This window comes from Pan paniscus, chromosome 14 (assembly GCF_029289425.2).
Source record: "Pan paniscus chromosome 14, NHGRI_mPanPan1-v2.0_pri, whole genome shotgun sequence".
Lineage (NCBI taxonomy): Eukaryota > Metazoa > Chordata > Mammalia > Primates > Hominidae > Pan > Pan paniscus.
Window position 1 is genome coordinate 33640652 of NC_073263.2, and position 72089 is coordinate 33712740.

General features: G+C 38.4%; 1 long non-coding RNA gene, 1 other non-coding gene and 1 pseudogene across 2 annotated transcripts; 1 reads left to right on the plus strand and 2 right to left on the minus strand.

Annotated features, from left to right (window-relative positions):
- Positions 1-1054: 1054 nt before the first annotated feature.
- LOC134728797 (uncharacterized) lies at positions 1055-30554 on the plus strand. The gene is made up of 4 exons (XR_010109606.1): positions 1055-1191; positions 24516-24679; positions 26365-26463; positions 26614-30554. It is a non-coding gene; the product is annotated as an uncharacterized LOC134728797 (long non-coding RNA).
- Positions 4078-6254, minus strand: LOC100974731 (voltage-dependent anion-selective channel protein 1-like; annotated as a pseudogene).
- On the minus strand, positions 22379-22506 carry LOC112436925 (small nucleolar RNA SNORA25). Its single transcript, XR_003025593.1, has one exon. It is a non-coding gene; the product is annotated as a small nucleolar RNA SNORA25 (small nucleolar RNA).
- Positions 30555-72089: the final 41535 nt, after the last annotated feature.

Consider the following 72089-nt stretch of genomic DNA (forward strand, 5'->3'; position numbering starts at 1 on the left):
TATGAATAGGCAGCCAAGCCACCCAGAAACATTCGCAATCTCTCCTTCCTCATTGAATGATGTTTAAATGTGCCTGATTTGTTGATCATCAATGAGGTGGCACCTGCTGGAATAAGAAAATGTTGTGATCAAGATGGATCTGGTGCCAGGACAAGGTGGACTAGAGTAAAGATTCTGGGGTCAGGGAGATTCATTAGGAGGAAGTTGTGAGTCACTCGGGTGTCAGGAGATGCACTGAAATGAAGAGACAGCTGTGGGGATGGAGAGGACGAGCTGACAGACCAGACACTGTAAAAGAACCAGAGAGAGTAATTGGGCCCTGTTCCTTGAAAGATGAGGAACAAATATGACTGGTGAGAAGGGGAAAAGGCTGTGTGGGTGCTTCTGGGTGTGTGTGACAGTAAGTGCGTGAGTGCAGATGTGTCTATGATTGTGTGTGGGGCAGTGTGCAAGTGTGAGTGTGGGTGTGAATGTGTGTGAGTGTGTGTGTGCATCGATGTGTGTATATGTGTGAATGAGTGTGTGTATCTATGTGTGAGTGTGTGTGGGCATGGATATGTGTGAATGTATGTATATGAGTGCACATGTGTGAAGGTATGTGTATGTGAGTATATGTGTGTGTGTGTGCATGAATGTGTATATGTGTATCTAAGTGTGGATGTGAGTGTGTGTGTGTGAATAAGCATGTGGATGTGAGTGTGTGTGTGTGAATAAGCATGTGTATGTGAGTGTGTGGGTGGGTGGGAATGTGTGACTGTGAATATATGTGTCTGTGAATGTGAATGTGTGTGAGCGTGTGTGTGTGTGTGTGTGTGTGTGTGTATGGAGATCTATCAGGAGAATGTTGTACCTGGTCTCTGAGTTGTTTGTAGAAATGGGAAACAGCTTCTCTTCTCTAACCCATATTGTTTGAGCAGATTGAGCTCTCTAAAGAGATGTTTTTATATAAACTAAAACAAAAGGTGTCTCTTTATTGGATGTGGTAGACAAGAAAACAAAAATTGGAACCAACATCCTATTTTCCTTATTATGTTCCTTTGATTTCAAGGCAAGATGGTCTCAATCAAGACATTCCCCACTCTGGACTGAAGGGGCTGGTGGTGGACACCATGTGAATGACCCACCCTGAAAATGACTTGAAAGTTACAAGGGCAGAGCTCCAGCTGACGGCAAAAAGGAGACAGGCCAACTGTAAGGTTTCCACTTTGTGACCCAAGTTTAATCTTCTTACAGTGTGCACTGCACACACATTCACACATATACAAATACACATGTGCACATTCAAACACAAGCACACAAATTCGCATGTGCACATACACACATGCAAACATATAAACGCATATGTACACATGGAAACACACAAAAACAGACACACACAAATACACACCTATGCAGACACAGGTACATATACATACACATACATGCACACATACACACACAAACATACACACACATATACACAAACACACACATGTACACACACAACACAGCAGTGCTTACTCAGAGGGAATTACAGCAGAAGCAGCAGGAGGTGTTTACTTCTCACTTGATACACAAAACCCAGGCAGAGAAAAACATGTACTTATTATTAGCACAACTTATAAAATCTTGCTCGGGTGTGCAAAATTAGTAATACAAGGAAGTGGAACTATTTTATGGCCAGGGTTTTCTGACCACTATGTCAATTAATTTATATAGACCCATACATCCTATATTAAGTGTAACTTTCATTCCCTCTTTCCCGTGGTGAATGACCCAGAACTTTTAGAAAACTCTTCAGACAAGCAATAAAATAAATTCAGCCTTGTGCATGTTGGGTTTGAGGTGATGGTGGAACATCCTAGGTTTGAAATGATTTCTAAGGAGCAGGTTGGAGTGGAGCTTGGGTGAGAATCAGGGCTGGAAATATGAATGTGGAAATGAGCAGCATAGAAGGACATTTTTATTAGGAATTGGAAGAGCTCACACATAATTCAGGAAAACAGCACCACCGGGAATGTCAGCTAATATTATTAGGTAAAATCACTCAAAGAATGTCAGCATTTAATGAAGACCCCCTGAATGTACTTTTATTAAATTGCAAGTGATATGCTCAAAGGGTACTGAATTTGTTGATGTAAGTTTACTTTTTTTAGTCACATGAAATTAGGTTCTCCCTCATTTGTGAACCACTCCCTTAGAGAAGGGCTATGTTGAGATGACCCCAAACTACCAAGTTGTAATTAATTTGGGGCTTGCAACAGGCCCAGCAAGTGATATAAATTGCTCTAGAATTGAATTATGAGTAGAAATCAAGCATAGGCAAGTGAGGAGAGACGAATATGGAGACAGGAGGAAGAGAAACTTATTATTATGCTGTGGCCAAGTTCATTATGCTGTGAAGGTAAGACACAATTTGGAATCATTAATAGTTATATGAATCCCTTCTGAACTCTTGGGTTCTGAGGTCAGTTTTGCGCTAGTAAAATAGTTGCCATATATGTCTGACTATAAGGTGAGTTTATCATTTTTTCTTAAACAATTATCACTTAGAGAAGAGGGACTTTGATATTACATGGTATGGGCTTTATTATTAATACTTAATTTTGAATAATAAAGATATATTTGGGAAAGACACATTTGCCTGAAAATACCTTAAACAATGCTAATTTTGAAAATTTTTTAAGGTCAGCTGATAAAATTTTTTAAGACAAAAATTTAGCATAGTTTAAGTTTAAATTATTTTAAACACAATTTAAATTGTAACATTTCACTTGTACCCCTGTGTATATGATCATGCAATTTCAAATGTTGAATATAAGGAAGGCTTAAAGTTTCAAAGATTACTTTTAGGAGGAATACAGTAAATGATAATGTAGAGGTTGCAAATAAATACCTATAAGACACACAAAACAATTTTCTAAAAAAATTACACAAATTGGCTTCTTGTGGCATGAGATGAGGTATTCATTGACGGCCTCCACACAAATGGAAAAGAACCACCTCTCGATCAATTTAGACTGTAAGAAAGACATGGGCCCTGGAACCTGTTCGAAAAGTGAGTCAAGCAATGGTGAAAGCAATAAAGACAAGATGCGAATGAGGCATTCGAATAAAATTCTTTCAAACGCAATGTTGCTAAATTAATATAAACTTACTCTTTTAAGTCTGTGTGTGAAACTAAATGAATAAATTAGATAGTAGAATTTGCCTATTTGTTTTTTTCCTGTTTATTTACATTTAATTAATAAAGACAATAGAAGGATGAGGTTTCAGTATTCTCTTCAAATTTTATTTTAAGTGATGTTAATTACAGTATTTGAAGGGAAGGTTCTAATTCCACACAAAATGGAAGAATATAAAGTGTGTTCATTAAACTGCTAAAAAATAGAGTGGTGAGAATACAACAGAAGTCCAATTTAGATTCTGAGTGTTGTCACCTTGTTATTACAATCACACAGCCTCTTCCAAACTTATAGCTGGAGCTCCCGGTAGCTATTTCATACTCTGGTCCAAGGACCAAAAACCACAATGTAAAACTGAATTAAGTCCTGAATTATTGGCTTCATCACATGCACCCTCTTCCACCTCAAAATGGCAAAAAAGAAACAGTTACCACACCCTGCAGACCTTTTGGTGTAAAAGAGGTGTTGATGAACTGGAGTAGAAACAGGTCATGAAGAGCTGTCTTAAAAAGTCCCTTTCAGGTGAGTTTGTACACACCATCTAGCAAGGAGCCTCTCATCAAGTAGGGTTAGGTAACCACGGTTCATTTCTCAGGAAGTCACAATTTCATTCATTTACTCAATATGCATTTACAAAGTGCCTACATATCATCAGCTTCCAATTGCAGTCATTTCTAGATAAAAAAGGAACCTGATCTCTAGAGGGGCCACCTAGCTCCCCAAGTCTACAGCTGAAAGGATCTTTTGTGGAATTGGGTTTCTTCTGTACTTCTGAAAGGGTAACACCTTAAAGCTGAATTGTCTTTACAACCTGAAGGTCTGATATGATATTTAGCAATATTTGCATCCTGGACATACAACATTGAAAGATACACTAAATTCTGAAGGTAGCTATGCTTCAAAATACTTTAAATTAAACAATTGTACAGTATTCATTTAGGCTTGAATCCAGTCCTAGACTGAGCTTGTGGCCACTGGCATTGATGTTCTTGCCATCCAGGAGAGCTGACAGTGTCTGTTTGATACCTGGCTTTAGGGTCGTGAGTGTATCCTACACCTATCAGGTTGGTGTAAAAGAGGTGTTGATGAACTGGAGTAGAAACACCTCCAGGTTGGATGTGTTCACTTTACCTGCAAAGCAGTCTTCAGAGTCAATCTGATACTTGGCTGCTATTCTGAAATGAGTGTTATTGTTTCCTGCTGTCCAGGAGAGATTGACAGCGCTCTCCAATTTCTTGTTCACCTTCTGGTAAATGGAGCCACTGAACTCTTGTCCTGTCATTCACATGTGTGAAGCTAGAATTCATCAGTCTTGTAGCCAACCACAAAGTTGCTCTGGGTTACTCAGGACTCTGCAGTCTCAAAATTCATTTGGTTGCCAGCCAGCCAACCTTCCTAACCCGGCACCAGCATGCCCCAGATTAAAGGCCCAGTGATGTCCAAATCCATGTTGCAGCCCAGGCAGATGGGCTCCCGATCGTACCCTGTCTTGATTTTAGCACGTTTTTTCCCCCAGTGTTAGGTAAGAAAGATGAATGGAACGTCAGCTTCAGTCCACATGTGAGCTGATCTTCATGGCAGTCTTGGTGCCTCACATGTTGTCAGTGTTCCATTTCCCCATATATGCCGGACCACACTCAATGCTTCTGTACTTGGTTTCCAGGCTGCCCATCACTTTGGTGGTCTCAGTGTTGACTGAACCCGAACTTGTAAATTCCAGGTTTTGTTTTTAAATAAAGTTTCATTACACCAAGTCCATAGCTTCGGTGAAGGGATCCCTGGTAGATTTGCCCAGATTGCCATGTGCGAGTGGCACAGCCATCCTCTGCTCAGAGGTAGTGATGATGGCCTCCAGCAGCCATGGCGGGAAGGTATGGATATTTGCCTATTTGTATTAAGACGGTTTATATTTCAATAGGTCAAAATTATTTTGGGGGATGAGAGAGAAGAAGGTTAAAAATTTCATTTGAAACCTGGAGAAAAGCTTGCTTTTTGTCATCTCCCCATTCCAAAAACTGAGAAGGCCACATCTCATCACTGGGTAATCTTCACAAGTGACCAGTGGCTTTGTGTGCACATAGGAGCCTGGCATCAAAGAAGGATGTAATGCAGGGAGGAATTTGCTCTGGCACAGTCTCTAGCCTCTCTTTCACCGGAGTCAAAGTGGTTCTGGCTTCAGCAATTTCTGTTTCAGCCTGGGTCCATTCTAGGTGGTATGAACATGCAGTATTTTTCAAACTTTTCCGAAGAAGGACCCACCTTGGCAAAAGAGCATGCAGACTGATGCCTGGACATCTTGGGATGTCTTGAATTTCATCTTAAAAATTTATGCAAATTTTACATTCTGTGGCATAACTAGATGTCATGGCATAGGACCATGCGTACCCCAATGGTGACTGATACTCCCAGTTGAGAAGTATGGCACAGGCCCAGGCTTTGCAGTCTGAAAGATATAGTGGCCTTGCTGCCTATAACAAGTTGATCTTGTAATGTAAACACTGTGAGCTTTGATTTTCTTTTCTTTTTCTTTTTTTTCTTGAGACAGGGTCTTACTTTGTCACCCAGGCTGGAGTGCCATGGTGCAGTGGCATAATCTCAGCTCACTGCAGCCTTGACCTCCCAGGCTCAAGTGATCCTTTTACCTCAGCCCCCACAAGTAGCTGGGACTATAGTCATGTGCCACCATGCCCAGCTAATTTTTGTATTTTTTATAGAGATTGGGTTTTGCCATGTTGTCCAGCTGGTCTTGAACTCCTGAGCTCATGTGATCCACCTGCCTTGGCCTCCCAAAGTGATAGGATTACAGCCGTAAGCCACCATGCTGGGCCATGAGCCTTGGTTTTCTTACCTATCCAATGCAGACACACCTTGGAGGGTTGTAATGGGGATTAAATGAGATGACTGATATAATAAGTGTAACAAATGTTGGCTTCTCCTCAAGCACCAAACTACACTCAGAGACATAGCAGCTTGGAGAGACTTATCCAGGAGTTTAGACTTGTCCACTGTCAAGTCTGGAGTGGCTTAGATCCCAACGCCACATTGATTCTTGTAGAGATTTAGCATGGAGGTCAACCAACACATGTCTGGGGTTAATCTAGACCTCACTTTCTGGATTGGGTCCTTGGAATTTGGAAGTGGAGGAGCCTTAGAAGATGACTTACTTTTTAAAAAAGAATGAGGTAATGACTGCCAGAAGCAAGTTTTCCCTTGTTCTTCTTGAACTCCCTCTTCCTCTCCTCTCATTTTATCTCCAGGCCTCTTCAGTCCTTTTATTGATCCTTTCTTCCATTTAAACTCTACTTGAAGACAACAGAGTCCTGTTAATAGTCAGATTTAATCGTTTCTTCTTAATCTCTATCCTATTTAATCTTTTTGTCCAGTTTGATGCTATGAGACTTTCAGTTTTGTAATGTTTCTCCCTTGGTTTCCCTAGAACTTCTCTAACAGGTTTAAGTTGCCTCCATCCTCCGTTGTTGCATTCCATGCCTTTTTCCATTCAGCTTTTAAATGCCTTTGCTTTGTCCTTAGCCTTTCATATTTAGACTCCTTTGTGTATTTACCTGGGCTCATCTGTTCCTATGACTTCAATATCATTCTCTGGTTTTCCTCTCTCCGATTTATGCTCTGCACACCATTGTTCTTTTATTTTAAAGTAGCTTACTAGAATTTCTGGAGTACAAGCATTTCAGAGAATGATTGGCGTATGCCTTGAGAGTCAGACAGGAACAAAATTACAGGCACCTTGTACCCATGTTAATGGATCAATCTTGATAGAATAGTTATGCTAGTATAAAAACAACTCAACAAACTCATTGGCTTCATACAACAAGAACTAGCTCACAGCAACATCTTCCACAAGTAGCTGGGAGGTTCTGCTTTTTGTCTTCCTGACTGAGGAATCCAGGCTGATGAAATAGATTTGATCTGAAACATTGCCTGTTGCCAAACCAGACAGAAGGGGATGGAAGAGAGAATTGCATATTGGCTCTTAAAACTTCTGCCTAGAAATCACTTGTACTACTTCTGAAAATGTGTCATTGGCTAAATCAGGTCATACGGCCACATCCAATTTCAAGAGGGCAGAGCATTGTTCTCCTTCCATGTACCTAGAGGAGTGTTGGAAATATTCGGTGAATAGCCCTGATGACTACCCAGTCCTATCACACAACACGTAGTTAATTTAGTTTCCTTTTGACATGCAAAAAATACTTACCTCTTTCCTCAGGGATTATAACCCAAAATTTTAACCAAACCAACTGGATTCTATTTCAAGTCCAGGATCTCTGAGTGATGCCTTTGGTCACCTTGGTCCTGACATGTACCCTGTTATTACAGAGACCTATACATTCATAAGGTAAGTTGTTTGTCTCTCCTTACACCCCTTATAACAATATACCAAGGTTAGGATGGCCCCAGTAGACATTCAGATGAAGGAAAAATGCAAGATACATTCATCACTGGTATACAGCAAGGGTAAAGATGTTGCAATGGCTCTCTACCCTTGGAACAAGGCATGCTATACAGTCATCCCTCAATATCTGTGGGAGATTAGTTTCAAGATACCCTGCAAATACCAAAATCCATGAATGCTCAAGTCCCTTATATAAAAGGTGTAGTATTTACATATAACCTATGTACATCTTCCTGTACAATTATTATACTGCATTGTTTTACAAGTTTGTATTTTTTATTGTGGTGTTGTTATGTTTATCCCTTTTTTCCCCTAAATATTTTCCATCTGAGTTTGGTTGAATTTGAGATATAGAACCTGTGGATATGGAGGGACAACTGTATATGATTAGGTTTCAGATTCTGTTCCCTGGAAAGGGCTCTTCAGTCTGTTGTTTTCTGTAGCTCTTCACTCCACCTCCTGTGAGGTTTTCTTCCTTTCATTTTCCTCCTTGGATATTGCTAGAATATGCCTTCAGCAGATGCTGTAACATTTTCTCAGTCTACTTCTTGCCTGTTGATATTCGAGGGCCTATGGGTCATTTTCAGTTCCAAAAACTCAAAAAAGTTTCTTTTAGTGCAGGTTGGTAATTCTTTTGCTGTATAACTCTCAAACACTGAGATTCTTATCTGTTCAATTACAGTCAGCTTCATATGTCAATAACCACACTAGCAGTCCTCAAGACTCAAGAGTCTTAATTTTCATATTAGCTATAATTTTTTACTTTCTTGCTGTCACGAGCTACCACTCCCTCCTATCCTTGAATTAATTTTTGCTGCCTGAGCCTATCAGACGTGGGTGGAAAAATCACCTTTAGGTTCTTTTCCCTGAGCTATCTTAACCAACTTAAAAGACTCACTGGACACTACAACTTAATTTGATATTTACCCTGGGTACCCTAACTTATCCATAGATTTTTAAAATGGGTCTCATGACAGATCCTTAATTTGTTCCTAGATGAAACATTCAGTTTTAATGGGCCATCTTTGCCCAAAGTCCTACTCATTTTCTTCTGTTTGAGTTTGAGAAGCAGTTGCCTATTTAATGCCAAATTCTCTGAATTTCTGGGCCCTCTCCATGTTTTTTACATTATACTTACAAACGAGCCACTACTTTTTTGAGCTCATTTCTTTCTCAGAGAACCATTTCTAGCACAGTCAACTGGAGCTGACACATACTACTTACTGTTTTTCAATCTCTTCTCAATCTTGCTACATGTTCATTGTGTTTGTAATCTACCTAAAACGTTCATTTAGGCCAGATTTTTCCAACTGTTTTTCTATTGCATAACATGGGTTGCCATTTTTGTAACCTCCAGTATCAGTTTTCTCACCACTGTCATCCAGCCCCTTGACTAATACACATAACTAATTTTCTTTGTTATGAAATTACCCAATTTCTGGTAATAATATCTGTATCAGTCAGATAGGCAAGATTATGCTGAGATTAAAAAACAAACAAACAGAAAACTCTGTGGCTTAATACAGCATAAGTTTATTGTTCCCTCAAAGTTTATTATAGACCTGGACAAGGCTCTAATGCAGGTGGGTAACAGGCAGAGGTTGGAACAGTTTGGAGGGCTCAGAAGAAGACAGGAAGATGTGGGAAAATTTGGAACTTCCTAGAGACTTGTTGAATGGTTTTGACCAAAATGCTGCTAGCGATATGGTCAATGAAGTCCAGGCTGAGGTGGTCTCAGATGGAGATGAGGAAGTTACTGGGAACTGGAGTAAAGGTCGCTTTTGCTATGCTTTAGCAAAGAGACTGGCAGCATTTTACCACTGCCCTAGAGATCTGTGGAACTTTGAACTTGAGAAAGATGATCTGAAATTGAAACTTACGTTTAAAAAGGAAGCAGAGCATAAAAGTTTGGGAAATTTGCAGCCTGACCATGTAGTAAGACAGAAAAACCCATTTTCTGGGGAGAAATTCAAGTCAAATTTGCATAAGTAATGAAGAGTCAAATGTTAATTGCCAAGACAATGGGGAAGATGTCTCCAGTGCATGTCAGAGATCTGGATGGTAGCCCCTACCATCACAGGCCTGGAGGCCTAGGAGGGAAAAATGGTTTCATGGGCTGAGCCAGGCCCCCATTGCTCTGTGCAGCCTCAAGACTTGGTGTGTCTATCCCAGCTACTCCATTCAACTCCAGTCATGGCTAAAAGGGGCCAAGGTATGGCTTAGACTGTTGCTTCAGATAATGCAAGTCCCAAGCCTTGGTGGCTTCCACATGGTGTTGGGCCTGCAGCTGCACAGAAGTCAAGATTTGAGATTTAAGAACCTCTGCTTGGATTTCAGAGGATGTATGGAAATGTCTGAATGTCCAGGCAGAAGTTTGCTGCAGAGGCAGAACCCTCATAGAGAACCTCTGCTAGGGCAGTGCAGAAGGGAAATGTGGGGTGGGAGAGAGTCCCCACTGAGGCACTGCCTAGTGGAACTGTGAGAAGAAGGCCACCATCCTCCAGATCCCAGAAGCGTAGATTGACTAACAGCTTGCACAGTGTACCTGGAAAAGCCCCAGACACTCAGCACCAGCCTGTGAAAGCAGCTGGGAGAGGGGCTATACACTGCTAAGCTACAGGGGCAGAGCTGCCCAAGACCATGGAAACCCACCTCTTATATCAGCATGACCTGGATGTGAGACATGGAGTTCAAGGAGATCATTTTGGAGCTTTAAGATTTAATGACTTCCCTGTTGGATTTCAGATTTACATGGGGCCTTTAGCACCTTTGTTTTGGCCAATTTCTCCCATTTGCAATGGGAATATTTACCCAATGCCTGTACCTGCATTGTATCTTGGAAGTAACTAACTTGCTTTTGGTTTTACAGGCTTATAAACAGAAGGGACTTGACTTGTCTCAGATGAGACTTTGGACTTGGACTTTTAAGTTAATGCTGGAATGAGTTAAGACTTTGGGGATTGTTGGGAAGGCATGATTGGTTTTGAAATGTATAAAGGACATGAGATTTGAGAGGGGCTAGGGCAAAATGATATGGTTTGGCTCTGTGTCCCCACTAAAATCTCATCTCAAATTGTAATCCCCATGTGCCAGAGAAGGAAGCTGTTCTCATGATAGTGAGTGGATTATCACCAGATCTAATGGTTTTTTAAACAGTAGTTTTTCCTGCACTCTCACAAGCTCTCTCACTGCCATGTAAGATATGCCTGTTTTCCCTTCCACCATGATTGTAAGTTTCCTGAAGCCTCCCAAGCCATGAGGAACTGAGTTAATTAAACCTCTTTCCTTTATAAATCACCTGGTCTTAGGAAGTTATTTACAGCCATGTGAAAATGGACTAATACAATTACCTTTTTAGTTTTAACTCCTTTACCTTTCCTTAGACTCTCCAAACTCCCCACTAGCATTTAGTAGATTAACTCATTTTCAAAGTTTAGTTCAGGTGTTACCTCCTTGAAGCAAAATAATAATTATGATAGCTCACAGTCAGTAAGCATGTATTATGTTCTAAACAGCACTGTATTTTTTTTTTAGATGGAGTCTCACTCTGTCACCCAGGCTGGAGTGCAGTAGTGCAATCTTGGCTCACTGCAACCTCTGCCTCCTGGGTTCAAGTGATTCTCCTGCCTCAGCCTCCTGAGTAGCTGGGATTACAGGTGCATGCCACCAGGCCTGGCTAATTTTTGTATTTTTAGTAGAGACAGGGTTTCACCATGTTGGTCAGGCTGGTCTCGAACTCCTGACCTCGTGATCTGCCTGCCCCAGCCTCCCAAAGTGCTGGGATTACAGGTGTGAGCCAACGCGCCTGGCGAGCTATGTATTATTTAATTTAGTTACACAATAACTCCACAAGGTTGGCCTTAATATAACCATTATATATGGAAAAAGAGGATCTTTCATTTAAGCAACTCTCCTAAGTGCATAAAATTAGTAAGTTGTTGGGTTAGAATTCAAGTCCAAGTGAGTCAAAATTTGAAGCCTGTGCTTTCAACCACCATTCCACCTCACCATAATGTAATTGACATGTCCCATGTGTGACTCTTGCATCACACTTATAATGCACTGTCTTTTCTTATTCTCTGCCCATCTTTCTCTCTAACTATAATCTTCTTGATTGCTGACACTATATAATCAATGTCAAGCATGGAGCATGGCATTGATTATATACTTGCTAAAAAAAGATCACAAATTTGGTGATTTTTAAAAGCATGTATTTATTATCTCCTGGTTTCTGTGGCCCAGAAGTCAAGCACAGTTTAACTGAGTTCTCTGTTCAGAGTGTCACAAAATTGCATTCAAGGTGTCAGACTAGCTGTGTTTCTCTATTGAATTCGAGGTCTTCTTCTAAGCTTAAGTAGTTGGAAGAATTCAGTTCCTGGCCGGGCACGGTGGCTCACACCTGTAATCCCAGCACTTTGGGAGGCTGAGGTGGGCAGATCAGGAGGTCAGGAGATGGAGACCATCCTGGCTAACACGGTGAAACCCCGTCTCTACTAAAAATACAAAAAATCAGCTGAGCGCAGTGGCTTGAGCCTGTAGTCCCAGCTACTCGCGAGGCTGAGGCGGGAGAATGGCGTGAACATGGGAGACAGAGCTTGCAGTGAGCCGAGCTAGCGCCACTGCAGTCCGGTGCCTGGGCGAAAGAGGGAGACTCCGTCTCAAAAAAACAAACAAACAAACAAACAAAAAAAAACAAAACAAAGAAAGAATTCAGTTCCTTGTGGATGTAGGACTCAAGACCCAATTTCTTGCTGTCTGTCAACTGGGTACCACCTCTCAGGTTCTAGAGGTTCTTGCACTTATTGTCCATGTGGCCTGTTCATAGCTCTTACAATGTGGCAGCTGGATTCTGTAAAGCCAGCCAGAGAAGCCATTGCCCTAGTCCACTGAGATGAAGTCTTACATAAAGAACATAATTATGGGACTGACTGCCATATTCTATTTGCTAGAAGCAAGTTGCAGGTTTTTCTCGCATTTAAGGGGAGGGGATTATACCATGATTCATTGGGGGTTATTTTAGAGTTCTGGCTCTCATAATTCCTTTCTCTCCTTTAAGTCTGTTCATTTCTCTCTGCTGATATTAGTGACAGAAAAATTTTCCCATATTTTTACCAAACTGGTTCTTCCTTGCACAGTTTTTTTCTTAGATCTTAACTGCTATTTGAATAATGTCCAGATTGCATTGATACATTAAAACTCTCCACATCCCCTAACAATATGACATCACCACTGTTAATATTCCGATGTAAATTCATAATGCCATCATATATATGGTATATTGAAAATTACAACTGTGTAATTTTAAACAAAAGCAGGTTCACTGCAATCCTATTTTACAACTTACTTCTTAATTTAATAATATATAATGAACATTCTAACACCATTAAATTTTCTTTTATAGCATAATTTGTAATTTCTGTGCAGTAGTGTATCATACAGATAACATGTAATTTACTTAATTGGCTTACTATTATTGGACATTTATATTATTTCCAACATTTTGCTATGGTGAAAGCTCTTTAGTAAACTCTCCCATAGTTATTTCTGCCTGTCATCATAATTATTTTTGGTAAGATAAATTCTTAAAAGTAAATTTTTGTACGTCAAAGAAGATTTTAAAGTTTTTTTAAGATTTTTAAGTTTTAAATTTTTGTGCATTTTTAAGTTATTTGATTTACCAAATTGCACTCCAGAAATTTACAGTTTAGACAGCAGCACCTAAGGAAACCCAACATGGAGTATTATGTGTGTGTGTGCATATGTGTTTTCTATTACTTTTCTAGCATATTTCTATTTTTCAAGTTATAACTTTTACATGTTTTTTTAAACAGGGAATTTCAGAAGTCCCTAATGCGTAATTAATTTACTTTTTGCTTTCCTAATTTCATCCATCTGAGGTAGCCAGTATTAACAGTTTGCTGGAAATCCCCCTAAACCATCCTTATTAGATGTGAGTGTCTATATATTTCAATTTAATAGTTGAAAAATGGCATCTCACTGTTGCTTTAATTTGGTTTTCTGGACTTACTAGTGAGGCTAAACATGTCTTTATTGGTGTTGGTACATTTGCAGGTTTTGTTTCTTAGTTTTTGGTTCATTTCTTTTCAATTGTTATTAACCATTATGGGGTCAACCATTCATAGCCCGTAGATGCTCCAGTTTCAGTATTGTTCATAATTGTTACATTTTAGGTTGTTTCCTTTTCTTCACAAAATCTCATTTTTGCACATTATTTCACAGCACAAATAACTTGAGTGTGAGGCATAAACACTTTTAATGTAGACCGAAGAACATTTCAAAAGTATCTTTGAATTATAAAATATTTCAGTTCCCAAGTGACAGCTCATTTATTTCAAATAAAACTCATTATCACATAATTCCAATTTTGAAAGTATTTAAGATATACCCAGTTATTATAATAAGATTTCAACTATATTACAAAAATGTATTAAAAATGTGTTCAAAAGACAATATTACTTTTGTACTTCTACATTATGTTTTCTCTTGGATATTTCATGCCTCTGTTACATTCTTGGCTTTAGTATTAAGCCTAAAAGAGTTGTTCATATACTTCCTAAAATTGCCCAGATACAACACTAGGAGTAAAATGTGTATCATAAGAAGCTGACATATTTCCTATTAGCATAGTGACAAAGCTAATGTACAAAGGCATGCTGAATTTTCAGAGGGTAGATTTTCCTTTTAGTTCTTTGATTTATAAAACTCCAAAGTGCTTCTGTGAAGAGCATCAGATTTAGTGAAAGAGATGAAAGGTAATAGGCAGAGCTTAGTAGAGTTAGCTTTCAAAGCAGTTTTTGTTTTCCCTGGAAAAGGGTTATGGAATCTAATTTTCAATTTTATAAATCTGTGTGGAAGACAAGGAAATAAGGAGTTGTCTGTTCTTTATTGATCATGCTATATCTTCCTTTAGCTGCATCAATCTGCACCAGGGTTTTCTTTCATTCTCTAGTTTTGTGTATTGCATGCTGGATTACTTCAGCATACCTTTTTAAATTTTTTTACAACTTAAAAAGAATACTAGGACTGCTGTTTACTGCTAAGAGAGATTGATTTCAAGTGTGAAAATGAGAGGACAGCTTATTATCAGTGACTAAGATATTCAAATTCAGCACAGAAAGAAATGGGATCACAGACCTCAGCGATGAAAACATCCAAGAAGAAAGCTGGGAGAACAAATTGTATTCAGTTTTGGAAATTAAGAAATCTTTTGAGCACAGCAAAAGAAGAAAATACTACCAAAGCCCATGAATGGGAGAAAGCAACTGAAATTTCGAAGAGATTTGGTAAATGTAGCGTGTAGGTAGAAATATACTATGAGATTATTTTCAGGACTTGTCTGTATTCCCATAACATTTTATACTGAAAATAAAAGACTTCTTAAAATGCCTATAGGGAAAAGAGAAAGAAAATGTTGATGATGACATTGTTCCCCTGCAACTTTCAGTTGTGGGATAGAGTGTCTTCTTAGTAGTCACCTCTTTGCTGGTACTGCACTGCTTCACTCTTAGCAAGAACATCCTCTCCTCTCACAACTACAGCATTCCTTAGAAGTCACATTAGAAAATGATTTCAGTGTAAGTACAGCTGAGAAATGTGCTTAGAATTTCTTTAAAACCTAATGGAAATTGGGCCAACTCTAAGAAAGCCATCACCCTAGAGAAAGAAGGAGGTAAAGTAAGCATAGTTACGAAAGCAGACTAAAACCGAACAGAGCCTAACACTCCTCTGTGTATCAGGCAGAGGTGAGATCTCCTTTCCCTCTGCATATGGGTGCCTTACCCTTGTGCTGTAGACCCCCCACTTCTCTACCAGCAAGGAGTGACTAATCTTATAAGCAATGTTCATTTGAACATGTAACATGTTATAGGTATGAAAAATAAGTCTCATCTCCTCATGGACATACTTTGGACTAATATTGAAATGTTTTAAACATGTACTGCTTTATGTTGTTTGTTTCCTGTCTAAGAAATCTTAGCCTACCAAAGTGGTGAAGATTTTCTCCTATTTACTTGTAGAATTTCATGGCTTTAGATTTTATGATGAGGCCTATAATCTGTACTTAATTAACTGTTTTATGTATGGTATAAAATTAAAACATGATTTTTCCCCCAAATGAATATTTACTTGTTCCACTATCATGTGTTGGAAGTCTATTCCTCCCTCCTCCATGGAGTTACCTTGAAATCATTGTTAAAAATCTATTGACCATGGGCAAGCTCCAGTGCTCATTATTAGAACCACAAGTATTTTCCAATGCTTCCAATTGATTCAGCTTTACTGTGGTATCACTTATTTTGAAATAATAATTTTCAGGTTTGAAACTATAAAATGTTGGCAAAAACACAACCTATGTTACTTAAACAACCTGTTATCATAAATATGTGGGTCTATTTCTGGAACTAATTTTGTTTTATTGCTATATATTCAATCTTACTTCATCACTACTAAAAATGTCTGCTGTTTGAATGGCAAAGACAACATTAAGAAAATGAAAAGGCAAGCCACAAACAGAAAGAAAATATTCACAATATGCACATGTAACAAAGGACAGGTATCCCAAATGCATAAAGAGTTCTGATAACTCAATCATAAGAAGAAAATAAGGCAACAAAAATGGGTAACAGATGTTAGTAGAAATGTCACAAGATATGCAAATGATTGATAAGCAGATAAAAAGATGCCCAACATCATTAGTCATTAGAAAAATGCAAATGAGCACCAGAAAGAGATTCCACTGCGCATCCAGGAGAATGATGAAAGTGAAAAAGCCAAGTGTTGGTGAGGATGTATTTAGAGTTTTGAATATTGACCTTTATTAAATTTATCCTCAATTAACACTCAAAGTGTTCTGGACACTTTGGACACCAAAAGTCTTTTCTTAATTAAACAATTTGTTACAGTAAATACAAAGAGAGTATGTAAGAAATTTTACATAATACATTATGATACTGCTATCTGTTAAATATAAGTTTATGACATTTGAGCTTGGTAACTATGTTGCCCAGTGTTCACTTGAAAAAATATGGATATCCACGACTTAGGATGGTTCAACTTACAATTTATCAATCGTGCAACAGTGATACACATTCAATAGAAACTGTACTTTGAGTATCCACACAGCCATTCTGTTTTCTACATTTAGTACAGTATTCAATATATGACAAAAGATAGTCAATACTTTATTCTAAAACAGGCTTTGTGTCAGATGATTTTTCCCAAATGTAGGCTAATGTAAGTGTTTGGGCCATGTTTAAGGTAGGCTAGGTTAAACTATGATGTTTGGTAGGTTAGGTGTATTAAATGCAGTTTTGACATGGTATTTTCATGGGCTTATTGGGACCAATTCCCATCATAAGTCAAGAAGCATCTGTGCTTAATTATACTAACAGTCCGTATAACATATGAAATTGGTGATTAAACCAGTGTTATGATGATGATTCAGTGAATTTGAATACAGTATCTTTATCAGGATTTTAATCTTTTATATGGGGAAATTAGATGCTTTTTTAGTGTTATTTAATTTCAGCAAAGGATGCTATGACAAATTGATATTCACATGCAAAAGAATGATATTGGGTCCTTACCTCACACCACATACAAAAATTAACTCAAAAAGGATCAGAGACTTAAATGTAGAAGGTAATACCTTTAAAGAAAACTTAGGGATAAATCTTTATGACCTTAAATTTGTCAATGGTTTCTTCCATATGACAGTAAAAGCATGAATAATAAAACATAGATAAATTGGTGTATTAGGGTTCTCTCAAGAAAAAGAAAAAATAGGAGACATAGAAGTATATGCAGAAAGAGAGCCACTATGAAGGACTAACTCATGCAGTTATGGAGGCTGAAAAGTCCCATGCTCTGCCATCTATAAACTGGAAGCCTGGGAAAGCTGGTGGTCCAGTTCCAGTACACGTCCAAATACCTGAGAACCAGGAAGTCAATAGTGTAAATCCCAGTCCTAGTCCAGAGTCCTGAGAACCAACTGCACTGATATTCAAGGGCAGGAGAAGCAAGGAGAGCAAATTTTCCTTTCCTTTGTCTTCTTGTTCTATTCTGGCCCTCAGTAGATTGGATGATTCCCACCTACATTGGTGAGGGCAAACTTATTTACTCAAAAGATAATCTTTTATGAAAACATCCTCACAGACACACCCAGAAATAATGCCAGTTATCTGGGCATCCCTTAACCCACTCAAGCTGACACATAAAAATAATCATCATAATTGGCCTTTATCAAAATTAAAAATGTTTCTGCTTCAAAGGGCACTATCAAGAAAGTTAAAAGACAACCCACAGAATGAAATAAAGTATTTGAAATTTATATATCCAATAAGGAACTTGTGTCTAGAATATATAAGGACTTCTACAACTCAGTCATAAAAAGACCACCAAATTTAAAAATAGGTAAGAGATTCAAATAGGGATTTCTCAAAAGACATAGAAATGACCAATGAGGCCATTAAAAAGGCTCAACATCATTTGTCATCAGGAAAACACACATCAAAACCACAGTGAGTTACCACTTCATACCCATTAGGATGGCTATAATCAAAAAGAGATGCAATAAGTAATATTGGCAAGGATATAGAGAAATCATAACCCTCATAAACTGCTGGTGGGGATTAAAAAAAATGATGCAGTGATTTTGGAAAACATTCTGGCACTTCCTCAGAAAGTTAAACATAAAATTGTAATTTGATCCAGCAATTCCATTCCTAGCTATATACCTAAGAGTAATAAAGACATATATCCACACAAACACTTGTACACAAGTGCTCATAGCATCATCATTCATAATAGCCAAGAGTAGAAACAACTCAAATGTTCATGAACTGACAAATAGATAAACAAAATGTAAATGTGGTATATGCATAGAATAGAATATTATTCAGTCATTAAAAGAAAGGAGACTTTGTCACATGCTACAACATGTTTGAGTCTTGACAACATCATGCTGAGTGAAAGAAGCCAGGTATAGAGGACCACATATTATATGACTACATTTATATGTAATGTTCAGAAAAGGCAAATCCATAGAGACATAAAGTAGATTAGTGGTTGTGTAGTGGTAGATTAATGCTAGGGGAGGGAGCAGAGATGGATGTATTGGAGAGCAATTCGCGGAACATGATTTTTTTGGTGGGGGTGGTGGTGATGAAAATGTTCAAATTGGTTGTGTTGATGGCTGCACAGTTTACTCAACACATGTACATGAGTAGATTTAGAATACATGTGTAAAACTCAATAAAATTCACAGTACAGTTGTTCTGTGAATATATCAAAAAGTAATGAATTTTACAAATGACCTCTAAATGAGTACATTTTTATGACAGCTTGATTGAGATAATTTAGATACCATAAAATGGACTCATTTAGATACATCTTATGGTATCTAAATACCATAAATATATAATTTAGATACCATAAAATGTATCCTAAATGAGTATCTATCTCAATCAAGCTGTTATAAAAATAATTTTATTTGTCTTATTTTGATTTATAATACTTTCTGGCAAGATAAGTCAATGTAAGTACACATTTGGTCAATAGCATTTTAAAAATGCTATAGCTTTGAGATGCTCACATATATTTTTTAAATTATTGGACATTGATTATGATGTAGATCTTTTCAAAAGATGGATGTATAAAAAGGTTTGCAATTTTTAGGTTATGGTGGATGAGAGTTTTAGTTGAATGCACTCATTTTTAAGTTGTGATGAAGTGTCTTATTATCACTGGTACTCAAATATTTAGACTCTTACATAATTAAGGTAAAAATTTGTACCTTAGAAATTGCTTATTTTCAGGAAAAATTGTTACATGGGAACACATACACACACACACATATGTTAGATGGGATTGTTCAATGGAAAAGATCTAGAACGGAGAAACCACACATGGGCGAGAAAGAGATTCTGGAGGAGAACAGCTCACAAGTTTCATGTGAGTACTCATGAACATGAACAAATGAGAGTTTCCTGCCATCCCGAGTAATTCCTATAAGTCTGACACACCTATGGCGTGATCATGGACTATTTCATGTCTTAAGTTACAAATGGATCTACAATAAACCTTAAAAGACCAATATTATGTATCAATGTTGGTCACATAAGACCCACAATGTAAGGATGTTTAAAGGCAACCTAAACCTGAAAGTAGTCTGCTCTTGACGCACAAAACCCAACACTCCCTTGAGAAAAACAAAGCCTAAACCCCATACCACGAATGACAATGAGGTGCCAATATGGTACTGAACTCCAGAATTGGCTGAGGGTGAAGAGAGTGATACAAACAGCCCCTTGAAAGATTGGAAGCAGCCTGCTGACCTGGTCTCTTGTGTAATTTCACCAATGCAGCTTCAGAAAATCATTAGGAATGAAAGCCACAGTCGTGGCATATGGTCAGTTGCCCTGACTGGGCACTTCTGGAGGTGATACAGGATGGGTGACAGCAGAACACCTCACCAGCTTCTAGATAGTGTGCGCAAATGGGGCTACCTCAATCAGGAGAGAATAAAGAGTTTAAGGTAGCTCTGAGGCTCAATTTTAAACCATGTGGCACAGTTATGAACTGCTGAGAAACAGCAGCAGCAAACAGATTAGGCATCTGTGAAGATGAAGGAGCTCCCTTTGAACAAAGGCTTCAGGCTGAGTTGAGTCTAAGTGGCCAACTCTCAGACACCTGTGGGTTTGGAAAACAGTGTTTGCAGCTATAAAACAAAGTTCTGGTTTTATGTGGACAAAGTGTGGGGATAAACCCTTTGTACTGGTCTTTTAAATTGTGCATGCACACATCGCTAGTATTGCCTCTTAACTAACAGACAACAGTAAATTCTGAGACTCTTTAAGCATTGTTTTGATGCCTTCAATATTGCCCATAGGGTGTTACATTAATGAGTTGTTCAGATGTATGAAAAAATAAAAATATTAAGAGAATTTGGGAGAGGACCAACATAACATCTCTCCACCAGAAATTTGTATTAAATACTCTTTTGTAACTAGAGAGATTGTCTAATGAAAAAACAAATTGAGATATTGGACACTTCTCTATGAAATGAGACCTCTTTGAAAATTGCTCTAAAAATGACAAAAACAATTATTTGACCATTATAGACCAGAAAGAAATAATACAGTTTTCAGACTCAGGTTAGCATTTTGTAAACAGAGTAAAACACATTTACATTCAAATTAAGTTCAAACATTTTTTTGTTTTCATTTCTACAAAGATTTACATTATATGAACTCTTTTATTGAAAAATTACTTGAGCTAACCAAAAAGTCAAGGTCAATGGAAAGAATAAGATGGGTTATCTGTGTAGGTTATAAAGTCCTATACAAAAATAATTCTGCAATCACTTTTCAGCCTTCCTTTCCCACTTAGTAGCTGGCTTCTTTTTTGAGGCAAGCACTTATCCAAGAATGAATCAGTTAGAGGACAAGTCCTTAAAAAGATCCACCTTGCCCGATGATTTTAGAGGAGTCTGTCCTATTTTCCTTGCTGTCTTGTTTACTTGACCTTCTCAGTTACTAAATAAGAGTGGATTTAATGAAGAGAGGGCTTTTATTTATCATTCAAGTGCCAAGTTCTTTGTCAAGGGACAGGTCTTTCTCTTAGGGAGGAATACTCAGGCAACTATCCTGAGAATTTGAAACTCAACTCTGTGATAGTCAAGATTTCCCAAGAGAAGTTATTCTTCCATATTATGGTGTTACTTTTTCTATGATGAATTTTACAAAGGCAAAGTGGATAAAAGAATCAGAGCACTTAATTATCCTTCAGGGGAAAAAAAAGCAGCCTTTTCCCTTTGTTAATTATCTCAGTTTTCAAATTAATTTCAACAATGAGCACTTGGTCTCATGAAGAAATTTTAAATAAAACTGGAAGAAAATTTTAACTAGAAATGTAAAAATGCTCACTACTAGGGTTAGTTATTGTAAAAGATAATTATTTGGGTGATAGCTTATACAGCAATTTGAAAGTTATGTTCTATTTCTGTCCAATGAATACATGTACATGATTTTAAAGACAAATGCACTATAGAATGTAATACAAAGAAATACCAGTACCCCAGTCTTGTATATGGTTAGAAAGGATTTAGCTTTTAAAAATATACTCTCTTCCCCTCCCCCAGGTAATTGCATTCTCTTACCTCCCCAATACAGCTATGTCAAAAATTCTACAAAATTATTATTCACTCCTCAACCACATGACGTCCGTGATTATATTTCCTTTTTTAGGTAAAGCTTCTTGAATTGTCTTCAGTTGATAATTGCCTCCGTTTAATTTTTGCTTTGGTTCTTAATGCCCTAGGGGTAGTTTATCATTGCCAGAAATGTAACTCTCCCCTCAGTAGATTCAATGTTACAGGTAATACAGCCTTCACTTGTGGTGTGTGTGTGTGTGTGTTATTTTTTCTTAGAGATATAACTCCTGGAGCCTTCTGTCCATTTGCACCAATTGATAGTGGCTGTTCCTTTGGCTTACTACAAGCTGTCATCACTAGAATACCCTTCTTTCTGCTGTGTTAGACTTCTTGTGTTCTGAAACCCAGTTTTTTGCTTTCTTGGTTTCCTCCCTTATTTTCATTAAGTGCATCCTCCAGTAACTCCATAAGGTAAGGTGCCTAAAAGATAAACTTTTTGGAATATTGTTTGATTGATAGTTTTCCCAGATATAACATTCCATGTTATAAATAATATTTTTTTAACTTTGAGACATTTACTTCCTACATTACCTATCATGGGTTATTAGGTCATGATTATCAGAAGCTAAGTCTTATATCTGCTTAGGAAGATATAGCACTACTGAGTGACTATGGCATCCTATGGAGAACTTCAATATTCAGTAATACATTAAAAGCTCTTGGTTTTGCAGCTCCGCAAGCCCTCTTTGAAGTTATCTACATGTTAGAAATAATTTTTTCTCATAATTTTGAAGGTCTCCCACCACTATTTTCTAATTTCTACTGTTGTTTTTGGGATACTTCCTAATGTTATTTTTATTCATGACTCTTTATATGTTACCCATAATTTTTCTTTCTGGGAGCTTTTTGCGTTTTCTTTTGCCTTAGTGTTGTGAAATTTCATAAAGACATGCTCTTTTAGTAAGATAAGAACTTTTATTTTGTTATTCTGAGCACTCAGTTTGGAAATTTGTGTTATTCCACTCTGAGGGATCTTCTTGCGATTTTTATGTAATCATTCCCTCCTTTCTGTTTTCACTCTTCTCTCTTTCTGGTGTTTTTAATTAGTATACTATTGGAAGTCCTGATCCTTTTTTCCTTGTATTTTGCATTCCCTTTTATCCTTGTATTTTGCATTCCTTTTATCCTTGTATTTTGTATCTCTTTGTGAGTTTTTCTTCTCTCTGAAATATTTATTAAATCGTGGCTTTCAACTCTTCTGTTGAGTTTTGTTGTTTAAATTTTTTCATTCTGTTTTTATCTTCTAAGAATTCTGTTTTTATCTTCTAAGAATTCTGTATTGTCTGAATAATCCTTTTTAAATAGCATCCCTTCCTGCATGCCATTTCTTCTCTTACATCTCTGAGAATATTGAAGTTCTAAAAAGTTTTTTTTCTGCTCTATTTGCTGTCTTGGAGTTCTCCTTTTTTCTTTGTTTCAAATCAGTTCGTTCTTTTACGTTAGACTTTTCTAGTGATCACATTTAAAACAGACATAAAAACATGTTTATGAGTATGCCTTGTTAACTGCTGAGCTTCAATATAGGGTGACTGGTGGTGGCCCAGCTACTTTGTTTCAGGCCTTCATTTGTGTATTTTTGTAGATTTTTTCCCATGGGCAGATCAGTTTTCTTAGTTTGTTGCTTTAGAGACATAAAATCCACCTGCTCCTTTCCTGGAAGCTGAGTGATGAAGGTTGCTGAATGTCTCAAGGTTCCGTATGTCAAAGTTCACATAACTTCCCTGTTTTTAATACAGCCCCTCATATTCGCCCTCAGCTATATGTCTTGTGAGCAACCTAACATGCTTTCAGGTTGAATTCTCCAGGGTGAACTTCCAGGCTTCAGCTGTATTGGGAAAGGATGATTGCAAGAGTGAAGCTCAATTCTCCCTTGAAAAATTTAACCAGTCCTTCAACTTATCCTTCTGTTTTCAGACACTGTCCCTCCCCTTTTAGAAGAACTTATTTCTGCCATTTCCAGAGCATTTTGGAGGTCTTTCAGGTGAACATCAATTTGCTTCTCGTTAGCCTCCTCCACTTTATAATTAGATTGTAGTTTTCTCTAAGATTGGAAGTCAGTTATTGCTCATAATCTATCTTCCAGTGTTTAGATCTTGTTTTTATCTCTTTTATATTCTGTCTCTGTTCCTATTCTCCTTGTCTTCCTGGGTTTTCTTTCTTATGTCTTTTATTTTAAATGTAATTTAAAAGGCAGTGGAGACAGACTGCGTGTTCAATCATCTTGTTAACTAGAAGTCCTGCCATGTGGAAATAGTAGTGTACCTCTTGAAAAACCTAAGTATTGGGGAATTCTCTTCATTGAAAATGTGAAGAGAGTCTCATGCACCAAGTAGCATAATTTTGCATTAAGTTAGAGATTAAAGCAATACCATGGACAAGATTTATTTTTGAAAAGGTAATTTTCATATCAAATGACAGCCATGAAGAATCATAAAGACCTTGAAACTATGGTCAAGGTGTGGAAAATTTCAAGGATAGAGAAGAAGAGGTTTTTTTTTTGTTTTGTTTCACACTATTTGTCTCAATATTCATATATCATGACAACCTCTTATTGTGCAGTTGTTATTATGAGTTTAATAAAATTTCCATCATGTTTGATATAAAGTATCATGGGCATGGCTGGTATATTATGCAGTTAGTCATTATGCTACCACTGTGGGTTAACCTCAGAAGGTCTAAAAAAGACTCAAATGTTGCTATATTATAGAAAATGCCCCCAAAATACCTTTCTTGGAGGAGTCTAAAAGCCAACGAGTTGGAAGTCTTTCTACTGAAATTCTCTTATAAGCAACGACAACAAACTAGTCAGCTGTGTGGATGCTTGTTGATGTTCTTCCTGTGCTCTGACTACATTATTGGGCATGGCTTGAGGTAAGGGCTTTTCCGGAGGTAGGTCAGCGTAGCACACTGCAGCACCCAGTAGATTTGTGGCTTCTGGGCCATCATCCTGGACTCCTGTGTTCCCATTTTAGTTCCTCCACACTCTATTCCCTCGGAACTCAGATCAAAACCTCAGAATCTTTCTTTCGGTTGGCACCTATTAACAATGTATTGGGGTTCACTTGTAAGCTGATCCCTATTTGCCATTCTTTACCTGGAGGAAGCTGGAAACCTGAAGATGGTACGAGGTTTTTTTTTAAAAAAATTATCCTCAGAAATAAAGACAATATGAAGCTCTTAAGATTTTAGAAAATTGGGAGCTGTAGACTAAAGCTTGTTGCTATAAGAAAGTTTAAAGTTTTCTTTGATTTTGTTTGAGTTTCCCAAAGATATAGCCAGTAGGATACTGAAAGTAAAAAAAGGCTATCATGCAACCTCCAGGGAGAGTTGTAAGTTGGGAACCTTCCGAGTCACAGTTCAAAGCCAGGCTGGTAGATACATATTCCCTAAAAGAGTGCATCAGGACAGTTGTACAGAGGGTCCTGGAATTTGCAACTACAAGAAAAGGGTCACTTAAGGGACCAACACATCTAAGGAGACTCTCAATGGTCAAGATGAGGCATAAAAGTTCATACTAATTAGAGGATATATAAATGGATTCAACCAATTATTTGATGCAATTAAAATCAGCCGTATTAAATTCTTTTAAATATAGAAAAGTAACTTTTCATACTGCTCTTAAGCAACCCAAATATCCACAAGTTCCATGAGTGTACACATGAAGTAATAGTAGTATTCGTATTAGTATTAATAAGTATGGCTTCTGTTAAACCCCTGCAAGGGGACTTTAGCACTTTCTATCACCTGGAAGTTTCCTTTTCTCTAAAAGCTGCTCATAGCAGGGTCTAGTCTTCCTGGATCTCCTGCTCTGCTTCTTTTTCTTTTTTGCATTTCTGTTTCTCGTAGTTAATAATTATTAAGTACTTGCTTTGCGTCAGATATTGTGATCAAAGCTTGACAAGCACTATCTCAGTTAATCTTCATACTGAGCTTATGACACAGGAGCCATTCATTATTCTCCTTGGTATATACGTGAGAGAACAGAAAGTCTGGAGTTGTTAAGCAATTGGCCACTCCATTAAAGTAGAGTGGAGTGGAGCCTGAACTCACCAGTAGAGTTTTTCTAATGGCAAAGCCTGTGCTTTCTGTGACTACGATACAGAGGCCTGTTGATGAAGGCCTCTCCTCATGGTCATTGCTACAGGAGGGGATGGTCTTGGGGCTGTTCCCTCCCATCCTTGTCCAAGCATAGCTTTTTCTACTCCTGAGAGTCCTCAGACTGGCCTGACCTATAGTTAGACGGCAGGACCTCTGAGGCAACTATTCCTGTACCCTCAGGCATCAGGCTCCAAAGTCTTTCATAAAAGCAGCTCTTAGGCTTCCTCTAATTCTTTCCTGTCTCCTTCCTATAAGCCCCAGGACTTAAAAAGAAACAACAACCTGGCAAAAAAAAAGCTTTCCCTTTGCTGCCTCAGTCTAAAATTAATGCTGTAGTGAAAATAGACATCTAGCTCATAAGATCAGAAAACAGCAAGACCCTGAAATTCCATTTTGGACCCAGCTGGGGCGTTTTTCTCTTATAAGTGAAACTCTCTCCACGTGTATCTTCCACACAGCGAAGTAATGGCAAACCCAGGGCAACAACCTGAACATTTAGATCCCATGGGACAAGTAAAACCACCAGGAGAAGGGGAATGAACTCCAAGAAACTAAATGTAAGTACTTTTTAGATGGATTTTTGATGGGTATTGGGTCAATTTTGCAGCAGTTTTATGGAGGAGCTGGGTATAAATGTGTTGCACATTTGAAAAGGCAGAAAATTTCTACAAGGAAACATTTTATTCTCGTAATTATATCTTTTTCAGGTATTTCTAGAGTAAGTCTTTTTAGAATGGTGATGAAAGGCCCAATTAAAGAAAAAAACAAACAGTGATGCGGCAAGAACTTGGCCCCTCAGCTCCAGTGAGACCCCGTCGTACATGAACAGGGTCATGGCCACTCTGTTCCCACAGCAGAGACTGGTTGCCAAGAACAGGCTGAGATCTGCTCTATCTGCTCCTGTCCTGGGGCCACTTTGGTTCTAAAATCATTTTATAGCTTTGGCTGAACACATAGGGGCTTCAGCCAAGTCTGTGAGTGTTGGGGGACTGACAGGGAGAAGAATTGTTTAAAAAGTAGCCACCAAAACCTGTAAAACAATTGAAATAAGGGTAAAAGAACAAGAGTCAAGATATTGAAGAGAAGGATGTGGCCGGGTGTGGTGGCTCATACCTGTGATCTCAGCACTTTGGGAAGCTCACGCCTGTAATCTCAGCACTTTGGGAGGCCGAGGCGGGTGGATCACCTGAGGTCAAGAGTTCGAGACCAGCCTGGCCAACATGGTGAAACCCCGTCTCTACTAAAAATACAAAAATTAGCTGGGTGTGGTGGCAGGCACCTGTAATCCCAGCTACTCGGAAGCCTGAGGCAGGAGAATCAGCCGCAGGTTGCAGTGAGCCGAGATCGCGCCATGGTACTCCAGCTTGGGTGACAGAGCAAGACTTCGTCTCAAGAAAAAAATAAAAATAAAGAGAAAGATGTGTTAAAATGATAAATATTTGTATAAGAATATCCAAGTAAAGAGAAATTGATGCACCTGAGCACAAAATGTGGTTGTCAGATAAAGAGGTAGGACAAAAAGGGTTCATGATGACTTTAACAGCTTTTATTATTTAATAGAAGAAAGAGTATCAATTTATCAGGAAAGATCAACTGTTTCTTGTGACATAATTTTAAGTTCACAATTTCTTGTTACAATTATTTTATTTTATTCCTTTTTATTCCCAGTTGCTTTATTAAATCATGGAGATCAAGGATTATGTGTACTTTCTTTTTGTCTTCATATCTTTAGTAATAAACATAGTGTCCAGAAGGGATATTGATTAATAAGTGAATGAATAAATAATATAATAATGATCAGGCATAAATAACATATTTTCTAACATATTTAAAGACTTAATAGTCAATTGTACATCTGGGAAAGTATTTCTGTGAGGCACAAAATAATATAATCCAGGCTAAAGTTTTTAGATGCTCTGACTAATTATAATTTTGGACAGAGCTTAGAAATAGGGGAAATCATTATTAGTAAAGTCATCAGAAATCTTGATTTTCTTCAGGAGGTTTTTGTCAAGATTTGGATGGTCAGTAATTGAAGATGGAAATTATAAGTGAGTACTTAAAGTAGAGACAGCTTTTCTCTGTTTTTGACCGGAAAAAGGATCCATAATAACTTAGATTCTAAGCACATAGAAAAGAAGGCTGACTGTAATCCCAGCACTTTGGGAGGCCGAGGAGGGTGGATCATTTGAGGTCAGGAGTTCGAGACCAGCCTGGCCAACATGGTGAGTCAGGAGATTTCCCTGCAGATGGGTTTGTGGTTTCAGTAACTTCGAAGAGTGAAGCTGCGGACCTTCGCGGTGAGTGTTACAGCTCAGAAAGAGTCCACAGACCAGGAGAGTGAGCAGCAGCGCAGTTTATTGAACAAAGTGAAAGGAAAACGTCCATGTGGTGGAAGGGGACCTGGAAGAGCTGCCATTGCTGGCTCGGGTGGCTAGGGCTTATACCCCTGTGCTATCCCCTCCCCTTTCTTTTTTTTTTGTCCATTGAGAGTGGTTCTTTTTTCAGTCCTCCCTTGGAGTGGTTACTTTTGAATACTTCACTCAATTGGTTAAGAACTCAAAACCCTGAGTCACAGGGGTCTTTTGCCAAAGTCCCTGAACTGGCCCAGGAAGTCCCGCCAACTCCACCCCTCAATGGTGAGACCCTGTCTGTACTAAAAATACAAAAATTAGCTGGGCATGGTGGTGCATGCCCTTACCTCCAGATAATCGAGAATCTGAGGCATGAGAATTGCTTGAACCTGGGAGTAGAGGTGGCAGTGAGCCAAGATCACACCGCTGCACTCCAGCTTGGGCAACAGAGTGAGACTTTGTCTCTAAACAAAACAAAACAAAACAAAACAAAACAAACAACAACAACAACAACAACAAAAAAGGGTGACATTTTTGTATTTTTAAAAAATCTTAAAATTTAAAAATCTTCAAAATCAAATTTTTGCCCATATGGAAGACCATACCAAATTGGTTATACTATCACAGGATATTTGGAGGTAGAATCAAACCCAAATATTGTAAAATAATTTTAGTTCTGTTTACATGCTAATGAAAGCCTTGGAGTTCTGCAATACAAAATACATAACTACTGTTAGTAGATTAAAAAATGGGGTCAAGATTATTGACTTTGGAAACAGATAACTTGAGTTTAAGGCCTTGCTTCACACAGCTTCTACCACTCCTGTGACCTTGTGCTAGTTAGAGATAGTAATACCTACTTCACCAGGCTGATATGAGGACAAACAGAATATCATGCCAAGCACTTAGCGTGGAGCGAGGCATTAGTAGGTATTCCATAGGTAGTCACTGTTATTTCTCTGTAAAAAATAAAAAGTAAAAAATAAAAAATAAAAAAAACAAAGAAAATGGTTAGAGAAAAATGTTGAGCTTGCCTGACCTTGGAGGGTCAAGGTTATAATGTTAAAATACAAAGAATCTGTAGAATATGTTTTTAAAGTACAAATCAAATATTAATAGATAATAGTAATATAGATAATAAATAATCCAAATAATAGTTTTGAATTTCAAATAAGTAGTATATTAATTGAACTGTTCTCACTCAGGACATCTTATCTGCATAATAGAATGTGTGTGTTTCCCATCTGCTCCTGTCTGGGAGGCAGAGATCCAGTGGCCTAAAAGCTATACCATAGTACTTAGGTGTAGATTAAAAAGCTAAAGGAATAAGGAACGTCCTGTCTTGATGACATTTAAAATGTGAATTTGCTCTTTCAAAAGGTCATTACTGTCCATTGTTTCTCAAAATGGTGTGATAGAAATTTAAAGGAGTGTCCAGAGCATGCCTGATGTAACACCCTGATTCATAGGTGTGGCTTTTATTCTATATTAAGGCCAAAATGTTTCCTATGGGACTATACATCTCTGAAATGACAGTGCAAGGCTTCTGGAGAGTGATTCCACACATGGTAAATACTGCTTTTGCTTTACTGGTGCTCAGGCAGGTTTGTAAGACTTGGAGAGGTGGTAAGTCCAGGACCCACAGTGCTGGCCTGCGTTCCAGGTGGGTCAGAACATATAGGAAGGCTGGTTTGTGGTTTTCCTCCATGCTGTAGACAGTGGGTGCCTAGCTAAAACTCCTTGCTTTGACTTCTTTTACAGTTCTTCATGTTTCCTATTTAGGGAAGACACTGTTCACAAACAGACTCACTCTGACCCCTGAGATAGAAGGGACCAGGATAGAGAGCAAAGGAGGAAGGGAGTCAACAGCTGGGAAGAGCAAAGGCTAAGAGATAGATCTGGAGAAGATGTTGATGACGGCTTAGCAACGAACTGTTTTGATAAGATATCATTTGTTTGAAATTCTAGGCAAGTCATCACTAAATTTTACTGGTTGTATTTGTCCATTTTACAACCCTATTTTGATACATACTGAGCTAGTGTGTCATTCATTGTTCATTCAATCAGAAGAAAAGAACCACTTTATCAAGGGCTTTGTTGCTGGGGTCTGATCTTTTGCAACTTTGCAGCTGGTTAAACTGTCTCTGTGAGGCTGTTGCCCTCACATCAGCTGCTGGAACTTACAGTCTACAGGCTGTGAATCAGGAAGGATACTATAACTAAAATAGAGCTCACCTGATCACTTACACAAGCTTCCGCGCTAATGTGGCAAGATTATGTAAAATAATCGACATCCATGTGGCTCAGAATATATTTATATTTTCAGATTATCAACACAGTTTTTTTAATTAAACAAATTTAAACTACTAAGAGTTAGCTTGAAATCCTTAGCGACTTGTGAACCTCCAGTTTAAGAAACCCCCAGTTAAGAAACATTGTTATAAATGGAAAAAGAGTCAGACAGACTGGATTCAAATCCTGTCTCAACTCCTTATTAGTTGTGATCTGACATGTTCTTAAAATCTCTATGTCTCTGTTTCCTCATAAAAAAATAGATAGTAATGCACATATATGATTCATTGGTTCGAAAAATTCAATGACGAATTCACTAATTCAGTAAATACTTATTGAGAATTTACAATGTACCAAGACTGCTTCTAGGCCATGGACATATACCAATGAACAAAAGTGGGTAAAAGTCCAGTAAGTGAAGACAGACAAAGTACATATATACATACATAATGTCAGGTGGTGATATGGACTAGGAAGAAAAAAAGGAGGGCCAGGAGACAGGATGAATGGCGAGGTGGTATTTTATAAATGGCAGGTAAGGAGGCTGTGTCAGCTATCAATGGATGAGTAAAAAATTACCCCAGCAATTATTAGCTTAAAAAATACATATTAATTATCTCACAGTTCCTGTGGATCAAGAATCTGGACAATGATTAGCTTCAGGATGTCTCATAAGGTTGCAATCAAGGAGTTGGCAAGGGTTGAGGTCTTATCTGAAGGCCCGACTGGGGAAAGCTCCACTTACAAGCTCTCTTATGTGGTGGTTGACTAGATTTGATGCCTTGAGAGCTGTTAGACTGAGGGCCTCAGGCCTGTGCTGACTGTTGGCCGGAGGCTGCATTCTGCTTCTTGCCACATGGGCCTCTCCAACATGGCAGCTTATCTCATCAAAGCTTGCAAGAGAGACACCCTGACACAAGGCAGAAGTAACAATCTTTATAACCAAATTATTTATGTGGCAACACCCCAGTGTTGCTAGCTGCTATTGGTTAAAAGTAAATTATTCCAGGAGAGGAAATTATGAATACCAAGAAGTGGGACTCTGTAGACATGATCCTAGAGGCTGCTTGCCACAGAGGGCCTCCCTATAGAGAAAATATTTATATCTCTCTTAAATGAATACCAAATTAATTGGAAGAGTAAAGCTTATGTATAGCTCAGGGAAGAGTTTTCTGTGGAAGAGGAAATAGTAAGTGCAAAGAATTGGAGGTGAGAGTGTCCTTGATGTGTCCAAGGGTCAGGATGAAAACCAGAGTTGCTGAAGAAGCAGGGGAGAAGCAGAGGGTGAAAGAAGTTCAAGAAGTTAGAAAGGCTGATTCATGCAGGGTCTTGAAAGTCATGGGAAAATGTTTGGATGAGATTCTTAATTTATTTTGAATGAGATTAGAAGTCATTAGAAGACCTGAAGGAGTGGAGTCACAGAGAGTATTTGTCTCTGAAAAGGGTCTGGCTGCTGTGGGGATGGAGGTGGGAAAATAAAAGTAAAATAAGGGACACCCAGTGACAGCCTGAGGCAGTGGTCCTGGTGAGTGATGAGGGTTGTTTGCAGGATGGTGGTAACAGTCACTGGAAAATAGAAAGCATTCAATCAATGTCAGTCATAATATTATTATTGCCTTTGTTTCTTAGATCCACGAATCTCAAATAATTATACATGTGAGTATTGCCTGAGGAATTTGTTTTAAATATAGATATGAGGCTCTCCCTCCAGGGCAGTGACTTAGTATGTTTTGGGGGCAGGGTGGTATAACATAAATATGCATTTTAAAGACTTAATTGATTATTCTGCTGTGGGTTGTTCATGGCTATATGATAAGAAACATTACCTTTCTTATTATTTTTTATAAAACACAAAGTAAATGTGATATGAAGAATCCCCTTAAGTGCCACATACACACTCACACAAACATTGGAATTCCTGAATTCATTATTTAGTGAAGTCTGACATGGTCTTGGGAACAAGGGTGATTCTGCTGTGAAGAATATAGGGACAGGGCAATAGAGCGGAGTACTTTTCCAACAGTCATTCCTATACTCAAGTTCCCATGAGGAGAGAGCAGAGTGGTGGGGATATATTTCTTTTTTTTTTTTCTTTTCCTTTTTTCAAACCTAATTTCTCCAGGTAACTCTCTAAATTCAGGCCTATAGATAGATGTGTCTCTGTTTTAATCAAATTTCATGGGTGTCTTAAAAGGAAAGATGCTGCATAAATTATCAGTACACGTATTAGAAACTAAAGTTATGTTTCTCTCATGCAATCTTGACAATGGCAGCAGATTGTGTTTGACATGTCATTAATGATGCAAGAGTTAGAAAAATGACTTAGTTTTGTGAAAAACTAAGCATGTTACTTGCATAACTCATTTTTACTGATAAAATGTAAAGTCATGTTCAGTAAAGCCGGCGATCTTTGTGTATGGCTGTGTGTGTGTGTGTGTGTGTGTGTGTGTGCACGCATGCGTGTTTGGGGGCAGCCTTGGTTATTGAAATGATAGTATCTCACTTAGTTCAAGAACACATGATCCTTTAGAAATCATGAGATTAGACATCATGTCTCTCTTTTTCTTAGTCCACCCCCTTTCCATATGTTATATTTACATTTTCCTTTGTAATTAAAAATATTATGGATAAGAAGTGTCTCTTACCTATTCCAGAATCCATGCCCCTTCATTAGAGTTAACCAATATTAACTCTTATGTATCCTTCTAGAAATTTTCCATGTATATGCCCAGATCCTTTTGTTTATCCAAATGGAACCATACTAAGTGTACTGTTCCATACCATACATTTTCTCTATATATTAGCTTTTTCTTTAAACAATTAAATCCATTTTTTATTTGAGTAATACAATACATTGTAAAAAGATTCAAACATCACAAAAGAGAAGACAGTGTAAAGTAAGTCTTCCTCCTAACCAGTTATCCTGATCCCCTCAGTTACTCTCCCCAGATAAAACCCTTTTTATTCATTTCTTGTGTATCCTTCTAGAGATGGTCTATGCATACACAGGCATAGAGATGCATGTATCTATGTCATCCTTTGTGATGCTATACTGTGAAAATCATTTAGTACTTCTGGGCATCTAGATAGGAGACAAATTATTCATAAGCAAATGTGAGGCACCTCTCTGCCTACCCTAAAGGAGAAATACTGCCTGTGGGTTTAGGGAAACTGAAGATCAAACAAAAACGCAAGCATATGAGCTCCCTAGACATATGCAAGAATGGGAGGAAAGTTTTTCATTTAGAAGAAGCTTGGCTTGAAGAAATAGAAATGAAGGGAGCTCTCTATGACCTTAGCCTGGGCCAGAAACAGATTAAGATGCAGAAAACATTCTGACATTGAGATTCTACAGCAAAAATAGACTGGCATCCAGTAACTGGATATGAAGGTCTGGTCTCCTAAGCTGGCTCCATCTGACTTTGCCTGTCATTACCATTGATATGTGTTTGGTCTCCAAACAGCTGGATGGCAATTTTTCTAAATATAATAAAAACTTGACTGATCTTAAATGAAATAAAGACAATTTTATTACCACTTGTAAGATTCTTAGTGAAAAGAAGCAAATGGAGGTTCTTAATGTTGACATTGCTTCAAGAAATAGCCTTTAAAACCTTAGATGGTCAAAGTGAAGGCAAAAGGGGTGTGATGCTGCTACTCTCTAAGCCCAAATTCTGAGATTGCTAGTCTCAGTGGGAATATTCCTTGGATCCATCCATCCCTTTTCCTATTGTTCTTTCCTATTGTCTGTCATCAGAAACGACAAATATAGTGATACAAACTTGAGACAGGGAAATACTGGGTAGAAGCGGGCGGTTCCCTGGCAAAAGCCCCACCCTCAAGCTTGGAAACCTGCAACCCTAAATGGGAACAAGTGTTCCTGTTTTCGCACCCAAAAGTTGCCTTTTGGCCCACCACACCCTCTATCCTGTACCCATATGAACCTCAAACCCCAGTCTCCATGAGCAGATGAACAGAAGGGCAAAAGAGCAGCAGAACGGCATGGCACAGACGGAGAGGAGAGTCTGACATCAAGAGGAGTTCAGCTGGGGATGGTTGGAGAGGATACCGGCCGCTGGATGGCCAAACTCCAGGAGAAGATCATCTTCCCACCCCATTTCCTTTCCAGCTTCCTACCCATCCCACTGAGAGCCACCTCCATCACTCAATTAAACCTCTGCATTCACTATCCTTCAAGTCTGTGTGTGACCTGATTCTTCCTGGTTGCCAGACACCAGACAAGAACTCGGTACTAAGAGGGCACTGAGCTGATTAACACTTAGATCGTCTATAGATGACAGAGCTAAAAGAGCTCTGTAGCGTGCCCACTGGGGCTTTGGGAGTTGCAGGCACCCACCCCTAGATGCTACTTGGGGGCTGGAGCCCAAAACTGCTCACCCTGGCTCCTGCACTTGCCCATCTGTGTGCTCCTCTTCCCCTTAGGGGTCTGAGCAGCAGTGGCAGCCGAACAGACAAGCCACACCCCTGTTGCACATCCTGAAAGGGGGGTCAGGGAACTCTTCCATTTCAATAGAGCTTTGAGGTCTTATTTATATACATCAGCAAATGCATTCTGTTGGAGAAGCTGATGTCCCAAAAGAATACTGTAAATGTCTTGAAATCTGAGAACTTACTTTCCAATTGCAATGAGTTACCTGGTAATTGTAGGTAATAGTCACCAGAAAATCGGATTTGAAGATAACAAAGAGAAGTCCTCGCTGGAAGTGTGAGTTCTGATTGACTCCTGGATCAGAAAATTTTCCCACTAGGATTTTCTAAAGGGGCTATTGACTTACTTTCCTAATGTCTCAAACCAGCCCATAAATCATAGCAAAGAATATACACAGGCTTTATTTCTTAAGCCAAAGAGTGAGTGAGAAAGAAAGAGATAGAAAGGTTAAAATATTAGTTATTGATTTTTTGGCAGGCAAAATTAATAGTAGCTTCTCTTCCTCCATAGTTAAATCCATGTCCTAACTATAACCTCTCTTTTATTGAAAAGCCCAAGAAATGCATGAAGAATTTTGGGATTACTGCTTTGATTGAATCTGCTAAATAAAAATATTATTCTTCATGGGAGGTTGAATTGCTGTTTGGACTGCTGATGTGAAGTTTTCCATTTTGGCTGCTCCCTCTGGGAGAACTAGCTCAGCCTTAAGCAAGCCGAGAGTCTCTCCTTAGGGAACCAGAGTTTCAGAAGCAAACCTGACTAGAATAGACAAACTGTGGCTGGTGAAGCCCATGGACGCCTTGTGTGTTCTAGTACATGATTGAAATAAGACTCAATTACTTTTGACCCAATAGTCTTACCAGAAGTGATGTATAAATATGATGCAATTTTCTTTCTACACATTTACATTAATTGGTACAGGGAAAATAAATTGACACACATTTAATTACTTCAAAGTCATTTTTATAATCATATTTGTTGTTTTGCTGTTTCTGTTATCTCTTTCAGAAAGTACATGAAAATGAGTTGGCATTTATGTGACACAGTAGTTGGAAAGCAAGCTTGACACTGTTTACAGCAAAAAAATGAAAAAGAGCGATTTATTTCCCAAAAGTCCTTCATATTCAGATCTTTTGGGTTCTATACATGCTCACTTGTTATACTCTTTCTTCCCCAAGTCATTTCTGTCCATTCTCCATAAGTTAACCCAAGAAGATTTAGGTTCAATATAAAGATATATTGAGGCATCTGATAGACATTAGTCACCCTAGGATGACTGAAGGATAAAGAGTTGGTGTCTGGAACCAAGCTGTGGGACAAAATAAAAGCCTGCGGAGCCACCCTTGGTAGCAGCATTCTTTCCCAGACCTTGACACTTAGCTACATTGCAAGAGTGAAATTCCTATTCTTAAGCAGTCTCAACCTTCCTTAGACACCAAGCAATACAAAAGACACGGTCCTAGATCCCCACTGTCCTTAGTTGAGGAGGTTTGTGGGTAGCAACAGGTGGCTCAGGCTGCAGCTGAATGGACAGCTGGAGTGAGAACCCTGGAAATACCTAGGCTTGACTTCCCATAATGCAGCATTTTTGGGCAAAATGAGGAAGTTAGAGCTTCCTCTGTTTAGAAATGGTTTACTGAGGTCAGTGCCTGGCTGGGCTGATCATCTTTCCTTTAAGCAAAACTAAATTCATCTATTTCTGGTTGAAATGGGCTCAGCATTATCACCAGTTCATGCCTAACATTGTTGCAACCTTTGCTAATTTCATCTAATTCATAACTGCTTAGTGTATCCTCAAAGTAATTGATAGAACAAAATAATTTCTGGTAAAAAATATCTCCAGCCGAGCATGGTGTCTCATGCCTGTAATCCCAGCACTTTGGGAGGCCGAAGCGGGTGGATCACGAGGTCAAGAGACCGAGACCATCTTGGCTAACATGGTGAAACCCCGTCTCTACTAAAAATACAAAAAAATTAGCTGGGCGTGGTGGTGGGCACCTGTAGTCCCAGGTACTCTGGAGGCTAAGGCAGGAGAATAGCGTGAACCCGGGAGCCAGAGCTTGCAGCGAGCCAAGATCACACCACTGCACTCCAGCTGGGGTGACAGAGCGAGACTCCAGCTCTCTAAAAACAAAAAAAAAAAACAAAAAAAACCTCCATGTATTTATATTTTTGTCTTCTTGGAAGACTATTCGAATATATTTTCCTCTTTATTATGGGCTATCAGTTTTACTATTGCCAGGATATTTATTATACTGGTATTGATCATTTAATACATTTCATTAATTCTATGTTATCTTAGAATGTTTTGATACTCAGTTCACCTCATCCATAGCGATAATCTTTGCCTTTGTCTCTGCTTTATTTCAGATACAGACAATTGATTGTATTGTCTTAATTCCCTTAAAAAGTTTATTCATAAAATTCTCATTCACTTACACATAAGATACTATCTACATATGCTTTCTGAAGGTTTTCTAAATGTGATGGTTGATATTGAGAAAATACAATTCTTGCATATCGTATAGGCTTTTTGTCAAATATAATAGGCCTTTGGAATTAGAGGTATCCTTAAAAGTATTGCCAGAGAATCAATAGCTTAGTGTAGTTTGAATTATGTATCTGTATCTTAAGCCTTATCTTTAATTCTTGAGCATGTGGTTGACTTATTTACATTATTATTTGCATTATTATTATTTTATATTTTAGAATAGGACATCGTACCTTGCTCTCACTGTCCCATCCACCTCATCTATCTTCCACTCCACTCCCAGGCCCCAAGAACTATCAACTGGTGAAATAAGAGGGGGTGGGAAAAGCCAGATGTGGTGGCTCTGCCTATAATCCCAGCACTTTGGGAGGCCGGGTAGGTGGATCACTTAAGGTCAGGAGTTCAAGACCAGCCTGGCTAACATAGTGAAATCCTGTCTCTACTAGAATAAAAAATTAGCTAGGCATGGTGGTACGCACCTGTAATCCCAGCTACTCAGGAGGCTGAGGCAGGAGAATCGCCTGAACCCAGGAGGCAGAGGTTGCAATGAGCCGAGATTGTGCCACTGCACTCCAGCCTGGGTGACACAGCAAAACTCCATCTCAAAAAAAAAAAAAAAAAAAGAGGGCGTGGGGAATCTACCTACGCATCTACATTTCCTAGTGTCTTCAATTGTACCAGTGTGCCACCGGACCTTTCTGGCTGGACACTGTAATTGTTTCTGGGTCTTGTCATTTCTTCATCCAGTCACCATGTCCTGACGATTGTTTCTTTTAAATACCTCTGATGTCCTTCTTTCTCTCCATTCCTGCTGTCACGTCTTTGGTGGGAGGCCTATGCACCATATGTCTTAAATATTCTGACAGCTTCTTATTCATTTCTTCGTTGAACAGCATTTGCTGAATGCCTTCAAATCCCCAGACTGTGCCCTGGGGATACAAGAATGGAAAGATAACACATGCTCAGAAAGAGCTCTCAGTGTAGGGGAAGGCAAACAAGAAAACAGAAAAAGTGTTAAGAAAATTTGGTTAAGTGTAGAAACGAGTGCTTTGGAAACCCAGAGGAAGAAAGGATTCATTTCCTACCATTGAATTTATAGGTTTTATGCAAATATAACACCTCAGGCAAGGAAAATTCTATCGTCCTGCCTCCTGACTCCTCTACCCACCTCTGCTCTTACAATGGATTTTCTAAAAGGCAATTTTGATCAGACCTCTCCTCAAAGGTGGCCCACAACTTTCCCATCACATACAGATTAATCTCCATTGTTATTTAACACCACAGTTTACATCAGTGATTCATATCTAGTCCTGAGCCCACTGCCTCCCTTCACTCCACTGCTATTATTCTCATCCAGTGCATAAAATGCACCACCTTCAATTGTTTACCCACTCTAGTAATCTCGTTTTCCAACTTGATGCTTCCTCCCTGGTTCAGCCTTTTATAACAAGTCTTTCTATTCTGTTGTAAACCCACCATTTCAACTCACACATCTTCACATAATTCTTCCTTCGACTATTCTGCTTAAGTGAAATGTACCACTTTCTCTGAAGCCTCATCTTTCTTGCAATCCCCTTGAGAAGGGGCTGCTCCCTCTCTCTTACCCTTGAGGTCCACAGCTCACATAGGAGCTAAGCCAGCAGGAGGGGGCTCAGCATTCTCTCTCATTCCTATTATCAGATCTGCACTCTTTTCCAAAATCTCTTCTTTCTTTATTTTTGAGGAGAATAGCAGCTATGTATAGCCTTCTCCTTTTTTCTCTCCCTCCTTCTCAGTCATGTTTTTCATCTCCCTTTTATGTATTTTGAGGACCTTACCTCTCACGGTTTCCACAGCATCACTTGCTGCATTAGGCAGGGTAGAGTTTAGATTGCTGTCAAAAAGAAAATCCCAAATGCCATGGCTTAAATAAGTTTGGAGTTTATTTCTGTCATATAAATATCTGAGCAGGTGGTCCACAGCCAGCATGAGGCCTGATAGAGTTGAGGATGTAATAGAGTCTGACTTTATTTTGGATGTGGGACTGACTGCTGTTCTACCTCACCCCTCACTCTTTCCCTTTTACCATACATCTGGGCAAGCCAATAAGGAAGCCTCTGTGCTCCCTCCTTTGGAATCAGCAGGGAGTTCAATCCACACAAATGCTGGCCAGCTTGAGAACCCTCACCCCATGTCCTCATCACAGTGAAAACCAAAGCCATTCACTCTACCTTTTGCTCAAGCCATTTTGAACCTGCTTGGGTGCCTGCCCAGCTCTCAACAAAAAGCCTCAATGTGTGAATAATAAACCTTTTCAATGTGTGTATGAGTGTGTGTGTGTGTGTGTGTGTGTGTGAGCATGTATCAGTCTTGATATCTGATTCAATTTTAGAAAGAGGGCTTCATTCCTACACTCTGCTGAGAAGCTACTAAACAATGACCTGGATGCTTTCCATCTTGCAATTTTGCCATTTTCAACAAGCAGTTTACATTAAATGACCCAAGATGACTGCTCCAGCTCCTGCCATCACATTCACATTCCAGACAATGGAAAAGAGGAGAAGAGAAGGGATGTGCACACAATTTCTCTTTCAGAGCATAACCAGTAAGTTGCGCACATTATTTCTTACTCATGTTCCGTTGGCCAGAATCTAGAAGCACAGACAACTATCAGGGAACTGAGAAATGTACTCTTTATCTGGGTACATTATTTGGATAGGCAAACCAAATAGTCTATAGCTATACAAGAAAGAGAGAATAGATGTTAAGGAATAAGGAGCAGTCTCTCCTACCCTTACTTCACAGTCTGATGGAGGAAAAATTACTTAGCTTGTCAAAACTAAAAAATAGTAAGACTTAGTGAGTCTTTAGGACCAAGATAAGACAAGAATGGAAGAATTAAGTTCATATTCCTAGCCTACTGACTTGACGTATCATAGGCACACCATACATAGTAACTTGCTATTATTATGAAGCAATACTAAAAATATTACTTCTATTAATAATAATATTTTCCTCTACCATAAATTCTGTTATCATCACAGAAAAACTTTCTGTACATAGTAGACTAGTAATTCAAATATTTATTCTTTCCTGAGTCTGAATTTCATTTGCCTGCATATCCATTCTGTTTGATCAATCTGATGATATTACCATGCTCTTTCTTGTCCTTATCTACATTGTAGTAATTGCTAAGCCCAATATCCACTCTGAAATTTTAACCACCTAACCCACTTCTTTTTTTTCCTTCCACTCTTCCATATTTCTGTTCTTCAGTTCCCTATTCTTCCTTCATTTTGTCCTTCCATTCTTTCTTCTTTCCGATTTCTATAGTTCCTTATCACTCCTAAGCTATATTTCAGTTTTTTCCTCACCCGACTCACTTTCTCATTCCTCTCAGTAGCTGGAATAACAAGTTTCCACCCATCTCTTACTCTGCAACTTCACCATCCTTAATAGACATCCACATTATTTTGAAGAACAGAAAGCCCACTAGGAAATACACTGCCTACTTAATTTCTCTCTCCAAAATCAGTGAATATCTGTTTCTCTTCCTCTCCAGAGTGAAACTTTTCAACTCATTTCTTCTCAGGCACTTATCTGTTTAGAGCCTTTTTTTTTTTTTCCTTTTCTGAGACAGAGTTTTGCTCTTGTTGCCCAGGCTGCAGTGCAGTGGTGCAATCTTGGCTCACTGCAATCTCTATTTCCCAGATTCAAGCAATTCTTCTGTCTCAGCCTTCCAAGTAGCTGGGACTACAGGCATGCGCCATCATGCCCAGCTGATTTTTTTATATTTTTAGTAGAGACATGGTTTCGCCATGTTGCCCAGGCTGGTCTCAAATGCCTGACCTCTGGTAATCCACCCACCTCAGCCTCCCAAAGTGCTGGGATTACAGGCGCAAGCCACCACACCTGGCCTGGAGCCTTTTATTTGCTATTTATTTAGCCACTCCATGTCCACCATCGTCTTTTCTTAGAAGGTATAATGATAATCTGTTGCTGTGTAACAAATTGTTCTCAAATTTAGAGGCTTAAAAAATGAATTATGTCATATTTTTGGTAGTTGAGGAATATGGACACAGCTTAGGGTTTCTCAGAAGGTTGTAATCAAGGTGTCATATGGGGCTGCAGTCTCATCTGAAGTTTAAGGAAGAACACCTTTCAAGCTCCCTCATGTGGGAGAAAGGTCTGGGGTCCTCACTGGCTGGTGGACTTAGGATTTCCGTTACTTACCACATAGACTGCTCTATAGAACATTTCCCAATATGGCAGATGGCTTCCCCGAGAGAGAATAAAGGAGAGAGTCCACACAGAACAAGCAAGATAGAAGCTGCGGTAATCTAAGTATTGACTCCCAACATTGTTACTGCATTCTACATATTAGAAGCAAGTCACTAGGTAGTCTAGCCCCATCAAAGGAAAAGGGATTGCATAGGGCATGAACATCAGCATATGGGAGTCCTTGGGAGTCATTTGTGAAGCTGCCTACCCTGGAAGGTTACACATGCCTTCTTTGTTATCAAGCCTCCTGAAAAGGTGGGCCAAGTCCACTGTTTTCAATTCTTCTTCTTCCCATTGATGTCTTGCTTTTGTCCCCATCTCTGTTCTGTTGGCTCTACTAGAGTCATTAATGTCTTCCAAATGCCAGACTCAGTAGGCAATATTTTTGTCTTAGATTATTCTAATTCTTTGCAGAATTTGACAACAATTTGATATAACTGACTACTCCTTATTCTAATATATTTCCTTTGGCTATCCTGACATTATTCCCTCTTGGTTCATCCATTACCTAACCTCCTCCTTTTTCATTATCATCTTACATGATAATAATTGTTCTCATTCCTCTTCTTCTCACTTTTTCTATTCTTCCTGAGAAGTCTCATTGGCTTCAGCTGCCCTACATATGCTAATGACTCCAGCCCAAGTCTCTCTCTTGTCCTCAAAACACATATATTCTAATGAACTGCCAAATGACCATTCCAAATTTGACACTGAAAATCTAATATGTCCCACACAGAAATCATAACTTTCTGCCACCATGACACCACATTCCTCTTCCTGAGTTTCTCTTTTGATGGACTGCACTATCGTCCACTCTCTCACTCCAGCCATGATTCCAGGAATCAATCTAGGCTCCTCTTGCTCACCTCCTACAGCAAACTGATTGAACACTATTCATTTCATGCTCTCCTCTCCTTTTACTTAATTTGGCTCCCTCCTCTCTGTCTTCACTGCTGCTTTTACCAGCTCAGCTGTCATTATTTCTCTTCTGGATTATTAAATTGTCTCCCTGCCTTCTAATCCTCCCCTTTAATCTATCCTAAGCATAGCTGTCAAGCTGATCTTTCTATGATACAAATTTAATTATTTCATTGCTCTATTTTAATATCCCCAAATGGCTCCCTATTCTTCCACAGGATTGAATCTTAGTGCTGAATGACATGGCATACAAGGATTTGGTCTTTGCCTCATTCTCCTACCTTTTTCATCTTACTCTCCTACAGGTTTCCTACTCTCCAGCCATACTAAACTATGTGCAATTCCTTGACCACACCCTGTGTTCTCTTGCCTCTATTCTTGGGCACATGCTCTTTCCAAGGATGTTCTTTGTATTGATGATCTTCCTCCTATATCTAGCTAATTTCTATTCTTTACTCAGACTCAGCACAGAAGTCACCTTCAGATGTCCTTCTTTGAGACTCTCCCAGTCAGACTCATTTTCCTTCCCTTATTTTATGTTCCCATCACATCCTATGCAAACTTATAGTATAGTGCTTATGCCACTAGGCTATTCATATTGATTTCTTGCTGTCTCCCTCAAGAGAAAGCAAGACAGGCTTACAGATATTCTACCTTCGAACCTTTCATAATGCCTGGTTCACAGAAGGCATTAAATAAATGTTTGATGAGTAAATTATAGGGGAGAAATGTAATATCTTTTCCTTACCCACCACGAGGTTCATGGTTGAGACCCCTACAACAAAAGATAAAAGCATAGAAATTTATTTAATAAAAGTTTTACATGACATGGGAACCTTCAGAAATGAAGACTCAAAGACCCAGGGAAAACTGTAATTTATGCACAGTCATGTGGAAATATGATTGAAGGATAAAAAGGTAGGATCTACTGATAATAAGCTGGTGGTGGATGGGGACTTAGGAAGACCTGTTTGTTCCTATCCTTTTCTGTGTCCTTGTGTGACATTTCTTCCTCTGGGTATAGGGTAGGACACTGTGATATGAGGGTCTTCAGGAGAGAAAGAATAAGAGAAGCTCGGAGAGACTTTCCTGCTTCTGTGGTTTTCTCAGTTTTCTTCAACTCAAAACACTCACTATGCCAAGGTGCCACATTTTAGGGTAGCATGTTCTGAGCTCTAATAGAACAAATTTTTCATTCAAAATCCTCAAGCTAAACCAATTTCCCCAGCCATTCATTATAATTTTCTATCTCCTACCCTGAGTTCTAGGTTTTTCCTACCTCCACCTTGACATCCTGGAACTTGTCAGCAGATACAAAGGGTTCTAGCAGGAAGAAAAGCCACTATATATTTATCAAGTTGGAAAATTAACTGCAGTATTATTTTAGTTGTTATTTTTGTTGTTTTAATAAATAAAAGATACAAAAGAGGTTAAGTCTAAATTTGTCCATTTTGGTAACTTGTAATCTGATTAAGTGAGAAAGAATATTATATAATAAAAACTTGTTCTCATATATATAAAGGACAATAAAGACAGTAAGTCATCAGTCGGTAGGCAGTGTAGGAAAGGTTATAAGTTCTCCAAGGGTAGGGAGAGATGGGTGCTGGTCATCATTCCTGGAAGACCACAGAGGAGGAATGCCACCTCGGGTTTGTCAGCTGAAGCATTGGCCATTGTGTTGGCGGCTGAAGGTTAGATGCATGAGGTGTAGGTGGGAGCGAGGGCAAAGAGAGGAGTCTGTTTCTGGTAGTTTTAGGAACTTAGGAAAATATTCAAGAAAAATCTGAATATTACCTTTTTTGAATTTGAACTTGGTCATGTAGCAAAAAAGAAAAGCTCTTGACGTGCATGAACTGAAAAACCCATATATGCTCCGAAATACTAATGTAATCTTCACTAGCCAGGTCAGAAAGCCAAATATGTTGATAGAGGCATGGTTGCACTTATTTTTATTTTTATTTTTATTTGCTTATTTATTTTTTGAGACAGGGTCTTGCCCTGTCACCCAAGCTGAAGTGCTGTAGCATGAACACAGCTCACTGCAGCCTCGATTTCCTGGGCCTTAGCTTCCCAAATAGCTGGGACCACAGGAGTTAACCCCCATGCCAGACTAAATTTTTAAATTTTTTTTTGTAGAGATGGGGATCTTACTAAGGGAGGAGACCACCCCTCATATTGTCTTATGCCCAATTTCTGCTGCCAAAGAAAGAAGAAGTAAAAACTAAAAGGCAGAAATGAAATCCATAAGCAGACAGCCTGGCATCACACCCTGGGCCTGGTAGTTAAATATCGACCCTTGACCTAATCGGTTATGTTTTCTATAGATTACAGACGTTGTATACAAAAGCACTGTGAAAATCCCTATCCTGTTCTGTTCTGTTCTGTTCTGTTCTGTTCTAATTACCGGTGCATGCAGCCCCCAGTCACGTACCCCCTGCTTGCTCAACCGATCACGACCCTCTCATGGGGACTCCCTTACAGTTGTGAGCCCTTAAAAGGGACAGGAATTGCTCACTCAAGGAGCTCGGTTGTTGGAGACATGAGTCTTGCCGAAGCTCCGGGCGGAATAAAGCCCTTCTTTCTTTAACTCGGTGTCTGAGGGGTTTTGTTTGCCCCTTGTCCTGCTACATTACCATGTTGCCAGTGTGGTCTTAAAGTCCTGGGCTCCAGCAACCCTCCTATTTCATTTTCTGCTATTGCTGAGATTACAGGCATGATGAGCCCCTGTTCTGGCTCATTTTTATTTTTGAAGAAAACTTACAAATAGTACTTATAAAAATGGCAATTTAATATAGAACTAGGAATACCTGGGTTGGAACCAATGCTGTTTTAGTGAACAGTGCCTGGGAAATACTGTATAAAATAAACATCAATCAAACTATAGCTAGTTGTGATTTCTCATATGACAATATTTGCTTCTAAATTTTATTCTCAATACTCTAAATAGTGTCATGTATTATAAAATATTTGAGCAATCCATAAAATAATAGCATAGCACACATACACAGTCACACATGGTCAAGTACCTGACAGTGGAATGCTATTGAAACGTAAGTTAAATTTTTTAAAATGTTAATATGTGAACCATATCAATTTACATTAATATTTTGTTTGCTTACCAATTAGTCAGCATTATTTTTAAGGAAATCCTCTTTCATAGATTAAAATTTCTGTCTCCTATATGTTTTTATTTTATCTGACATCATACTTTTAGATAAAAATGATTTATTGTAATGAATATGTCTATGGAATTATCTAATTTTAAATTTTCAATAACGTTTTTCTTCCCTTACCAGTTCTTTCTTTCAATGTAGAAAAAAATAGGTTAATTTATGTAACATTTAAAAAAATAACAAATTGGAAATTAGTACAAGGTTTTTTTCCCCACATTCATTAACTCATTTTTTCTGATAACTATGTTTTCGGATAATTGGTTTACTAAAATATGTCAAATAATTTAATGCCTTAAATGTGTAATTCTGCTATGCTTATATACATAAGGACATTTTTCTTCATTTTAAATTTTATTTTCATATCTTGCCAGCAAAATAACTTTTAGCACTTTTGTTAAACATTACATGCATCTAATACATCCATATGAAACATAGTTTTAAAGACATGAGGGGATAGTTTTATGTTTCCATATAAGCCAAAGTGCCTATATCTTTGCTTTTGTTTAAGTGACACAGTACCTTGAATTACTTTTTAAAAATAGCAATCTTGGACAGCCATTCTTTCAATAGAACTCTCTTATGTTGTTCTCATTTTTCAATTGAGTTTCTGTTGAGTTGAATTTTATGGCATTAATTACTGACTTGCCTGAGTTGGATTCATTAAAAAAATGTCTAAGTACATATCTGACAAGCTGTATTAATCTTGGGCTTTACTTCCTTTAAGCCATGGGTATAGGTGTAAACCTCTAAATATTGATTGCCGCTTGGGGTTTGGGGTTGATGGGAGGTAGGAATAGTTTCCTGCAAATGCAAATAGTCAATTAGCTTTTATAACTACTCTTCAATTAAAATAAAATTAGAATTCTCTGGGGAGAAATCTAACCAGAAAGATCACTTCTCTGTAAATAGGCCAGTCAATTTAACAGAAAAAAGCCTCCAGCACCTAGCACTCATTCCCATATATATTGATTTATTCAGTTAACAAATATTTACTGAGTGCATATGCTGTCCAAGGCATATTGTGTCTATCAATTACATTTTATGCACACAGTGACATGACTCAGTTTTGGCAACAAGGCGAGTGAACAAGGACTAGTATTTCATACTACAACCACTATTGCTGCTGCTGCTGCTGCTGCTACTACTATTAGTACTACTACTACTATTCCTACTGGCAACAACCACCACTGACCCTGCACCAGGGTCAGACAGTGTTCTAACATCCTTATAGCCAAGATTGCTTTCAACTACCTGGAAATAGAGAGATTATGGTGTCCATTTTGCAGATAAGAAACTGAGACAGTTTGTTTTTCATGAAATCATCAGACATAGAAATATAGGAAAAATAACTGGAGAAAGCTTTTATTTCCCTTTCAGAGAGGAGACACCATTGTAAGAGTAATGGTAAACCAAGAGGAATGAGGAGGATACAGAAAACCCAAAGTAAGAGTTTTCTTATTCTCAAAATCCAGAAAAAATGAAAGAGGAATGAAAATCAGGGCGATAGCAGGAGTTATTTTCTGCCATTTACCTTCAAACCAATTCTTTGACAGTGGGGAGGAGGTAAAGCAGACAGTGAGATGACAATGAAGAACATTATGGTGGATTCCAACCTGCTCTTCTCCTTTTATGTTAAAATATAGTTTATTTCAAGTAATCTAAACATTTTCTTGTAGTCTTTGTATTTCTTTCTTTTGCTGAGTTTTCTGTGAGCCTGTTACTTATTCATCCCCAAATCCTCTGCAAGATTGAAAAATCCTTCGATACATTTACAAACAACATAAAATGTGTCCACCTCATCCCTGATTTCACCATGGATGCTTCCATAAATGTCTGTTTGTCTCCAATGCTTTGAAATTTCCCACTAATGCGACTTGGTGTGAGGTATTTTCCAACCATTGTGCTAAGCACTTGGGAGGTGGGCTCATTCCACCTGAAATAAATCACACCCTGCATTTTGAGTAGTTTATTGCTGGTATTATTATTGAATTATTTGACAATTATTCCCTTGTATGGTCTCTGTTCTCTCCTCTGGTATCTTTTATTTTTATGTTTCCTTTACTATACTGATTCTCTATTTTATTTTTATCTTCAGTTTTTCATCTCTGTCTTTGTGTTCTAGTTTCTTAAAATTATATTCCATTATGAGGTTGGGTTTTATATATCTACTATCACATCTTTAATATTCTAGGAGTTTATTTTTGTTCTCTGAGTTCTCCTTTTTTAGTTTATTTATTTCAAGGGTTTACCTAAATAGTGTTTTGGAGAACAATAATAATAATTTTTGAAGTATTGTTTTACTCCTTACACTCTGTCTCCTCCACTAAGAATAGTGAAAAAAATTGAAATTAGCTGGGGATAAAAATAACTAAAAAAGAATAGACAATTGCAAATAGGATCTGCCCTATATATTCTCCAAATTCTCTCTAGCCAAATGTTCTATTTCTACAAAGCACATCTGACTTCTTAATGTTGTGTTTTATATGTATTTGAATACATGATTATTATCTAAAATGCTGGAAAGCACCCTTCTCTAGGGTAGAAGCCTTTGTCCATCTCGTTCCCTGTCATACTCCAGTGTCTGGAACAGTGATTGAATATATGGTAAGTGAGCAATAAATTGTTATTGGATTAATACATGATTGAATAAGTGAAGAAAACTGTAAAATCTTATTTGAGAACATAATATGAAAATTTAATCAACGGGAAGATGGACCATAATTCCTATTTGGCAACACTTATATTACACATATATTTTAAGGTCATTTTTGCTATCATGTTAAGTATACTCCAAAAGTGGAATATGGAGATCTGATTTTGGCTGTTACAGACATGACATCTCTCAGCATATAAAGCTCACTTGAACCAAAGAGATAATAGGGATATAGAATGAAAAGTTAGGGAAAAAATCTATTTTGGCAAGAAAATTCAGCAAGACTTTCTGCATTATGTTGCACAGTGTGCATTCACAACTATATTCTACTTTTCAAAAATTATTAATATATTTCTCAAATGATGGTTATCTAGGTGGCTTCCAATATCTGACTTCCACTAGTAATGGTATGTTGAAAATCTTATACATATCTCCTCATCAGCTTGTGAGATAATTTGTCTGGATGGAAATGTTAAGATGTAGGATATACCTGGATGGTTCTCTGAATGACTACACCTGCTTACACTCCTCAGAATTTCCCTCAGAATTTCCATTGCCCTATAACCTTGCTAATGCTTGGCACCATGCAACATTCTAAATTTTTCCAATCTCATGGGTGTAAAGTGGTCTCTCATTATTTTAATGTGCATTTATTTGCAAATTAAAAGGTTGAGTTTAATTGTGAAATTGAATATTTCTACATGTTTAGCCACTAAGATTTTTCCTCAGCTTATTAATATCCCTTTTCCATGTCTCTATTTGATTACTTTTCTTTATCATGTTGATTTGTAGAAGTTCTTTGTATGAACAAATTATTTGATCTATGTTGATCTTGGATATCTGTCAGTCTGTTGTATATCTTTTAACTTTGCCGATGATTTCCATGGGGCAAAAGAAATACTTTCATTCTTGAATTCAATGGAAATGATGGGATCCTGTTGTGGCGGGGGCCAAGGGGCAGCAATGCACTCATCACCATAACAAGATGGGCTGGTTACCATAATAAATAGCAGAACTAGAACAATAACCGTAGTAGTTTTACCCACAGAGATTGTCAGCATTGCCTAATTATTCATGGTGTCCTTAGACCTGAAATAGTTGGCTTATTAAGGGCTTACTTGATTCGTATAAGTAAAAAGCTGCATGTATTTATCTGGAAGCCTGACTTGAATCATGAAAGGCAGTCATGATCCCTCAATTACAAGAATCGAGCCAGATGACAGGTCCAGAGTCCCTTAAATGAAGAGGAGACCAAGTCCCCTTGAGGAGGGACAACGCAACATAGCTAAAAATTGATGCTGTCATTTTGTAGTTTTCTCCGAGGGGATCTGTGGCCATTTACCAGAGTGGTTATGCATTAGGGAAGGCAAAATAACCAGACTATTTAGGGATCACTATAGTCTGGCTCTGAACTGATACCAGTTCCTAGAGATTCCAATGTCACTTTGATCCACCAGGCAGAGTAGGAAATTCTGAAGTTCAAGTGATCGATGGAGTTTGGCTGGGTTTGTCTCACAGGGGGCCCATTGCACACATTCTGTGGTTATTCTCCAATTCTGAAACACATAATTAAAATTGACATGTGCAGAACTGGCAGAATCTCCACATTGCTTCCATGACTCTAGGAGAGAGGGCTATTATGATGGGAAAGTGAAAGCCACTGGAACTATTCCTTTTCTAAAATAGTGAATCAAATGCAATACTACATCCCTAGAGGGGCTGCAGAGATTAGTGCCACCATCATGGACTTTAAGGATACGGGGTGGCGACTCTCCCGACATCCCCATTAAACTCATTATTTGGTATATGTAGAAGACAAATGGATATTGAAGAATGACCATGGCTTATCGTAAAACTCGTCCAGTGATGAATTCAATTGCAGCTGTTGTTAAAAATGTGCTCAACTCTCCAGGCCTGTCATAACCTGATCTATAGCAGCCTTGTTCATCCCTCCATCCCATAGAAAATCACACTGGTCCACGGCGTGGGGGTGATGGTGTTGATTAGACCTGGTGAGCAAGAAAGTAACAAGTATTCCTTAGTAGATGCCTAAGTAAGATACTTGCATGCCTGAAGGCATAAAATAAATTCCACAAAAATCCAGATGTTTGCCACCTGACAAAAATAATTTGAGTTCTGGTGTTCTAGGGCAGGGATTATAAACTGTGACTCACAGGCCAAACAGTGACACTGGTCAGAGACCAGTTTTTATGTGGCCTGTGGGCTAAAAATATTTTTTTACATATTTGAATGATCACATATCTTTTTTAAAAGACAACTACGTAATAAAAACTGTATGTGGCCTGCAAACTCTAAAATATTTACTATCAGGTTCTTTTTAGAAAATGTTTTCTCATCTGGACCATGTTGAAATGTTTTTTCAAGGTAAGGAACAAGTTGGTACATTTGAATAATCCTACCACGAAGAGAGAGGCAGTAACCCTAGTGGGCATCTTTAGATCTTAAAAGCAATATATACTTCATTTGAATATGCAACTCTGATACATTTACTCAGTATCCAGAAAGATTTCCAATTCTTAGCATGGTTCAGGACAAGAGTAGGCTCTGTAACAGGTCTTGCTGCTGTGCAATTGCTCTCTCACTTGGACCATATGACCTACCAGATCTCATGGTGCTTGAAGCATCTGTGGCAGATAGAGATGCTGTTTGGAGCCTTTGGCAAGTCTCAATAGGAGAATGACAGTGCACTTCTTTATGGTTTGGGATAAAAGTTATGCCAATCTGTGCAGATAGCTACTTTTTTAAGAAACAGTTTCTGACTTGCTACTAGCCTGAATGCTTGACCATGGACCAATTTGCAATATAACCTGAGTTGCCCATCCTGAATGAATGTTATCTGATGCACCAAGTCATAAAGTTATGCATGCACAGCAACCCTTGATCATCACATAGAAGTGACACACACACACAGACTCACACACACACACATCTTGCTGGCAGGTTGATACATTGAACTATGTTCATCATGGAAGAGGCAGCACTTTCTTCTCACTAGAATGCAATACTTTGCTTTCCCTAAACACAATGCATCTACTAAAGCCACTATGCAAACAACATTGCTTTTAACTATATATATGGTTATATGAGTATATAACATATACTATTATTATTATCTCAAACATAATATAATATTGAGTTTGAGAAGGTCCTGAAAGCAATGAACAAGCATCCAGTTGCCCAAAACTGCTACATTTGCCTTCAACTCATATCTATGTCCTTATGAGGAGTTTTCTTCTTCTTCTTTTTTTTCCCCCTAAATTTAGATATCTGGTCTCACTATGTTGCCCAGGCTGGTTTTGAACTCCTGAGCTCAAGTGATCCTCCCACCTCAACCTCCCGAAGTGCTGGTATTACAGGCGTGAGCCACCATGCTGGGCCTTTGAGGAGTTTTTATATATCTAGTTGACTGTAGAAGAAAACCTTTAGATCTGCATTACACATGGTTCTGCATTATTTGCTGTCACTACCTGAAAGTACATGTCTGCAGCACTGTAGCCCCATCCAGGTGGCCCCGAAGGACAGTGATAAAGAAAAATTCTGCCAGCAGAGCTTTGAGAAGTGCATTTGGTTGTTTTCTGGAAAGAAATATGGCCAAAAGTACAGATTTACCTCATGTCATGGGCAGTGATTAATGGTTTGGCTTTGGAGTTAGGGACTTAGAAGAAGAAGAATTAAAACACAGGTGAAAAGGAAGTCTAGGGAAGAGGTCTGTGGATTGATCTCACCTAATGGGTACAGAATTTGAAGATATTCATGTCTCATGTGAATGCTCAATAAAGGACAAATCAGCAGAGAAAGGTCTTAATAATAAGGTGGACAAGATGACATATTTTGTGGACGTCAGTCACCTTCTTTTCTTATCTTACCTTAAACTCACCCCAAAGTCTCATAAACAAAGTTGTCATAGCAGCAGAGACAGAAGTTGCACATAGACTCTATAATGTGGACTTCTACTCACTAAGGCCAATCTGGCTCAGCTGCTACTGAATGTCCCACCTGCCAACAGCAGAAAGTAGTGATAAGGCCTTAATATGGCATTATTCCTCAGGGGGATCGTGTTGGCAGGTTGATATGCTGAACTATTTTCATCATGGAAGGGACAGAACTTTCTGCTCACTAGAATATAATGCTTACTCTGCTGTCCCTAATTACAGTGCATCTACCAAGGCCGCTATGCTAACGACATTGCTTTTGACCAAAGAACTCATTTTCAATATAGCAATGGATTTATGCTTGTAGAATTTCCTGATTTTAATATATCACATTAATATTACTCTGAAATATCCGATCTGATAGAAAGTGGAATCGCTTTTTAAAGATTCAGTTCTGGTACCAGCTGGGTTTCAACATCTGGCAGGTCTTCCAGCCCATAATATATACTCTAATCGTTCCCTATTCCATTGTTCAGTTTTTCTATGTTTAAGAATCACGGGTCTGAGAATCAAGGTGTGAAAATGAGAGTGGCTTTTCTTTCTATTAGCTCCAGTGATCCACTAGAAAAATTTTTGTTTCCTACCCCTGTGACTTTGGGTATTGTTGATCTATGGGTTTCCTAAGCAAGGAAAACTTCCAAAAAGATATAGCAATGGATCTATTTAACTAGAAGTCGAGACTACCACCTAACCATCTGGGGCTCTGAATTACTAAATAAAATAAATTGACAAAAAAAATTACTGTAGTAGCTGGAGTGATGGAGTCTAATGAAGGGGAAAGTTGGTTGCTACCATGCAATGGAGATAATGAAAAGTATGTCTGCAATGCAAGAGTTCCTCTGGCCTGCCTCTCAGTCCTCTTAGGTCCTGTAATAACATCAATGTATCCACACAAACACTTGTACACAAAGGTCATAGCAGCATTACTCATAGTAGCCAAAATGTGGCAACAACCTGTCTATATGTCCATCAACTGATGAATGAATGAATACAATGTGGTATATTTTATATGTTTCATACTGAATGGAATAGTATTTAGGCATAAAAAATGGGGTACTGACACATGCTATGGCATGGATAAACCTTAAAAATATTAAGTTAAGTGAAAATAGCCAGACAAAGAAGTCCACATATTATATGACTCCAACTACATATGACTTCACCCACATGAAATGCTAAGAACAGGCAAATCTACAAACATGGAAATTATATTAGTGGTTACCTAAAGTCGAGAGGCTTAGGGGTAAGTAGGGAAGTGACTACTAATAGTTACAGGTTTTTTTTGGCAGGGGATTGGGGCGTGATAAGTGTATTCTAAAGCTGATTGTGATTAGGGTTGCACAACCTTGCAAATATATTAAAAGCCTTTAAATTTTACACTTTGAATGGGTGAATTGTATGATATGTGAAGAGTATCTCAATAAAGGTGTTACCAAAAATGAAAACTATAGCAATGCAGTGTAGGCAGGACTATTAATAGCTTAGGTCCTTTAAAATTAAAGCTTTGGGTCAATTATCAGGCAAGGGACCACGGCCAGCCAATGTGAGTGCTTTTAGGGCAAAGAGAAAATATGGCTATTTTATTTAGTTGCTTAAATTGTTCCAGCTTTGGCGTTTGTGAATTTGCTATGCTGGTATTCTTGTTTTTTAAGCACTGCCTTACTTTCTGGTGTTAGAAGATGCTCCAGGCTCATCTTGTATTTTCCATGCTATTTTCATTTACTCTAATGATGGATTTAATTGGATTTATGTCTACTACCTTGATATTTGCTTTCTATTTTCTCATCTGTTTGTACCCTTTCTTCTCATTTCCTTCCTTGCTTTTGGATTTAGCAAGGATTTTCTGTTATTTCTTTTTCTCCTCTATTAGCTCTTCAGTTATATAATTTGTTATTATGAGTGTATTGGTTGCATTTGAAATTATAATACTTATGTTTGATTCATTACAGCCTGTTAGATTAGTATTTTACCACTTCCCAAACAGAGAAGCCTGGAAAGTTGAACTTCTAGTACTCCTTCCCTCCCTTGTGCTATTTTTGTTATATTCTACTTTCATATATGTTCCAAATCCCCCAAGATATTATTATTGCTGATGTTTTAAACAGTTCGTATCTATTTCTATTTGCTCACCTGTGTATTCTTTCAGGTGCACTTTAGTTTTTCTTGCAGTCTTATGCTTCTGATAGTAACATTTTTATTCACCCTGGAAATCTTCTTTTATTTCTCATGTAAACATCCCCTGGCAACAGGTTCTTTGATTGTTTATAGTCCTAAAAACATCTTTATTTTGGTTCTAGTTTTGAAAGATACATTCACTCGGTATAGAACTCGAAGTTGACAGGCTTTTTGTTTTTGTGGTTTTTTTAAAATTTCAGTGTTAAAAAGATGTCATCCTAGTGCCTTCCAGCTTCCATTTTTGTGTGTGTGTGTTCTTTGCTTCTCTCAAGAATTTTGTTTAGAAAGAATTGTTGTAATAGTTTTGACACAGCTATTATAGTGGTTTACATAGGACCCCAACTACTCCACCATAGCTAGAACTAGAACTCTTTTTTCTTCTTCTTGACTTTTGCATTGACCATAATATAAACAGTTTCTGTGATACAGCATATTCTTGTCTAACTTTTGAGTTTTAAAAAGAATGTATTTAAAGTGTTCCCCTTAAGTATGATGCTTACTGATAAGTTTAAGAAAGTTCCTCTGTCAAGTTTAAGAAGGTTCCCTTCTATTAATTATCTTTCAGAGATTTTTAAAAAGTAATAAATAGATGTTAAACTATACTAAATACTTTTTCAAAATTTGTTGAGATAGTATGTGAGTTTTCTCTTTTATATCATTATTGTAGTAAATGTCAATTAATTTCCTGGGTTAAAACAATCTTTGCATTTCTCAGATTAACCATGCTGATATATCTACTTGATCATAATATATTCACTTTTATAGTTTTTTTGGTTTCTATTTAGTTATCAATCTTTTTTTCACTACTTTACTTTTATCATTCTTATATCCTTAGTTTTCATGCCACTTTTGTGGATAACAGATTAAAGCACAGTCGGAAAAATTGTTAACTCTATATTGTGGACATTAAAAAATATCTTTTTGTTGGCCAGGCGCGGTGGCTCACTCCTGTAATCCCAGCACTCTGGGGGGCCGAGGCAGGCAGATCACCTGGGGTCGGGAGTTCAAGACCAGCCTGACCAACATGGTGAAACCCTGTCTCTACTAAAAAAAAAAAAAGAAAAAAAGTACAAAATTAGCCGGGCATGGTGGCACACGCCTGTAGTCCTAGCTACTCAGGAGGCTTAGGCAGGAGAATCACTTGAACCAGGAAGTCAGAGGTTGCAGTGAGTTGAGATCGCACCATTGCACTCCAGCCTGGGCAATAAGAGTGAAACTCCATCTGAAAAAAAAAAAAATCTTTTTTTTCTCAGACTTCTTAGGGGGCAAGCAGACCCTACTCCTCACAGCGATATCAGTAGGTCCACATGACCTGGGACCTCCACATAGCAAGAAATCTTCACCCTGAGCTTCAGTAGAGGCTCACCTTCCCCTCTGCTGCTGCACCCCACACTTTCTTCCCCTGGAGATCATGGAGAAGTTGTGCTCAGACTCATCTCCATTTTCTTTTTTCATAGAAAACCTTCTCATGATTCAGAGAATAGTCGGGAGGTGAAAATTTAGGCTACTATCAACTCAGAGTCCCCAGTAAATCTTCATAGATTTATATTATCCCCTGCATTAGTCTATTTCTGTGCTGCTGTAAAGGAATGGATGATATAAAGAAGAAATTGAAAATGTTTATAATCTAGAGATAATCAGTGTTATTCAATTGCAAGTATGTGTATCTTTTTTTTAACCAGGTGTCAAAGAAAGGTTTTTAGACAATAAGCAAGACTTCCTTCCTGCCTGAGTGTTGAAGGGCTGCATTTGGTCGGTCAGGCCACCAAGAATGGCAGTCAAGTTCGTGCAGGTCCAAGCAATGAACATCACATCAGGACCACTTCCTGGCCACGATGACATAAGATGCTTTCCATTATGAGAATGTCTGGATTTCAGAGATGCTACAATCTGAAAAAGAGTGTGCCTTACCTTTGAGAGAAAAGCCATCCTTTTTAATTGAAAAGTAATAAGTAGTCTAATCGATAATTTGATTATTTCCATTTATATATTTTTATCAGCTTATCCTATTTTCTATGTGAACATGTCTAAATTAATTTTGTCAAACATATTGTAGTAGTTAAACTTTCTGTTTTGTATTTTTAGAATAATCATTTTTATAATAACTGTTTACACAAAATAATAAAGATATTATTCTTAAAAGCAAGAAAAAAAGCAAACAAAAAGTCTAATAGCAATAAGGTAAAAAGGAAGCTACTAAAATGTGAGCTAATTTTTTTCCCCTGAACTTTATGCTACTCTTGCACTTACAAAGAATGTGCATTACATTTCAGAAAACGATTCCTACATCTCTATCAAAGTAGAGTAGCTATCATGCTTGACATTAGAAAGATCATTTACAGAGATGGAAAGCCTGAGAATATGTTTGATAATTTAGGAAATTTGGGGAGGAAAAATGGATTGAGATATGAAAAAGCATTAAATAATAATTAAATTATACTAAAATACTGGAACACATAAGACATGCAGCTGAAAGATATAGATCAGTGAGGAGATTTGAAAAGCTGGGACAAAAATCTCAGTTTATTAAATGAATAACTCATTCCTGTGTAAAAGGGAATTTAGAAAACTGGAAGCAGAAACAATTCTAGTTAGTATTTTCAGAGAGACATCATTGTTATTAGTGGATTTTCCTCTACTTATTTATTATCTCCTGGCCTTCTAATTTTGAGAAGAAAAATATTATCAACAACAAAAACAAATGATCTTCTCTGTCTCGTAACCCTCCCACTCTACATTTTTTGCCCTTTTTCCTTCCTTCGAAGTATTTACTTATTCTTCTGCTGAGATTCTTATTTATTCTCCAGCATATAATGTTATAAGGAGAATTTTGTGTTTAGAATTCTAAAATATGACTTACCTGGGGATCTTTGTTGAAGTTTAGTTTGGCAAATCCACTTTCTTCTCTCAGTTTTCCTCTCATTGATCCAAAGAACGTAGTTTTTCATCTTTATTGAGGGCCTATTTACATACTTATATAATGTATTAAACTTAAAAACATGGAGTAAATGCACATTATGTGCCAAGCATACTGCTAAGTGCTTTATCTTTACTTCATAGAAGTAAGAAACAGAGACCTAGACAAATCAAGAAAACAAAAAATAATAAAAAAAACTGGCCCAATGTGGCAGAAACTGTTATTCACTGATATCCATGTACTCACTGATATTTTCTCAGTCTCCTTTGCATTTAGTTTAAACCTGTTGGCTGATGAAAAGTGACCAGTTCTGGCCAATGGTTACATGTCAAAGTGCCTTTCACCCACATGCCCTCTTTTCCCTCTCATTTGTCAGCTGGGTCATGGGAGGACATCTTTGCAACCAGAAGGTGGAGACATCCTGGATCCCTGAGTCACTATGTGGAGGAGATTTTTCCTACCTGTGTTATACTGTGATGGCAGCAAGAAATACCTTTTTACTGGGTTAAGCCCTGAGATTTACGGAGCAATTTATAACCCAAACTAGTATTAATTTTGGTGCATTGGGAGTAGTGCACTTTCTATCACATAGCTAATACCTGTTGAGGATACAGAGTTTGAACCTAGAACTCTTGGCTTCATTGCCGGTATTCTTAAAGAGCAGCTTCCTGCATCAGGTAAGAGAGGACAAAAAGAAGAGAAAGAGAGGGTACTAACTTGATGTGATGTGAAGAGAACCAGGCCCTCTCACCCTCTCTGGAATGGCAGCGAGAGGCAATGATTCAGACAAACCCAGTATGTCTATCACTTACTACTGTGTTGTCATAGGCAAGTTATTTAGCTTTTCTGAGCCTTTCTTCTTGCAAAATGAAGATAGTAAGCACAATAAGTGGCAAAGGCACACAGTAGATAATTAAGTGGTCAAATACTCATTTTAATTACCTACCTCTATCCTTAATCGAATAAGAAGAAAAAATAGGGACCGTATGTATAAATGTAAAACCACCATGCTTAAGAGCAACACACTAATGTTTATTTTCTAGTAAATAAGAGAATAAGGGAAAATGCCATTTTTGGAAATTAATATTAAAAAGCGTAATTGAAAGAAATGGGAACATTGTGTGTCTTTACTAGGAGCTGCCTAAAGCCTTGCAATATCTAGACAAATTTAGGTAATGTAATAAAGTGATTGCATCTCACATTAGAATAATTGAGAGTCATTATTTTCAAAAGCAATAGGGCAATCATCAAATGGAAATAAATCCTAAAATTATTCTGCTACTTTATTATAACATCAATGTGGAATTTATGAAACATGGTCTTTTTAGGTGGCATTAGAACATTTGAGAATGTGGCTGTCAGGGTGGAAGACATTTTAAGGGAGGCTTTTAAAAATTAGAATTCCAGAGAGTGTTCAAAATGAACATTAATTATATGATATTCAACTTGTATTACCCTATATTCATAATAAGAAGTGATTTGGAGTTCTGGAATGAATACAAAGGTGCTTCATCAAATCTCATTTTATTTTCTAACTAATCACAGTGAGCCCAGAGCTATTTATTCTCTTTACTTAAATAACCTCTGCTCCCTTGACTTTGTCTGCAGCTTTTCAAAGTGAGCCAAGTTAGTTTACAGAGGTGCTGTTGTGGAAAGCTTGGTCCACAGGCCTGTGTGGGCCTCCCACTAAGTTCTCACTGAGAACTCTTTTCCAGGACAAGAGCACCTAGCTTGCTTGGGTGATTTGATCCCAAATTGTTATCGTTTTGCTCAGTGATTCTGTCCATGTTATCGAGGTCAAACTTGGGAACTCTTGGATTGCCATGTGTATGTGCTTATAAGAACAATGGCATGCAAAATCTGAAATTTCACAAAACTGGAAAATCTATGAGTTAGTTTTATTGGGAATGGGTGTTTTCTCCACATTCTCGACCTGTAGTCTATTGGGTTTGTGTTCATTGTTTGGACCCTCAAGTGGCATAACTGCCCCTTTCTCTGTTCAAGTGTCCTGGGTATCCCAGAAAGTGGCACCTTGAAATATATGGTTTTAATGATTGTTATTTTGAACACTTATTAGTGTCAGATTCCTCATTTGTAAACTATGTGTAATAAAACAGGGTCAAAGTTTGCACATCACAGATGGTGTGTGCAGAAAATGTAAATCTTTATATTCCTAACCCAATTTCATCTTGCTTTGGATTCTCTAGTTCTGTTGCTAGCAGAAAAACAAACAACAAAAACTAAATTGATCATTAGTGGTAAATTCCTCACTTTCAGGCAACAGTCTCTTTCTGTTTGTCCTCTCTGCCTCTGCTGATGAGGCATCCATGGCTTGTGTACCTCACAGTCTATTGATGGCTAACACAGTCTTTTTAAAAAATAAATATCCAATCAATTCAAAATTTGAACTCTCCAAAAGAGCTATTCCTCTTCTCTCGAGTTGTTCCTTCTCAATCTGCTTTCCAAGATGCCACCCAGGTGGCAGGGGATACTTTGTGCTCTGAGAAACTGAATATACAAACTGACATTGGCCAGATTGTATGTAAAAATTAGAACTTCAACCAACAGTCTGCAGCAACCTGCCCAGGAAACCGACTCCCTTATCTACAATAAACAGCCCAGGAAGCCAGCCTGCTATGTAAGTCCGACTTGAAGGAAGCCAGACTGTTATCCTTAGTGACAATCCAAGAACCTAACAATAACTACTGTTACAATCAGCCAAAGACAACCAGGACTTGATTAACAACTGACAGCTTCCCTAATTTTTGTACGCACTTCCAGTTTAGGACTAACCCAGTGAAAGCCAAATATATGCACCCCTAATCAATGCCATAGCATGCCTGGCTCTGGTTAGCCTGCCTACAGCTTTCCCACACCAACAGCCTCTAATTGAGGCACACCTGAAGCCTTCCTTTTTTCCCCTACAAAGCTTTCCCAGTCCTCTCCCTGACTTTGAGTGTCACCAAAACAAAAGTGATGGTGGCTGACTCCCTTGCTATAGCAGCATTTCATTGGTCTTTATTTCCACAGCTCCCATAGCATTAGTGGGAAGCAACTAATCTACCTGTTGTCCTACCCTGCAAGCACCTATTGACCTCTTGCTGAGGCACAGTGGATGTCTGAGAATTGCTTTTGTCCTCTCTGCCTCTGCTGATGAGGTATCCAAGGCTTGTGTGCCTCACAGTCTATATCCACTTAATATGGTGGGGACCCCATGGTTCTCATGCAGGCCTACAGCAAAGTTGGCTTCACCTTGGCTCTTTTGGCATGTAGTTCTTTGGAATCTTAGAGGAAAATTCTATCTGGTCCCGGCCTAGGCTTGTGAGCTCCAAGTCTCTGCTAGGAGGTCATCTTATCCCTCGCCTCAGTGGCTCTTTGGCAAAACAGTTTGGACCTCAACTGTCAGCTACCTCCCCATAACCCCTGGCAAGTGGGCCTGTCACATTTGTGCTAAAAGGATGTAGAGGTGCTCTCCTGCCTTCCCTCTGCCACACCACCACTTTATTCTGCCTTACCTGTCATGTCAGCTCCGGGGCAGCCTGCTAGCCAGTTTTGAAATAGGAAATGGTAACAGATCCCCTTTACTTCTGTTGCCCCTTTATACTATCTGGGCTTTTGTTGTGTCTTTCCATTCCTTTCCGTTCCTTTCCCTTTATCCCCCTCCTTTCCCCTTCCCTCCTCTCTCCTTCCCTTTGTTTCTTGTTTTTTTTTTTTTTCTTCCTTTTTTATATTGCTCTCACTCCTAGAATCAAGTCCAAGGAGATTGAGATGCTACTTTCCTGAGACTCAGGATATCCTTCCCTCCCTTGCACAGTTGGTCAAATGAGATCGAACCCTGTGTTCTAGCCTCATTTTCTCCCTTGTGAATTTCTTACCTCTAGGTGGTTCATTTACTTCTCTTCCTTGGGGCAATAAACCTTATGATAAGAAGTGCATCTGGGGGATCACCAGCTTTACTCGCCTTGACATATAGAAAGTCTGGGAAAATTTCTTGTTTTACAGACTTCCACTTAGTGGGTCAGCTGTGGAAGCTGAATCGTGTTCCTTATCACTCTTCATTGTCAAAGCTCACAACAACACTGTGGAAACTGCTTCATGGTTAACATATGCCACCAATAAAATCTATAAATAAGTGTTTGAGAAACAATGTTTCTATGACAATGTAGTATTTGCCAGAGCAATAATTATGGTAGCACAAATGTGTTAACGGTTGGTTAGAGAAATTACACCTGTTTCTAAGTGGGTTGCAGTTCCTCCCTATCTTTTCTTTGCCAAAATCCATTGCTCAGAATACATGTTTTTTGCAGATGAGTTTACCATCAGCACTTTAATCATTTATTGTTTGCTGCGAGCATATAAAAGGCAGAGGGAGTGAATTTTGTTAGGTTTTGTGTGACAGGAAGAAGTTGACTTTGGAAATGTAAAACAGGAGGCTTTTCCAAGCTTAAGGTTGGTGTGGGAAAAGAGAAAAGGAGATAGAGGTACAAAGTAAATAAAGAAACCAAGAGAAGTGACTGCAAGTGAAAAGTCACAGAAAAGGAAACCACTGCGTAATTGGGAGTACAAAAGGAAGGAGGTAGGAGGTAGTATGAAGGAGTGGTATTAAATAAGAAAAGCAAAGAGGGATGACAAAGTAGAATACGACAGAGAGAGATGATCCTGTGAGATTCATTCACTTAGTCATTAGATGAATGTTATGAATTAGAAAATGTTGAGAGGTTAATATCCTTAGAGGAAGAAACCAAGGCTCAGAAGGTCTTGACTTCAAACCAGAGTGTTCTAATTCTGAGGTCAGTGTTCTTTCTATTATACTGATGCTACTATACTCACAAGAGGCATCTATTTATCATTTTTTCTTGTACATTTTTGTATTTCCTGAATTAAAACCATATTTGAAAAGAAACAGATATATGGAGTTCTCAGTGCTGGAGAGATGAAAACAACTATTAAACTTGATTGGAAGGGAATCAGAATAACGTTCCGCATTGAGCGGTGGAAGTGCTGGAAAGAGGGTCAGGATATGTGAAGGGCATCTTTGAATGAGTAAACGTGGACTGTTAGATAGCTAGGCACTCTCCAGGGACTTGCTTGTTGTCTGGTTGTTTTCTTCCCCTTTGATTCATCTGTAGATATGCAAGGTTTTTGAAGGAAATTATTATTGGCTCCATATTTTGGTTTATTATTGTGTCTTTCCTCAACCATAATGTGGGGAGTGACTTATTAGATCAGCAAGCTAACATTCAGTATTTTTATGAGCTAAACTCTTGACAAAATATTTTCTGAACAAATTATGGTCATTTTTTAAAGTTGATAAAAATAAAATTTCCTCCCAAAGAAATGATTTTCAACCTTAATGCAGTGCATCCACCTGACAAATTAACAAAACACATCAAATAGCACAAAATTGGAGATTTAGAAGCACTGATTAGATCTTCACAGCAAATTTGGTGATTTTTTAATTTAGCAATTCAATATATTATGTAATCTGCAAATGACCTTAATTTAGGGTTCAAACAAAAATAAACTTTTCTTTTGAACTTCCTTAAATAATTTTTAAAAGTTGTTCAGTCAGGCCTTTAATCCCAGCACTTTGGGAGGCTGAAGTGGGTGGATCACGAGATCAGAAGTTCGAGACCAGCCTGGCCAAGATGATGAAACCCTGTCTCTACTAAAAATACAAAAATTAGCTAGGCGCGGTGGTAGGTGCCTGTAATCCCAGCTACTAGGGAGGCTGAGGCAGGAAAATCGCTTGAACCTGGGAGGCGGAGTTTGCAGTAAGCCGAGATTGCACAACTGCACTCCAGCCTGGCGAAAGAGCAAGACTCTTTCTCAAAAAAAAAAAAAAAAAAATTGTTCAGAAAGAGCCCAATGGTCAAATAATGTGGTAAGAGCCATTTATTTAAATAAATCAGGTCTTAATTTCCCCCATGTCTGAATCATCATTTTTGTAAACAGATGTTGTCTTCCCATTTCATGTTATTTGTTTGTCATTTCTTATTGTCTATGATAGCTCCATGCTGGTGAGAGGCAAGCTCAACTCTTTTGAATCAAAGCTGGTCTTATACACAGTGGTTTTCTTACATACATGAGCACTTAGGAATTATTGAACAATTATGATTATGGGTAATCATAAAAATATGTAATTTGTGTATCCTCACATTCTATGTTTTGTTGTCAATGTCTGTGTAACATTAGGATAAGTTAGCATGACGTTACAGAAATTCTATTCTCCAAGACGCAAAATTTTCTTCATGCATTGCATATTTATTATCTTCTATATATTTAGTATTGTGTACAGTGCAGTTGGGGGTCCATGGGGTATTATTAGTAATTGCTTAGGGTAGATTTAGTCTCATTTAGGAGGAACATAAAATACAAATGGAAGCAAAGAGCTAATGGTTTGAGCCGATGCATACGCAAATGTCAAATCATGTGATGCAGACAATACGTGCCAAGTTGATAACAGGAAGCGGAGCACAGATTGAATTCAAGTAATTTATGGAGATTACTTGGAAAAAGCACATCCTGAAGAATGCTGAGCAATGAGCCTAGGACATAATAATGGGCTTGGTAAATATTAGTTGAATGAGTAAATGAAGTACAAATAGGGAGAATGGGTGAGAAAGGCATGAGTAGCCCAAGCAAGGGATGCTTCCATAAGGCTTTTGATACTGACTGGATGAAAACATGGATTTCCACTTCCCTGGGGACTTTATTTTCCCAAATGATTACTCTGCTTTCTTACCTGATTTCCAATAAATTTACAAACTCCCACTCGCTGCTCAAGAGGCTTCCAAGGATTCCCATGTGCATAGTGGTTTACCTTTTCGTAATCACTTCCATATGCATTCTCTTCACTTCACGGGGACTGAACTTACGAAAAGCTATGATTATCCAGCTCTACCAATAAGGGAATTGGAGCTCAGAGATATAAAAGGAGTCAGGTGGAAAGTGCATGCAGCGACTATGTCCATATCAGTTTTCAATGGGAAGTAACTGAAAAAAAAGTCTCTGTAGAGACAGAAGTTTTATAAGCACTGCATACTCTCTCTCACCTTTCTAGGTTTATAAAGCACGTTGCCATGTTACAGCTTCTGAGAAGCTTATATTATAAAGGAACCTATTAATGTTTGTTTAATGCAGCATTTCCCTTAATTTATGGTTGGGAATCTTTTCATCCCATCACCAATTATCAATGTTTCCCAGAAGATCTGAGCATATATTTCAACTTTCTTTAACCCTGAGCATGGCTCTAGAATCGCTTCAAAGCCTTGCCTTCACCCTTCTCTTCTACCATTTAAAAAAAATTATATATGCTGCTACCTTAAAAATATCCCCTCCCCCATGTGCTAATTTGTCTGACTCCTTTTCCGGGGTATTATGGATTGAACTATGTTCCCCCTCCAAGTTCATATGTTAAAGTCCTACTCCCCAGCACTTCAGAATGTGGCCTTATTTGAAAGCAGGGTCATTTCAGATGTAATCAGTTACATTAAGACTAGGTCTTATTGCAGTAGAGTGGACCCTTAATTGGATATGACTGATGTCCTTAGAAATAGGGGTAATTTGGATATAGATGTGCACATGGGAAGAATGCCATGCAGAGGCGGAGGCAGATATAGGAGTGATGCGTCTAAAAGCTGTGAACCCTGAAAATTCCAGAAAGGCGGAGACAGCTCAAAGCAAGGACCCCCACTAGGGGCTTTCAGGTCACATATAGGTGAGAGACAGATGGTTGCATTCTTCTGGTTTGGGATAAGTCTTTTCAAAGAAGGCAATCAGAATATGCATCTAGCTCTGTGAGTTCAAGGGATGACATGAATAGAATGGGAGGCAGATTTGCCCTGAGTGGGTCCCAGCTTGAAAGGGCCCAAGATATTTTCCTTTTACAAAGCCAATGCCAAAGATTGCCAGTACACTCCTAGAACTAGGAGAGAAGCATGGGACAGATTCTCAGTCATAACCCTGAGAATGAACCAACCCTGACCACACCTTGATCTCAGACTTCCAGCATCCAGAACTGTGAGACAATGAATAGTTGTACAAGCTGCCCTGCTGGAGTTACTTTGTTACAACAGGTCCAGGAAAGTGTACACAGGGAATATCCTATACTCTTTTCTAGAGGATGCATCTCTCTTTCCTTTCCATTCCTCCACTTGCAACTTTTGGATTCTTCAGGACTCAACACACACGTCACCTCTCCCATGATGTTTCCCTTGACCTTCCCTGATAAAGTAATTGCCTCCTTTTACTCCTTATTCCCCCGTTGGTTTGTACTTTATTTCCCCATCGGTTTGTAAACCGCCCCTTGGAAATAGTCTTATTCCTCTTTGTACTCATGGCCATTAGCAGAACCATGGACATCCTTAGTTACATGCCCAACAAATGTGCATTGGAATGAACAAGTGAATGATGAATAAGTCCCTGGTGTTTTTGCTCCTGACTTATTAGGTGTCCCAGAGCAGTGGAGTGGTGGTCATGCTGGCCCTCTGAGATGGCACAAATAGCTTTCTATAGAGTAAGTCCAAGGGGAGGATAAAGTGGTCATTAGCATCTCTCGACAACCCTTTGCTGGAGGCTGAAATGAGATCAGCATGTTATGAGCACGTTGTGATGTCTTACTGCACATGCTCTTAGATGAAAGCACTCAGGCTCCCAGCATCCAGTTTTAATTTTGTATTGATGCCTGAGGGAGTGGAACTGGATATTGTAAGGCAAATGCATCCTGGTTTTAATTGGAACATTCAGTACTCTTAATACCTGCCATGGCTTTAATGTGAGATGTAGGAATTTTTAATTAGCATCTTTATTATGGATTTATTTCTTTCTCTCCAAAATGGGAAAAGAAGTGTTGATTTCATAATTATATTGAAAGGGAAATTATCAAACTCTCTTTTATGTAGTGTTTGTGAGTTTAAGAGCAGAAACTGTGACTATATCAGAAATAGAGTTCCGGTTAGAAGGCTTAAGACTTACGTATAATTGTTTCTTGTTATTTTACTCTGGTGTTCATGTCTATTTTGCTTTTGAGAAGTGTATTTTGTCAGGTGTATATAGTGGAGTTACAAACTGAAGCACCCATGTTGTTTTAGGATACTGCATTTTACAGCCAGGATACCTGCTTGTCTTGGTTTGCCCAGTATGTCTCCTTTTAGCAGAGGACACACTGCATCCCAGGACATCCCAGGAAATCCTTAGCCCTAGGGGGTCCTTCACCCTCTTTGCACCCCAAATTCCGAAATCTGTGATTTTTGTACTTTGAGGATATCACAGCTTTTACCAAAAAATATTTTTGAATACTTATATTGTGCTAGGTACCATGAGACACAGAGAGATAAAATGTAGACCTTACCTTTTGGCTTCAAATCTAGTGAGCATAACATACAGCCAAATATGCTGAAAGTCTCAAGAGAGTGTAGCGTGTAATTAATTGGGCTTAGAAGGGAGTAGCTCTCTGATTGCTGAACAGGGCAGGAAGTAGCATTTGAAATTGACCTCGCAGGATATGTGAACTTTAGAAAAACAAATATTTATGGTGGGGAAGAAAATAGAATGAAATATTTCATAGGTTATCATAATTTGTAATCAATTTATTTATTTAGTGCCTGACATCACCAGATTATAAACGCCTTCAGAGGTTCACATAGTATTTTGTAACTATGGAAAATAATACTTCTTTTTTTTTTTTTTTTGAGATGGAGTATTGCTCTGTTGCCCAGGCTGTAGTGCAGTGGCATGATCTTGGCTCACTGCAACCTCCACCTCCTGGGTTCAAGCGATTATCCTGTCTCAGGCTCCCAAGTAGCTGGGACTACAGGTGCACACCAGCATGCCTGGCTAATTTTTGTATTTTTATTAGAGACAGGGTTTTACCATATTGGTCAGGCTGGTCTCGAACTGCTGACCTGAGGTGATCCACCCACCTTGGCCTCCCAAAATACTGGGATTACAGGCTGGGTAAAATGCCTTGTCTTACTATCTTGCACGTGTGTGTGTGTGTGTGTGTGTGTGTGTGTATGTAAGTGTGTGTGTGTATGTCTTCTTTTTCAAAAATTTAAATTGTGGTAAAATACACATAACGTAAAATTTATTATCTTAACCATTTTCAAATATAAAGTTCAGTAGCATTAAGTACATTCACATGGTTGTGCAAACATCATTACTATCTATCTCCAGAACATTTTTCATTTTGCAAAACTAAAACTCCGTGCCTATTAAATAGGAACTCCCTCATTCTGCTTTGTGTCTCTATGAATTTGGCTACTCTAGGTACCTCATATAAGTAAAATCAAACAATATTTGCTATTTTGTGCTCAACTTATTTCACTTAACATAATGTTGTTAAGGCTCATCTATGTTATAGCATGTGCCACAATCTCCTTCCTTTTGGAAGGCTGATTAATATTTCACTGTAGGCATAAACCATATTTTGCTTATCCTTTCATCTGTTGATGGACACTTGAGTTGTTTCCACCTTTTGGCTGTTGTTAATAACGCCGTTAGGAACATGGACATGCAAATCTCTTTTTAAGACCTTGCTTTCAATTCTTTTGGCTATATACACAGAATATAAATTTGTATTATCAATCTTACAATAAGTAAGATTATAATACAGTGTGTGCCAGTGTTTGAGGTATTATCGATGGGCCATTCCTCAATATTCTGCCTTGCAGTGCTGGGGCTGGGATTCTGCAAACTGACTTGTTATTGTGCTTTCACTATTATTATCAATATTATTATTGTTTTTATCCAAATATAACAGAGTTCTCTTAAATTAGGCAGGGTTTATATGCTTACAAATGTGCTCACTCCCTGACATTAGAAAGGGATCCTAACAAGAACTTTTTCCTGAACTACATTCTGCTAAACAAAAATGGAAACATTGAGCGGGATGTTTCTGAGCACTAAGAACATCTGCAGCGTTAAACACATGTCAGAGGCACACCCTTCAGCATTATGTCATGAATGAAGTGCAAGGAAAAATCTCACCTAGTGCAGTAATGGGTACAGAGTTCGTAACTGTCAATGGAATACTCTAAGCACAATGACAACTGTTATCATCTAGCTTTATATGGAGTAGGCACTTTTATTATGTGTTTATATATATTATTGCTGTGTGTTTCAACTGAATATATATTATTCCCATTTCACAGAAGGTAAATGAAGCTTAAAGAGGACTCAACTTTGTACATACAAAACCAGAGCCATTCAATAGTCACATCCTGAGGCCTTTTTGTTTTCATCTCTGATACCAAAGCAGCACATGTAACATCAAAGAAATTGTTCAAATATTAAAGTTTTCTAAATGACTGAATTGTAAATATAGGCTTTTGTAAAAATCACAAAATTTATGGAGTAAATTTTATAAATATATACATATATGAAATTTATAATATACATACATATCATATATATAACAAGATTATGTGTGTGTGATAGGGGCGTGTGTGGGTGTAAGTTTTTTTACTCTGATAGGGTCCTGGACTTGGCTGTGTGATCTTAAACAGAACAGTTCCCTCCAAGTGAGTTGCCTCGTCTGTAAGATGGGAATAATAATATCAGCCTCATTGGGGTGTTGTGATGATTAACTGAATTAATCCTTGGAAAGTTCTCGACACAGTGCCTGGCACATCATCAATATTCAACAAATGCTAGTTCTCTCTCCCTCACTTCAGACCCTCAGAGTATAAAGCAAAATGGGATAATGCACGTGACTGGGAGCCATAGCTGCAAAGATCTATACAAATCTAACATGTTCTTATTACAAAGCTGTATTAGTCGTAAAGTCAGAAATCTAAGAAGTTAATTATTCTCAGAATCATGAGGTGTAACTTTCAATTATTAAGGATGATGAGGAAAAGCTTTGAATGGATAATCTGAAACAAAGGACCATTGATTTAAGCAAATTAGATTGCATTGTATGAATATGTTATTATCTATTTCAACTCTGATAACCATCAATTAACACACAGTTGTTTTCAGAGAGGAGACTACAGAGAACAGTGAGCAGAGAGAAAAAGTCTCCTTAACCCAGAGTTCCTTGTCTTTCACCAGTGGGGACTTGCATGACTTGGCTAGACTGAGGGGTCTGGGGTGTGACTTGGCTGTTTCTACTCTCTGTGGGCTTCCTGGGTAAGGATGTTCAGCTTAACTCACATCCAACCACAGGTCAGTTTTCACAAAGTGTTTCAATCAAACATGATGTGCTGGCCTGTTTGCTTTCATCAGCTCCATTCTGTTCCTTTCCCTGCTTTTGCCTTGTATCCTAGGAAACTACCTTTCCTAGGCTCCCTTAAGACTGGCTTCCTGGTAGTTTTGGCCAATGGGAGGCATTGGCAGAAGGCTGCAAGGCTGGAAGAGGGAAAAATAGGGTAGGTTTTTCCATCTTGCTCAGCTTTGGAACCATCTGCTGATCTGGCAGCAGCTGCATCTTCCTCATGGCTCTAACACTGGTCAGTAGTACCTCTCCCTGAGGTTCTAACACCTACCATGTGCCACCCTCTCCCGCAGTGTTGTTTCCTGCTCTTGGACTCTGGGAATGAAGGCTACCCCATCCTCTTGCCACTCCACCCTTAGATTCATGGTGGTGACTGGATGCTGCTATTCCAAGTTTTATTTTTTGCCATCTCAACTCTTCATCACCTTTGTAACCCATTTCTTTTATTCAATTCTGTTTGTGGAAGGACTTGGAGAGGATTTTGTTATCTGACTGGACCTGTGAAATGCATGTGAGGGGATCACTCCCCACCTTAGGTTGGCGGGAAGTGGCTCCGTTGGCATTAGCATCTCTGTCCCAGAGCAGCGCCCACCGTGCCTTCTCCACTTCACGTTCCACAGTAGCCCGTTCTCATCCTAGCTGTAGGGAGACATCATGTCCCTTCCTTCTGGGTGGATATTGAGCAAATACATCCTTTTATTTCTAAAAATCGTGCTACACGAGCAGCAGAAGGCTGAGTATTAATAACAGAATTTAGTGAAGTAATCAAATTAAACTTACAGCAAAATGAATCTGTTATGTATTAATGATATGCAGAATCGTTTCTGTCCTACGCTGGGGGATAGGACTGCTTAGAATTAGCGGCTAGCTGACACTATTTTTATTTACTTTTGCAGAACCTAATCAATATTTTCTAGGGTTTCTTGTTGCTGTTGTTGTTGCTGTAAATCTCTGTTGGTTTTCTGGCCTTTGTAGACAACATTAATGTTAATCTTCTTTCTTCAATTCACGGCTTATTTTCCTTTTTATTACAGACACACACTAGTCACATGTAAGCTTCTGGTGCTGACCACCCACCTGTACCTACTCCTTCTCCCCCATCCTTAAACACAAAATGAAAGGCCCTTGGACACAGAGCAGCAGCCACCACAGTAGTAGTGCCAATGTCTCTGCGGGGCTTAAACAAAGCCACATCCAAGGTTATCCATGTCATGAGCATTATCTCATTGAATCTTCATAACAGCCCTGAGAGGCAGATAACATTGCTATTTCCATTTTAAACCGAGTCACTGAGAGGTTAAGTAATTTATCCATAGTCACGTACTCTGTAAATGGGAAAAGTTGTCCAACTTTGTCTGACTCCAGTAAAAGATGTTCTTAATTTCTAGAGGGAAAATGGCATGAAAGCAGTTAAAATGTGACAACGTAGATAAAAGATAACTTCCAGATGAAATGAAACAACTCTTTTCCTTTCATTATCTCTGCCCAGACTCCTCCCCAGGTCTTACCCTCCCAGGTGATCCAACGGTTACAGCATGACTTAGCACCTGAAGTCTGATCGCTAGCATCCATCTTTATATGCAATTTCTTTCTCCAGTGAAATAGAGGCTGCATAGTAATATACTTTGGGGTGAAAGGCAGTTCTTCATGAGCCGTATCCAATTCCACATCTCTTGGTGGCCTAGAGAACTATATTTTGGACTCTTTCTCCCCTTGTCTTTTTCAGAAGCAGTCTACCAGGGAGTGGGGGCGCTGTCAGCAGACCCACGCTGTTCAGCTATTCTCAGAATCCATTATTGAAGGCAGTCTGTTTCCTCCCTCCTATTCAGAGACTTGCCTGTTAGTTCTAAAGAGACGGTGGAGGGCTATGAGTCCCTTGAATTACTTGTTTCTGAGTGAACATGGTTCAGGGAATACTCACGGCACCTTATCTAAATACCTTTTACAAGAGACAGCATGAACAAAACCCCACAAATTCGAGTCCTCAGGTGCTTTAGTCCTGCTTGCCAAAAGGTAGATTCAAAGGACACCATCCTCCAGTGCCTGTAAAGATATTTCCTAGTACCTGGATTTCAACTCCTTTTTTTCATAAAGGCTTTTTCCCTAGCTAAAAGAATTTTCTTTATTGATTTGTCTTTCTCTCAGCTTTTATTTTATTTATTTTTATTTTTATTTCTTTATGTTTTTTTGAGATGGAATTTTGCAGTTGTTGCCCAGGCTGGAGTGCAATGGCATGATCTTGGCTCACTGCAACCTCCACCTCCTGGGTTCAAGAGATTCTCCTGCTTCACTTACCAAGTAGCTGGGATTACAGGCATGCCTCGCTAATT